This window comes from Rissa tridactyla, chromosome 19 (genome assembly GCF_028500815.1).
Source record: "Rissa tridactyla isolate bRisTri1 chromosome 19, bRisTri1.patW.cur.20221130, whole genome shotgun sequence".
Classification (NCBI taxonomy): domain Eukaryota; kingdom Metazoa; phylum Chordata; class Aves; order Charadriiformes; family Laridae; genus Rissa; species Rissa tridactyla.
The window spans coordinates 6,329,539-6,382,417 of record NC_071484.1 but is presented as its reverse complement, the minus strand read 5'-3'; the positions used below and the strand labels follow the sequence as shown (position 1 = coordinate 6,382,417).

At 59.7% G+C, this 52,879-nt stretch overlaps 3 protein-coding genes across 4 annotated transcripts; 1 reads left to right on the top strand and 2 right to left on the bottom strand.

Moving 5' to 3' along the window:
- Positions 1-4,214: 4,214 nt before the first annotated feature.
- Positions 4,215-19,894, top strand: RARA (retinoic acid receptor alpha). 2 transcript variants are annotated; one of them, XM_054224061.1, is made up of 8 exons: positions 4,215-4,407; positions 16,725-16,873; positions 16,969-17,110; positions 18,115-18,275; positions 18,380-18,556; positions 18,644-18,848; positions 19,118-19,276; positions 19,564-19,894. In XM_054224061.1, exons 1-8 carry the CDS (start codon positions 4,230-4,232, stop codon positions 19,740-19,742), a joined length of 1,350 nt encoding a protein of 449 aa, XP_054080036.1. In that variant the 5' UTR covers positions 4,215-4,229; the 3' UTR covers positions 19,743-19,894. The 2 variants fall into 2 exon arrangements, with proteins under 2 accessions (XP_054080036.1, XP_054080037.1); XM_054224062.1 differs by lacking the exon at positions 4,215-4,407 and adding an exon at positions 10,866-11,040.
- Positions 19,895-21,380: 1,486 nt separating this feature from the next.
- GJD3 (gap junction protein delta 3) lies at positions 21,381-22,532 on the bottom strand. The gene is made up of 2 exons (XM_054224083.1): positions 22,444-22,532; positions 21,381-22,107 (listed from the first exon to the last, which is right to left on the bottom strand). The coding sequence occupies exon 2, from the start codon at positions 22,098-22,100 to the stop codon at positions 21,381-21,383; it is 720 nt and encodes a 239-aa protein (XP_054080058.1). The 5' UTR covers positions 22,101-22,107; positions 22,444-22,532.
- A 2,096-nt stretch (positions 22,533-24,628) lies between these two features.
- TOP2A (DNA topoisomerase II alpha) lies at positions 24,629-45,092 on the bottom strand. Its single transcript, XM_054224045.1, has 35 exons — positions 45,007-45,092; positions 44,444-44,590; positions 44,178-44,268; positions 43,641-43,704; positions 42,981-43,126; positions 42,508-42,605; positions 41,973-42,185; positions 41,597-41,770; positions 41,289-41,390; positions 40,658-40,795; positions 40,339-40,477; positions 39,919-40,076; positions 39,389-39,514; positions 38,809-38,919; positions 38,610-38,715; positions 37,844-37,953; positions 36,988-37,080; positions 36,398-36,512; positions 35,953-36,074; positions 35,219-35,367; positions 34,832-35,063; positions 34,567-34,701; positions 34,241-34,441; positions 33,472-33,667; positions 32,067-32,158; positions 31,332-31,475; positions 31,146-31,229; positions 30,307-30,504; positions 29,266-29,371; positions 28,825-28,965; positions 28,229-28,379; positions 28,038-28,099; positions 27,612-27,737; positions 26,309-26,535; positions 24,629-26,020 (listed from the first exon to the last, which is right to left on the bottom strand). The coding sequence occupies exons 1-35, from the start codon at positions 45,037-45,039 to the stop codon at positions 25,871-25,873; spliced, it is 4,680 nt and encodes a 1,559-aa protein (XP_054080020.1). The 5' UTR covers positions 45,040-45,092; the 3' UTR covers positions 24,629-25,870.
- Between the last annotated feature and the right edge of the window lie 7,787 nt (positions 45,093-52,879).

Here is a 52,879-nt window from a genome sequence, read left to right as displayed (position 1 = left end):
GCGACAGGTGGAATTTCAGTTTGTGGCTCCCACCCAGCAGTGGGACATGGGGGTGCCAGGGCAAGGACCCACGCTGTGGGGCTGGCGGCTGCTCCCTGGGGTGATGAGGCCAGCATGGACACGGTCCCCACCGGCAAGGAGGCTGTCCCCGCAGGCAAGGACGCTGTTCCCACTGGCCAGTGCAGTGTCCGTGCTGGCCCCATGTCCGTGCTGGGGGAAGCTGCGGTGGCCGGGTGTGGATTGCCGCTGGCCCACAAGGTGCCAGGGCGTGGTGGCACCAGCCCTGCCCAGGGACCCGCGGAGGGGCCGAGCGAGCCCCTGCGTGTGCCGCTGGCCCTTGGGAGCGACATGCAAGTCCTGGGCTCCGCGCCGGCCCCCGGCACCCCCAGATCCCCTTGACGGGGGGCTGCGGGCAGCCCCGTCTCCGGCACGCTGCCTGTGCCGAGTGTGTGCCGCTGGCTCCGGCCCTGCCGCCGGGCTGGGGCATGATTCACGCCTGCCCGGGGACGTGAGAAACGTGACGGTGACTCACGGCCGAGATGCTGCGGGGATACAGGGAGGGGGGTCTCGCTTGGTGGCCCTGCCAGGGGGGCACCTCGCCCCTCCCTGCACGGCGCTGGCTGGCCCGGGTTGGGGGGGCAGGGGGTGGCCCGGCTCCCGACCTCGCGTGTGAGGCTGCCCCGGGTCGGGCGCTGACAGCAGCGAGGAAACCGCAGGCTGCGACCGCACAGCGGCACCGCGGGCGCTTCCTGCCCTGCCCGGGAGGCTGCCAGCGGAGCGGGGCCACCCTCCTCTCCCCCCGCGCTGGGTGACACGGCACCCCCTCCCTATGCCAGTGTGCCACGGGGCGGCCTGGCACCGGGCTTGTCCCTGTGACCTGTCCCGGTGAGGATGGGGGATGCGGACGGCAGGCAGCCCGGCCAGATTTGGGGAGCAGAGTGGGCTGGCAGCGAGCTGGGGCGGTGGCATCTGGGACGGTGGCGTCTGGGGGTTGGCGGCAGGGGGACCGGGGCGGCAGGGTCTGGGGTGACAGGGGAGCAAGGTGACAGGCTCAGGGGTGGCAGGGGCCCGTGGCAATCAGGCCAGGACTGAACTGAAACCTGTCAGCCCGGGAATCGAGAGCGGCGAGGGGAAGCTGTGGCCGGGAGCGCGGTGCCCGCAGGCATGACAGGAAGGGCTCGGTCGCTGCCCGCCGCCCCGCCAGGCACCCCAGAGCAGCCCTGGCCCCGCTTGCCCCCACTGTGTTGGGGGGGGAACGACATGATGACAGGGCGGTGCCCCCGCTCACCGGCGTGTCACATCCGGGCCCTGGCACTGCCATCGCCGTGTGCCCCGGCAGGAAGCGTGGCTGGGTTTGGTGGTGTGACGTGGGCAGCGGGGCTGGGGGTTGGGGTGCCCATGGGGTGGGACGGGGGGTGCCGCCTGGCCCCCTCGGCAGGCAGGGCTGGGGGTGGCTGCTGGGGAGGTGGGTGTCACGGTGCTGCCGTCCCGGTGCAATCCCCGTCGCTCCGTGGTTAGCGTTGGCCACGCCAGGCACCGTGGAGCAGGATGCGGCCCTGCCATGTGGGCAGTGGTGACAGCTGGGGGCTGCTTTTTTGGAAGGGCTCTCTTGGTGGGGGGGGGGGGGGGGGGGGGGGAGGGTGGCACTGCCCAGCCGATCTGGGTGTGTGGGGTGGGCTTCGTGCCCCGGTTTGGGGTCACGGGTGGCTTGGGCAGCCGCGGTGCCCCCAGCCCTGGGAATGGCTCCGGTCTGCACGTCCGTGCGTCCGTCCGCCCGCTCCCGGGGGCCGCCCCTGGCCTGAGCGGGAGGTTCCTTGTGGCTGGGATTTGGCCCGGGCCCTGTGGCCGTGTTTTCTGCGGGGCTGGAACGAAGCGCAGGATTCCAGGAAGCTCCGGGCCTCGTCCAGCTCCTGCCGGGGACTGGAGGAAAAGGCGTCGGGGGAGGGCGAGCGTGGGCCCCCACCGAGGGGCTGCACAGCCCCCGACCCACGCTGCCGGAATGGGGCGCTCTGGGAGCGGAGCTGGGCTAGGACCACCAGGACCCATGGTTGGGATCCTCAAGACCCCCACTTGGGATGCCCAGGACCCCCCCCGTCGGGGAGCAGCCGCGTGCCGGGGTCTGTGCCGCCACGGGGGCCGGTGGGGGCTTCTCTGGGCTGCAGCTCCTTCTCCCCACGGGAGCGGGGCCAGCCGGGCTCCCCAGACCCTCCTGGCCACTGTTGGTCCCCTGGGGCATTGGGAAGGGGCCAGGGGGCTATCGGCCGCCCACCGGGATCGGGGTGCACGGGGGCCAGGCCGGCGGTGTTGGCCTCGCTCAGTCCCCGGCTGGCGGCGTGGGGGGGGGGGGTAGGGTTGCGGGGGGGGTGGGGGGGGGGTTTGCAGGAGCGGGTTGAGTAATTGGGCCCCGGCGCGGCTGGCGCGGTGCCCGGCGAGCACTTGGCACCGGCAAACATAAACAGTTCTTCCCGCGCCTCCCTGCCCCCCCTGGCCAGCGTGGTTCGGGGGCCACAGCCTGGCTGGGGGGTGGGGGGGGGGGCTATGGAGCAGCCCCCTGAAGTGGGGAGCCAGGGTCCTGTGGGGACCCCTCCCCGGGGTTCAGCTGTGGCCCCCCGCCCTGCTCCCGGGTGGATGCTGACCCGGTGTCCGGCACCGTGCCCTGGTGATGCCCGTGGGAATCCGGCACGCGCTGTGGTGCCTGGTGGGGTACCCTGTGCCACAGTGTGTGTGTGGGGGGGACATGACCCCCACCCCAGCCACCCCTGGGTGCCCACTCCGGGGGGCAGCTGGCCCATGGGTCACCCCACGGATGCTCCGGTGGGTTCCTATGGCGGGGAGAGGGGGGGCAACGCCGGGGCTGTGGATACTGGTGTGAACTGGGAGGATGGGGGTCCTGCCACCGGTGGGTGCACCCAGCTGGGTGCTATGGGGTGGGGGGGGGGACACGACGAGCAGGGCCGTGCCCATCCCGGCCCCTCCCCAGCGCCTCGCCGGGCGGCCCAGCCTTGTTCCTCTGGATCCTTTTCCGCCTCCGCGGGGCCGGGAGCCAGAATTCTCGGCAAATAAACAGCCCCCGCCGGGCCCCCGCGCCAACGCTTAAATAAACAGCCAGCCCCGGGATTGTGAAAGCCCCGTGCCCCCCTTCCCACCGCTGTATTCCCCCCACCCCCACCCCCCCGCCTTCCCTTGGCCATGGGGTCCGTGCCCTGCCGGGCTGTGCCGTGTGCCGGGCCGTGCCGGCAGCTCCCACGCCAGCTAGGCTGGCGTGGGAGCTGCCGGCACGGCCCGGCACACGGCACAGCCCGGCATGAGGTGGGGGCTACGCTTCGATGGGTAGAGCCCAGCCCTGTGACGGGTGACCAGGTTGAGCCCCCCGGGGGGGGGGGGGGGGTTTGGTTGAGCCCCCTCCTGCTGCGGCTGTCGGTTGGCTGAGCCCCCTCACGCTCGGTGCATGAGTGGGGCCAGCAGAGCCCGGCAGAGGTGAGCGGCCGTGACGGCAGAGCCAGGCTGGAGCGGAGCCGGTGTCCTCAGGGGACCCCGGTGTGCCCGTGTGTGTCCCCCCCCCGCCCCCTCCAGCAGTCTCGCAGCCACCCCCCCCCCCCCCCAGGGCTGGGGCAAGGGGTGCAGCCCCCCCACCCCCTTCGTGCATCCCCGCTCCCAGGCCAGGCTTTGGGGAGCAGGTTTGGGGCTGTGGCGTGGCCCCTGGCTCCATGGGGTGCCCCGTGGGGCCACATTGTCCCCATGCTGTGTGTGTCCCCCATGTCCGTGTGTCGTCCCCCCCCACCCCAACTCCGTCCTCTGCTCCCTCGCCCGCTAAGCCGGGATTAGCGACCTGCGCCTGCCGGGCCTCGCCGGTCCCGGTGTCGTTAATCTGGGGGATTGTCGTTAATCTTGCGGGGGGCGCTGGGCCCGGCCGCCTGCGCCCTCCCGGGGCCGGGAAGGGATGCGGCCCCTTTTGGGAGGCGGGGGGGGGGGGGAAGGGGGTGTCTGGGGAAACTGAGGCACGGCTGGTGGGTGTCACATGGGGGGGTCCCAATCTCTTTACTAACACCATCCCCCCCCCCTTTTTTTCTGGTCTCCCCACAGCGTCGCAGGAGCCAGCGCCGCCAGCGAGGACAGCCGCCGGGCAGCGGGTCGCCCGCGGGCCCCATGCTCTGCTCGGCCCCCGCACCCCGTGCCTGAGAGGCCCCCCCCCCCCCCCCCCCCAATTCCCAGCACCGGAGACCCCCGCCATGGCCAGCAATAGCAGCTCCTGCCCCACACCTGGAGGGGGGCACCTCAATGGCTACCCCGTGCACCCTTACGCCTTCTTCTTCCCCCACATGCTGGGGGGGCTCTCGCCCCCCAGCACGCTGGCTGGCATCCAGCACCAGCTGCCCGTCAGCGGATACAGCACCCCTTCGCCTGCCAGTGAGTACCGCGGCCCCGTGGGGGGGGTAGTGGGACCCTCATTGTTGGGGGGGTGTGTGTGTGTGGACCCCTCTGTGGCGGGCTCTGTCCCCAGCGTGGGACGTGGGTGCAAACACCGGGCTCCGGCATCAGTCTGTAACCTGCCCTGGGGTGGTGGCATTGGTGAGGGGGGGGATCTCCCACTGCATCGCCCGTCTGTGGGGAGCTGTGTCTGGGGGGGCACCAGCTCCTTGCCCGGCGGGAGGCGAGCGCCGGACGCCTCTCCTGGTGCGTCCCCGTTAGTGCTGCCGCTGGGGAAACTGAGGCACGGAGCGGGCAGTGGCGCCCGGCGGGGTGTGCGCGAGTTAATTGCTGCTGTGTGGCCGCCTTCGTTAATGGCCGTGTTTATACCCTGGCTGTTAACGGCCCAGCTGGCCCTGGTTTAGGGGCCGTTGGCTGTCACCGTCCCCGGCACCCACCGCGGCCGGGCTGGGAGACGGGGGGCTCGGCGGTGGCGGGGAGGCCGGTGCGGCGCTGCGTCCCCTCGGCGGCTCTTTGTTCGCCGGCGGTGCGGGGGCCGCCCGTGGGGGAGGCGATGAAGGCAATCATCGCGTCTGCTCCTGATTCAATTTCCCCCTGACAGGGTCGTCCATCACGGCCCCGGTAATCACCGCCCCGCCGCGCTGGCAGCTGGAGCCGCCGGAGGTGGTGGGCTCCCGGCCGGGGGGTCCTCCCCGCACCGTCACCCCGGAGGCTCAGGGCGTGCCTCAGTTTCCCCAGACCCTCTCCGGGTGCCACGGGGGCGACTGCCGGACCCCTTCCCATCCCCGGCGCCGCTGCGGACGGGCACCCTTGCCCGTTCCCGTGCTGTGCCGGCATGGGTGCCCCGCGGCGCCCGCCGTCGGGGAGGCCCCCGTGGGTCGGGGTGTGGCGGGGCCCCCCCCCAGCCCGTCCCTGGCCCCGGGGGACGGTGCAGGCCCGGGCAGGGCCGGCCTGGGGCGCTGTCCCCCGCCGGAGCCGCCCCGGCGGCGGTGGGACCCAGTGGGACCAGTTCAGCGACTGGGTGGCGGCGGGTGGGGCCCCTCCCCCGCGCTGGCTCTGGGGCCATTCCCGCACGGCGTTGTGGGAACGGGCTGGGGGGGGGCGCCTGTGTCATCCCGTCCCCCCACCCCGACCTTCCCTGGCACCAGGGCCGGGGAGCACAGCACCCCAGGGCACCCTGGGGCTGATGGCGGATGGGTGAACTGTGCCTCAGTTTCCCCTTGACCTTTGCCACGGGGGATTCAGGGAGTGGGGGCACCATGTGTCCGTCCCCCCCCCGTAGCACCCGTACAGCCTGGCGGGTGCCCTGTTTGTGTAGGTCCTACAGTATTTGGTGTGTGCCTGGGTGGGGATGTCCCCGCTGCTGGCAGTGGGGCTGGCAGGGAAACGCTGGGGTCCGTGTCCCGGCTGGGGGGGACCCAGGGCCGGGGGGCTGCAGAGGGGCCTGGTGCAGCCACCCCCTCCTCACGCGTGTCCGGCCCCCCCGCCACCGCCCACCCTCGCCAGATGTGCTGCAGATGTGCAGCCCTGGGGCCGATGCGGCTGGGCCCTCCCGAGGGGGTGCAGATGCCCCCCCCCGCCTCGGGGTTCAGCCGGACGCCCCTGTGGGGGCCGTGGGTGTCGGGATGGGGGTCCGCTGGCGTCGGGGCTGCAGGGGAGCTGCTGGTGCCGAATCCGGCCCCCCGGGGTGCTGCAGGCTTTGCTCCCGGCGTGGAGAAATGGGATTGGCCGTACCCTGTGCGTGGTGCTGGGGGCTGCCCCGCGCACCCCCTCCCCGGGCGTGGGTGCCGGGGGGGCCCGCTGCACCCCGAGCCCAAGGCGGGTGTCCCTGGGTGCCCTGGGACCCACCGTCGCAGCCGGGGCCAGCCCCGCGTGCCCTTTCCTGCCGTGAGCCGAGAGCGCCAGGAGGTGCTGGGGAGCCCGGGCACGGCCCCCCCCGGCTTCCCCTGCGGGGGTGGGCACAGGACCCCCTTCCCCACGCTGCGCCCCGACGTGGGACACCCTGAGACGGGTGGGGGACGGTGGTGGGGGACACCCGGGGCTGGTGTGGGGCTCAGAGCTGCGTGTGGGCACGTGTGCGCTCGCACGGCGGGTGTGTGCACGCTGCGGGGGGGTGTGTGTGTGTGCGCGCGCCCCGTGCGAGGGGGCGTGCGCATCCGTGTGTGTGTGGGGCTGGCTGCGTGTGCGTGTCCGTGGTGCTCTGTGCCCGGGTGTGTGTGTGCGCACCCGTGTGTGTGCACGTGTGTGTGCACGCCTGTGTGCAGGGGGTATGTGTGTGCGCACGTGTGTGTGTGCGCGCACGTGTGTGCACGCCTGTGTGCAGAGTGTGTGTGTGCACGTGTGTGCACACCTGTGTGTAGGGTGCGTGTGTGCGCGCACACCCGTATGCAGGGTTTGTGTGTGTGTGCACGTGTGTGTGGAGGGGGGGGTGTGTGTGTGTGTGCGCGCGCACGCCCGTATAGAGAGGGTGTGTGTGTGCGTGCACGGAGCGAGTGTACGTAGGGCTGAGCGACTGTTGGGGGGGTTGTGTGCGTGCTCCGGGCCGTGCCTCCTGTACGTGTCCCCACCGTGCGGAGCCACGCGTGTCCCCGTGCCGGGTGTGCGCACGCGTGTCGGTGCGTGTGGGGGTGCCGGGACTCTGCCTGTGCCCCCGTCCCCCTCCCCAGGGCCTGCCGCCACGGGGCCTGGCTGTCCCCAGGGGTCCCCTTGCCCAGCGCAGGGTCATGGGGGGCCACGAGGGGTTCCCACCCGCCACCCCACGAGGGGCTCCCTGGGCTGTCCCCCCCGCCCTCCGGATCCTCCCTCCGCCCCGCTTCCCAGGCCGGGCTGGGGGAAATGGGACCCCGGCGCGGCCCCCTCCCCTGCAGCCGGGCCCCCCGGCCCCGCCGCCGCTGCGGGGATGGGGGGCCCCCGCAGCCGGGCCCGGCCTGTCACCCTACCCGCTGGCTCCGGTTTCCTCCGCGCCGCAGCCGCTCCCCCGCAGCGCCCCGTAATTAATTAATTTTTAAAAATTAATGAGCAAAACGTGCTCCCTGCAGGCTGGGGGCCGCGGGCGGGGATTGGGGCGGGGGGGGTGGGGGGTGGGTGGCGGGGCTGGGGGGGCCCCGCTCGGGGCTGGGGCCGGGGAGACCCCGCGGGGTGCGGTGCTGGGGACCCCCCCCCCCCGGTCTGTCCGTCGTCCCCCCCCTCCCGCCCCATCCCCGGCCGGGGAAGATTGATGATGCCGGGCTGGGCGCTGGGCCCCCGGCCTGGGAAAGCCCATTACGGCGGAGGTTTTCTATCACTGTCAGGGGGGCCGGGGGGAGCCGCCGGGAATTCGCCGCGCTCAAAAGCGGCTGAAGGGGATAAATGGGGTCTTTTGAAGTGGGCGGGTGGGAGCGGGGAGGTGGGGGGGGGAGCTGCGGGGCCCCGAGGTGCCGGTGTGGGGATGGGGGGAAGGGGCCGGTGGTACCCCGTAGCCTGGGCTGGGGGGGGGGGTTGTGTGGGGGTCGCGGGGGTCCCCGCCCACGACCCCGCTGGGGCTGGGACCCCCGCGCTCTGGGCACAGCAGGGTCCCCCCTGGTGTCCCCCGTGGGTTTTGGGGCCGGGTCTCCCATCACGCTCCTGGGGGCATCTTGTGCTCCCCGCAGCATCACGGGGGTGCTGGGAGAGGGGGGAAGCAGGGCCGGGGGTGCTGCTGGGGGGTGGGGGGTCCATTCTGATGTGGCGCATGGCGGGGCGTCCCCGTCCCGGCTGCGTGCGGGGCGCTCCCCTCGCCCAGTTCCTCTTGGCTTCTGCATTAAGGCTTTGGGTTGGTTTTGTTTTTTTTTTTTTTTTTTCGGGGTTTGGTTTGGGGTTTTTTTTTTTTGTTTTTGTTTTTTTTTTTTGTTATGTTTTGTTTTGTTTTTTTTTTTTAATCTCTGTTTCTTCCTGCTGCCGCCGGCGCAGGACGGGAAGCGGTGCCCGGCGGGACGGGCGAGCGTGACACGGCCCTGCCACGGCCCAGCCGCGCGCTGCCACCGGCCCACGTCCCCTTCGTCCCCTCCGTTGTCGTCGCAGCCACATTCTTTCCAGCGCTGGTAAATGAGTCAAAGCAGACATTTGTCATGTTCGCTGCAGGAAGTTGGAGGAGCGCTGGGCTTTTGTTCAGAAACCTGCTGGCTAAGCAAAGCCTTTGACTTTCTATTATTATTTAAACAGGCGCTGCTGATCTGCTCGGCGCAGACACACACGCACACGCATGCACACACACACACACGCACATACCTCCCGGCCTTTTTCTTATTCTTTTTTTGTTTTTCTCCCCCCCCTCTTTGTGGGGGGCGGGTTGGAAAGCAAAGCGGGGCGGCCCTGGCTGCTCACTTTGGGAGCGGGGGGGCGGCGTGTATGGGGATGGGGTGCGGGGGTTGCGTGGCGGCGGGGAGGGTGTCCTCAGCGTCGGGGTGCGTGGGGGTCTGTCATGTCTGCGTGCACACTGTCCTGCGGGTATTCACGCCGCCGTGCGTGCGTGCATACCGCCGTGCGTGCGTGTGTACTGCCACCCATGCGTGGGTGCGTGTGCTGCTGCGTGTGTGCGCACGGCTGTGTGTGTTCACGCGGCCGTGCATGCGTGCGTACTGCCACGCGCGTGTGCATGTGTTCACACTGCCCCGTGTGCGCGTGTACTGCCCTGTGTGAGTTCAAACTGCTGTGTGTGTTTACTGCCACACGTGTGTGCGTACTGCCACGCGTGTTCACGCTGCTGCGCATGTGCATGCGTGCACCGCTGTGTGTGCATATTGCCACGCATGTGTGTGCACTGCCATGCGTGCACACGCACATGCACACATGCGTGCACACACAGCTGCTCACGTGTGCTCCCTGCGTGTGGCTGTGCAGGGCTGGCATGTGCCACAGCGCCCGCATTGTCCCACCGGTGTCTGGCACACGCGTGTGCTCCTCCTGCCCCCAGCAGGACCCGGCCGGGCGTTCGGATGGGCGCCGCAGCATCCCGGGCTCTCCCTGTAAGGGCACCGCTGCGGTGGGCAGTGTGGGGCTGGGTCAGAGCGGACCCCCGTGGCGCAGCAGAGGCTGCGTGCTCCCCGTGCAGCCCGGTGGGGTGGCTGTGCCGGCGGTGCAGGGAGCGAGCGTGGGTGGGTGAGACCGTGTGGGGTGCAGGAGTCGAGGGTGGGGGGGTGAGACCGTGTGGCCAGCAGGCTACCGGCGTGTCTGGAAAGTGGCACCGCTGGAGCCCATCCTGTGGCCGCCGTCCTTGGTGCGTGTCGGTGCCGGTGAGGGTGCAGGCAACGGGGCTGTGCTGCGATGCTGGCCAGTGGCGGGCAGTGCCATCGCCGCTTGGGCAGCCCAGGGTTTGGGGTGTCACCTCTCACGGGGACCCGTGTGCAGGGGAGGGGGGGGGGTGTGTGTGCATGCGGCACTGCCCCACATGGGCTACATGCAAACACACACGTGTGCGTGGGGGTGTGCGCGCGCGCACACACACACACACGTGTGTGCACGCACTCAGCTGTGCCCGGTGGGGACATGGTGCCACACGCATGTCCGTGTGTGCAGAAGGCGTGCACACACACGTATGTGCACACAGGCTGCCCCCCCACGCACCACCCCCCCTCCCCGGTGCAGGGGGAGCACACCTGGGCCCCTCTGCAGGGGGGGACGCACACAAGGACGTACCCCGTCGCGCAGCGGGAGCACGTGGACACGCGTGAACACGCGTGAACACACATGCACACGCACCCGGCCCCCCCCCCCCCCCCGCCATCCCCCCGGGCGGTGGCACCCGCACCCCCGGGGGGGGGGGGGGCGGCCGGGGGTCAGGGCGAGGTGAGCCCTTCCCCGCCGGGTTCACCCGCAGTTCACCCGCATCCCATTAGGCAAATGAGCCGCGGCCCCGGGCAGCCCCCGGCCCCGCCGCGGCCCCCCCCGACGCCAGCGCCGGTCCCGCTGTGCCCCCCCCCCCGATCCCACCCCGGTCCCGCCGGGCCCCCCCCAGCCCCGCTCCCACCGGACGCTGGCCCTGCGCGTCCGTGTCCCCCCGGTGCCGTCCGTCCCGGGGAGGGGAGGAAGAGGAGGCGGCGGGGGAGGCTGGGGGCGGCCCCGCGGCGCGGAGCGGGTTAAGGCTGTGGGGAGGCGGCTGGTGTCGGGAGGGACCGGGGCTGCCGGAGCCGCAGAGCCGGCGGGGCTGCGCCTTCCTCCCCTCCCCCCCCCCCATCTTCCTCCTCCCTCTCCTCCTCCTCTTCCTCCTCCTCCCGCCGCCGCCTGCCCGGGCGCGGAGCGGAGCGGCGGGGCCCCGCTCCCCGGCTGAGCCGCGGCGGGGCCATGGCAGCGCGGCGCGGGGCGCCCCGGGGGCCCGGCTGCCGCGGGGGGGGCCGCTGACCTCCCGGGGCCGCCCCCGCCGCCGGACCGGGGGAGACGACGACGACGACGACGACGCCGCCGCCGCCGCCCCCCCCCCCCCCCGGCGGCCCCGGGCCATGTACGAGGGCGCGGCGGCGGTGGCGGGGCTGCCCCCCGGCCCCTTCCTCCGGATGGATTTCTACGGGCCGGGCAGGGGCTGCCTGCTGCCGGAGCGCGGCCCCCCCGCGCCCCGCGGGGTCCCCCGCCGCCCCCCGCCCTGGAGCAGCTCCGGCCGCTGTAGGTACCTGCGCCCCGGGGGCGGCCGGGCCCCTCACCGCCGCCTCGGGCCGGTGCTGGAGCCCGCCCCGGGGTGGGGTGGGGGGGACGGCCTCAAAACCCGGCTCTGAGCCGGGCGGGGGGGGGACGGGAGGGGGGGGGGGGGCTGCGGGGATGGTGGTGGGTGCTGCGTGCGGGGATGGGCGGCAGAGCGATGGGTGCTGGGTGCTGGTTCCGGGGGGGGCGCGGCGGGGGGGGGGGGAAGGCGAGCTCTGCGCAGATGCCGCCGTCTCGGCCATAACAACCCTTGTCCTATTTCGGCGAGAGCTCGGATGGGGCCGGGACCGGGGCTGAGACCGGCCCGGGCTGCGGAGGCGGGGGGGAACCGGGGCCCGGCGGGGACACCCACCCCTCTGCCCCGCACCCCTCTGCCGTGAGCGGGGGCCGCGGCAGCGCCGGCCCCGCCGGGAATGTGGCTCCCTGCTGATAAGGGCTCCGAGAAAATCCAATTAACTCCCGAGCCGCTGTGCCTGCTGCTGCTGCTGCACGGGCGGAGGGGGGGCGGCAGCGTGGGCCCCCCCCCCCCCCGCCCCCTGCGCCGGGAATCGGGGGGGTCTCCCTGCGCCGGCGGGTCCTGGGTGCCGCGGTGGGGCCCGGCCAGCCCCGCTCCCCCCGGCGGGATCCCGTCCTATGTCCCCGGGGGGGCGGGTCACAGCGTGGTGTCCCCCGTGGGTCCCCCGCCGTCCTTGGGGACGGGCAGGCCCTGTGACGGGGGGGGGGGTCGGGCAGCGCACCCCGAGCTGTCGGCCGCCCGGGGGCTGCCACCCTGCGGGGGATGCGGGGTCCCGCTGTGCTTTGTGCCCGCCGGGGGGGGGACCCACGCCGTCCCCAGAGGGCAGGCGGCCGGACTGGCACGGCACCGGGGCCGTGGGTGGCCATAACGGCCGGGGAAAGTCCTGCCCGGCTGCGCAGGACTTTCACCCCCATAAGGGCTGCAGGGCCGGGGGGGCCGCCTCGTCCCCGGGGCGGACAGTTCCCACTGCGATGCCCGGTGTGGTGCCCATGGCTGGGGGTATGTGGGGGTGTTCGGTTGCAGCCCCCCCAGTCTTGCTCTCCCCATTGTCTCGGGGCTGCTCGACCTTTCCGCTGGCGCGAGGGGTCTTTGTCTGCAGCTGGGGACTCCTGCTGCCTCTGCGGGGCACGGGGGGGGGGCGTCCTGCCTTCAGAGCCCCCCAGGCAGGACCTGGCAGGGGCCATGTGTCCCAGGCTGCGGTGCCCTCCCCTTAGCGCAAGGCCCCCCCACCCCACTGGGGCCGTGCTGCCCTGAGCAGTGTGGCTGTGGGCCATCATTCCCCCCCCCTCTACCCCCCCCATCCCCAGTGGTGCCGGGGATGCAGCTCTGGGTGGACGTGCGGCCGCGGTGCTGCTTTGGGCCCCTGCTCCGGGCCAGGGCACCTCCAAGCTCTGGTCATGGTGACCGTGACCCGGCGGACGCGTGGGCGGCGGGTGCTGGCGGGGATCCCTGGCAGGGTGCCCCTCTCTCTACGTCACGCCGAGGTGCCGTGTCTCCCCGGCCCCAGGTTTGCCAACCCGTGGCACGGCTCAGCAGGGCTGGTGTCGGAGGTGCCGTGCCTCAGTTTCCCCAGAGACGGCTGCGGCTGGGCTGTGCCCAGTGGGGCTGGCCCCGAGGTGCTGGCTGCTGGCCCGGCGCCGGCGCTGCCCTGCCTGGCGGGACGCCGTCTCGTTGGCGCGGGGGCAAGAACCACTCCTCGGGGGGGTGCCAGGAGCCTGCCTGCCGCTGCAGCGGGGCCTGGGGACGCTGCCATGCCGCAGCTGGGGAAACTGAGGCACGAGGCGGTCTCTGACGGTGGCAGAGGGGCTTGCAGGAGCCCACCGAGGCGGTGGGCACCCCGTGCCCGCGTGGGTCTACGTCTTGCCAGGGGTTTTGTGGGGTGCTGTGGGGGTCTCGGGGGGTACGTGGGGTTGGGTCGTGCACGAGCACTGCCTCGCCGGACATGGGGTGGCCCCGCCGTCGCCTCGCGTTATCTGTGCACTGTCACCCCGGGCTGGCTGGTGGCACGCAGCCAGCGCGGCGCTGCGGCACGGCGTGGTGGCACAGGGGATGGGTGAGTCGGGGTGGCGGGGACGGGACCCCCGGCGCTGGCGGGGAGCAGGACCCCTGGGTCGGCTGGGCCGGATGCCCGGTGGGGACCAGGTGGGGTGGCAGTGCCCAGCGGGCTCAGCACCGTCCCCGGTGCCACATGGGCAGGATGGGGCACCCCCACAGCCCAGCGCACCCCGTTTTTGGGGCTCCTGGCCCCAGGACCCTCCTTCTCCCACTCCCTCGGCTTTCCTCCTCATTCCCCTGCTCCCAAGGGACCCATCCCCGGCTCCGGCCCCGGAGCGATGACCGGTTGTTGGCGGGGGGTGGTGGCAAACAGGACTCCCGGGTCCCCCCCCGGGCCCTGGCACACGGTGTGGCCCCCGCGGGCGCTTTCCCACGCCAGGGCGGGGGCGACGGGTGTTGGGGCGCCCCGGGGTCCCTTGGTGCGGGCGGGAAGTGGCCGGCGGGGCCGCGGGCGGGGGCGACGTGTTCGCCCGGGGATGCTGGCGGGGCCGCAGCATCTGGTCTGCAGCTGGGCTCCGCTTCCTCCCCGGGGCGGGGGCAGGACGCCTGGGTCCCTCCTGCTCCAGCAGGAGATGGGGCTGGGGGAAGGGAGGGAGCCCGGACGCCTCGGTCCCCCATGTCCCCAGCCGTCCCCTCCCGCGGGAGCAGGGGAGGTTTGCACCCACCCTGCCCGCTCAGCACCTTCGGGTGCTGCTCTGGGCCCTCCCGCTGCCCCGCAGGGGTGCGAGGGGCACCCAGGCCTGACGCCACCACGGTGGGCTCCCGAGGAGCTGGCGAGGCAGGCGGCTGTGCCCGCGTCCCTGTCCCCTCCCCGCTGGCACCGCTGTCCCTCGGCGGGTGGCTGCGGTGGCAGGGGAATCCCGCGGCGCTGGTGAAGCCGTGCCTGCCTGGGGACACGGGAGGGGGGGGCGGGGGGGGGGGGAGCCGGGCTCCCTCCCCCCTCCGCACCCAGCACATCAAAATCTTGTCAAATCTGCATTTTGCGAGTGCGGCTCTCCACGAGGAAGTTCTTAAATTATATAAAAGAGGCGATAAATTATAGACGACGTTCGCTCAGTCACTTTAATGGCTCCGCTCCCTGGAGTGGCAGCGGTGATTTATTCAGTGCTGCCCGGGAAGCGCTGCCCGGCTCCCTCGCCTCCGCGCCCCGCGCGCTCCTCACCCACCCTCCACGCTCACAGCCCGCCCCGCGCGCTCGCCTCCGCGCCCCGCACGCTTGCTTCTACCCTGCACGCTCGCCTTCGTGCCCTGCACGCTTGCGTTCTGCCCTGCACGCTCAGCTCCACGCCTGGCACGCTCACAGCCCACCCTGCGCACGCACGTCGCACCCCACACGCTCGCTCCTACCCTGCACGCTCGCCTCCATGCCTTGCACACTCGCCTCCATGCCCTATGTGCTTATGTTCTGCCCTGCACACTCGCTTCCATGCCCTACATGCTTGCTTCTGCCCTGCACACTCGCCTCCATGTCTTGCACGCTCGCCTCCATGTCTTGCACGCTCACCTCCGTGCCCTACACGCTCGTCTCCATGCCTTGCACACTCGCCTCCATGCCCTACGTGCTTGCTTCTGCCCTGCACACTCGCCTCCATGTCTTGCACGCTCACCTCCGTGCCCTACATGCTGTGTTCTGCCCTGCACACTCGCCTCCATGTCTTGCACGCTCGCCTCCATGTCTTGCACGCTCACCTCCGTGCCCTACACGCTCGTCTCCATGCCTTGCACACTCGCCTCCATGCCCTACGTGCTTGCTTCTGCCCTGCACACTCGCCTCCATGTCTTGCACGCTCACCTCCGTGCCCTACATGCTGTGTTCTGCCCTGCACACTCGCCTCCATGCCCTGCACGCTCGTCTCCATGTCTTGCACACTCGCCTCCATGCCCTGCACGCTCGTCTCCATGCCTTGCACACTCGCCTCCGTGCCCTACATGCTTGCTTCTGCCCTGCACACTCGCCTCCATGTCTTGCACACTCGCCTCCGTGCCCTACACACTTACATTCTGCCCTGCACACTCGCTTCCATGCCTTGCACACTCGCCTCCGTGCCCTACGTGCTTGTGTTCTGCCCTGCACACTCGCCTCCATGCCTTGCACACTCGCCTCCATGCCCTGCACGCTCGTCTCCATGTCTTGCACGCTCACCTCCGTGCCCTACGTGCTTGCGTTCTGCCCTGCACACTCGCCTCCGTGCCCTGCGCCCGTCCCCATCGTGCTGGGGGACACCCCCGATGTCGTGGGTGGCTTTGTCCCCGTCGTCCCCCCTCCTTGGCCTTTGGCACAGCCAGGCTGGGGACCCCCACCCCTCATCCCTCACCCCCCCCACCCGCCTCCAAAGCCCCGCCGCCCCCAGTGGGACCCCTCCTCTGCTCAGCCCCGGGGGGGGGCCCCTGGCCGGGGCCTCTCCCTGCAGCACCCCGGCCCCGGGGGGGGGTGGCGGGTGGCGGCGGGGCCCTTTTCGGGGTGCAGGGGCCGGCGGAGCGGGGAGGGGGGGGGGCGGGCTCCCCCGCCGGGCCGGGCCTTTAATATCCTGTTTGACTGGTTCGCTTGGCTCCGCTGCAGAAAAACATTCGCAAACATCCCGGAGGAGCCGGGGAGCGTTAACCCCTGCCTGGCTGCACCCCGCGCCGGGGGTGGCACCCCGCCTGCACCGCGGCCCCCCCACCACCGCCACCGCTGCCGGGGCTGCAACGGGGCAGGGGACGGGGCTTGTCCTGGGGGGGGCTCGGGTGGTCCTGGGGGACAGGGTTGGTCCTGGGGGACGGGAGGGAGTGTTCCCATCCCATGGGATTTTGGGGTGCAGGAGGCGGGGGGGGGCAGGTATGTCCCACGAGGTTTTGGGGGGACAGGGGGCGCTGGCTGCACCCCCCCCCCCATGCTGGCGGGGCCCGTTGCGGCACGTGGAGGGGGGGCCGCCTGTCGCGGGGGACGAAGGCAGCACCGCGCTGGGGGACGTCCCTCGCCGGGGTCCCACAGGGTGCCGGCTGGGTGCCACTGTGCCCGTCCCCTCCCGGGGGGGCCGTGCCTTCAGCGCTGGGGCGGTGGGCACAGCGGGCGGCCCCCAGCCCATGCACACGCGTGTGCCCACACGTGTCAGTGAGCGTGGCACCATCGCGTCCCCCCCCCAGCACCGCGCTGGCCCCGCAGCTGCCCATCGTGCCGCCCGCACGGAGGGCTCCTGGGATCCCGGCTTTTTTCTTTTTTCTTTTCTTTTTCTTTTCTTTTTTTTTTTTCTTTTCTTCTTTTTTCTTTCCCTCTTTGGTTTTTGGTTTTGTTTTTTTTTTTTTTTTTTTTGTCTGCCTGAATTCCACGTCGTCTCCGTGGCCTGGAAACGTCAAGTTGCATCTTCCCAGCTCCCATCCTCTCCCCGCCAGCCCCGCGCGACCTGGCCCCGTGGCCGGGAAGGCCTGGGGTGGCCAGGGCTCGGGGAGGGGGGGCAACAGGGACACACTGGTGGGTCCGCCGGACTCCGGGGTCGGCCCTGGCACTGTCGAGGCGGGGTGTTTAGGGTGGGGGGGGGGGGGGGGGTCGCCATGGGGCCAGCCCTGCTTGCCCTGAGCGTGTCCGCCTTCCCTGCAGCCGTGGAGACGCAGAGCACCAGCTCGGAGGAGATCGTGCCCAGCCCCCCCTCGCCCCCGCCCCTGCCCCGCATCTACAAGCCCTGCTTCGTCTGCCAGGACAAGTCCTCGGGGTACCACTACGGGGTCAGCGCCTGCGAGGGCTGCAAGGTGAGAGCTGCCAGCGTCCCGCGCCGCGGCCGCCGTCCCCGCGGCTCCCCGGGCTCCCCGGGCCGGGCGCTGACGGGGGCGTGCGGGGTCCCCAGGGCTTCTTCCGCCGCAGCATCCAGAAGAACATGGTGTACACGTGCCACCGGGACAAGAACTGCATCATCAACAAGGTGACGCGCAACCGGTGCCAGTACTGCCGCCTCCAGAAGTGCTTCGAAGTCGGCATGTCCAAGGAGTGTGAGTGCGGACAGGGATGGGGACGGGGATGGGGACGGGGATGGGGACACCCTGCCTGGGTGCAGCCGGGGAGGTGTCTGGGTGCGGTGGGCCATCCCGGCAGCCCCCACCATGTGCCCAACGAGGCCCTTGGGGGGGTTGGGGGGGGGGGCCCCTCGGGTTTGTGTCACAGCCTGGCCGTTGCCCAGGCAACGCGTGATTGATGATGTCAGAGATAAATGACGCTGACGAGAGGCCTCCTGGCGTCTGCGTGCCAGTTGTCATGGTGCCCGGCTGTACCCCCCCCCCTGCCCCGCGCGGCGCGGCATCGCCGGGGGTGGGTGACGGGGGGTGACGGTTGCTGGGGCGCAGCTGCCTCCCCGAGTCCTGCCCCATCTGCCTGTCCCCGGGGCCCGTGACCCCCCCGGGAGGGGGCTGGCGGATGCTGGGGAGGGGGGGGAGCAGGCACCACCCGGGGGGGGGTTCAGCATTCCAGGGGCTGCAGCTCGCCCTGCACCTAAGGGGGGGAGTCCCACAGAGGCTGACCCCCCTGGGTGCGGGGCTGGGGATGCGCCTGGCTGCTCCCACCCCCCCCCCCAGTGCCACCGCACCCCCCCCCATAATAAGCGCGGTGGCTCAGCTGCCATTTTCTCTCCCGGCTGTTTTTCTCATCCGTGTCGGCTTTGCGGAGTGGAGCTGAGCTCTGTCCCCATGCCCAGGGGTGTGCGTCCCCCTGTCCCGTGTCCCTCCCCCCCCCCCCGCCGACTGTGGTGTCACCCCTAATTGCCTCCTAATGACTTGGGGGCTTATTTAAAGGCAAGCTGTGAGGGGCTGGCGGTTCCGTGGCCATTTGTCACCGTGGCTGATCCCATCGCCGGCAGCGGGGTCCTCATCCCTCCCTGGGGGGTGCAGCATGGCGGGGCTGAGACCCCCCCCCCCACTACACACACACACACCCCTCTCCGGGCCAGGGGCTGGGTGGTGGCAGCGGGGCCGGGTGCCGCTGACCCTGCCCGTCCCCGCAGCCGTCCGCAATGACCGGAACAAGAAGAAGAAGGACGTGCCCAAGGCGGAGTGCTCGGAGAGCTACATCATCACTCCCGAGGTGGAGGAGCTCATCGAGAAGGTGCGCAAAGCCCACCAGGAGACCTTCCCCGCCCTCTGCCAGCTCGGCAAATACACTACGGTGAGTGTCGGGGGGGGGGGGTGTCCCGGGGTGGTGGTGGGGGGCTGGGGAGCACGGGCCGCCCCCCCCTCACCCCCTCCCGCCCCCTCCGCCTCCCGCCGCAGAACAACAGCTCGGAGCAGCGGGTCTCCCTGGACATCGACCTGTGGGATAAGTTCAGCGAGTTGTCCACCAAGTGCATCATCAAGACGGTGGAGTTTGCCAAGCAGCTCCCCGGCTTCACCACGCTCACCATCGCCGACCAGATCACCCTCCTCAAAGCCGCCTGCCTCGACATCCTGGTGAGAGCGGGGACGGGGACGGGGACGGGGAGGGGGACACCAGGCTGAGCCCCTCATCCTTTCCCCCCACCCCCCCGCCGACCCCAGATCCTGCGGATCTGCACGCGCTACACGCCGGAGCAGGACACCATGACCTTCTCGGACGGGCTGACGCTGAACCGGACCCAGATGCACAACGCCGGCTTCGGGCCCCTCACCGACCTGGTCTTCGCCTTCGCCAACCAGCTGCTGCCGCTGGAGATGGACGACGCCGAGACGGGGCTGCTCAGCGCCATCTGCCTCATCTGCGGAGGTGGGTGCTTTGTTGGGGTCGGGGAGGGGGGGATTGTGCAGGGGTGGGCACCCTGCCCAGCACCCCGGCGGACCCACGGCTGTCCTCCCCAAATCGCTGGCCAAGAAGACCCCAAATGGTCCCCCCTGCCACGGCACAGCCACCCCGGTGACCCCCCCCTCGAGACCTGGTACAGGGAGCTGGGTCTTACCCGCACCCACAGGAGGGGGCGACAGGATGTGTGCTGCACCCCATAACCGCTGTCCGTGCCCCCCCCCCCCACTCCCCAGACCGCCAGGACCTGGAGCAGCCCGACAAAGTGGACAAGCTGCAGGAGCCGCTGCTGGAGGCGCTGAAGATCTACGTGAGGAAGAGGAGGCCCAACAAGCCCCACATGTTCCCCAAGATGCTCATGAAGATCACGGATCTCCGCAGCATCAGCGCCAAGGGTGAGCGCTGGGGGGGGAGGGAGGGCAGCCGCCTTCCTGCGATGCCGTGTCCCGGGGGTGGGGGGGGCGGAATCCTGGGGGAGCATCCCCGGGGCTCGGCATCGGTCCAGGGCACAGCATCCTCCGGAGGGGATACCCACAGCACTGCATCCCCCGGGGATGCCGGGGACGCGGCCACGTCCCTTGTCCTCGGCACCCAGGGGGGAGCAGACCCGGGGGTACTGGTTTTGGGGGGGGGCTGGCAGAGCCCTGCCCCGCTGATCCCCCCCCTCCCACCCTTCCCGCAGGCGCCGAGCGGGTGATCACGCTGAAGATGGAGATCCCGGGATCGATGCCGCCCCTCATCCAGGAGATGCTGGAGAACTCGGAGGGCATGGACACGCTGGGGGGGCAGCCGGGGGGCAGCTGCAGCCCCAGCCTTTCGCCCAGCTCCAACCGCAGCAGCCCGGCCACGCACTCGCCGTGACCCGCGCCCGGCGCGCACCAGGACAGAGCCCGGCACGCCGCGGGGGGGGGCACCAGGACAGAGCCCGGCACGCCGGGGGGGGGGACGGCACACCCCGCACCTCGGCCCTGGCTGCAGCCCCCCTCCTGGGGCGGACTCCTCGGCAGCCAACCCCCCCCCCCGCCGCCGCAGCCCCGGGACCCCTCTGTGGGGAGCCCCGCAGCCCCCGGCCCCCCCCCCCCGGCCCTGGGCGAAGCGCGTTGGTTGAGTCACATTTCAGGGGCGCGGGGGCCCTCGGCCGCGTCCCCCGGGGACGCCCCCGGCCCCACCAGCACCAGCACACACGGGATCGCGACCACCGAGCCACCCCCCCCCCCCCCCCCTCCCCGCTCCCCGAGTCCCGGCCATCCGGCGGGGGGGGGGGGAACCCGGCCAGACCCCGCACGCCGAGGAAGCAGAGTCATTTAAAAGAGAAAAGAAAGCAAAGTATATATATATAAATATCTATAAATATCTATAAATACGTTTTAAAACCTTTGTAAAAGTTTGGAGGGGTTTTTAGGCCTGTGCAGGTGGAGGGGGCATGGTGGGCGCTGCTGGGGGGGGGGAGGGTGGGGGGGGGGGGGGTTGGGGCGGGGGGGGGCACACGATTTATTATTATTAAATTTTTTTTTTGTTGTTGTTGTTGAGATTTTAGTGGTTTTAGAGTTGGGGGGGGGCGCCGGGCGGGCCCTGCCCCGGCCCCCCCCCAGGTGGGGTGGGGGCTGCGGGGGCGCGTGGCGGTGCCAGCCCCGGCTTCGCGCCCGCGGGGGGGGTGGGGGGGGCCAGTCCTGCCGGCACGGGGGACAGGGGGGACGGGGAGGGGGGGACGGCGGGGGGGCTGGCTCCAGAATAAAGTTTATTTATTCTAGTGCCCGGCTCGTTCTTGCTGTGGGGGCACCGGCGGGGGGGGGATGGGGACATGGTCCAATCTGTGGCACCCCAAGTCCTGGGGGGGTTCTTCATTGGGGGGGGGGGGGTGCAGCAGGGACCCCCTCACTGCTCCCCCGCTATTCACCCTCCCTGATTCTGGCTGTTCCCAAAGGCTGGGTTGGGGCAGAGTCCTTCGGGGTCCGTCCCCCCCCCCGCATTCCCCCCCCCAGCATCCCCAAAGCTCTGCCCTTCCCAGCCTGGTCGCTGCGGCTGCGCCGCCCCCCCGACCCTGCAATGCCAGGGGCCAGCCCTGGCCTGCAGAGCCCTGATGCACTCGTGACACCCCCAGCACAGGGTGTGGGGGCAGCCCTGGCCCCCTCCCTACATTGTGCCAGGCTTGGGGGGGGGGGGGGGAGGTCAGGGGTGTCCCTGCCGCTGCTCAGGGATGGTGGGACCTGTTTGTTTTCCTTTTGTCCATATTTTTTTTTTTCCAGCAGCTGCTGGGTGAGGCCCGTCCACCGCCCACAACAGGAACCGGGGGCACTGGGGCACAGCCCGGCCCTGCTTCCCCGGCGGGGCTGCAACCGCCCGCTGGGCACCGGTCGGGCTGAGAACAGCCACAGCTCGTGCCAACGATGGCAGCTACACGGTCAGGTCCCCCTGTGGCAGGGAGGCGCTGGGGAGATGCGGCTCCTCCATGGCTCCCGCCAGGCTGAGAACAGCCACAGCTCATGCCAGCGATGGCAGCTACACGGTCAGGTCCCCCCGTGGCGGGGAGGCGCTGGGGTGACACGGTGCCTCCGTGGCTCCCGCTGGCTGCCCGGGGGCCGGTCCCCGCTCCTGCGGCCGGTGGCAGCACCCGCCGCGGGGCGGGGGTCCCTTGCGCAGGAGGTGGGCGAGCTCGGCCAGGCTGAGCAGCGCCGAGACCAGCCCCACCACGAAGTAGAAATGGATGAAGACGGTTTTCTCGGTGGGGCGGGAGACGAAGCAGTCGACGCGGTGCGGGCAGGGCCGGCGGCGGCAGACGAAGAGGGGCTGCACCCTGAAGCCGTAGAGCAGCGCCTGCCCCAGCAGGAAGCCCAGCTCGGCCGCGATGCGTGCCACCACGCTGCCCACGTAGAAGGGCTGGAGGCGGCGGGCGCGCTGGCCCCCGCGCCCCGGCTTGGCCGCTTGGTGCACGGCGAAGATGACGAAGAGCGCGGCCGGGGCCGAGAGCACGACGACGTGGAAGACGAGGAAGCGGTAGTGGGAGATGGGGAAGGCGGCGTCGTAGCACACCGGTTTGCAGCCCGGCTGCTGGGTGTTGCAGACGAACTCCTCCTGCTCGTCCTCGAAGACGTCGCTGCCCACCGTGGCCAGGACCAGGATGCGGAAGAGGAGCATCACCACCAGCCAGAACCTCCCCACCATGGGCGAGTGCTCCTGCACCGCGTCCAGCAAAGAGCTCAGGAAGCCCCACTCGCCCATGGCCGCGCTGCGGGAGCCGGGTCAATGCTGGGGGTTGGGGGGGGGAACGCCGTGCCCACGGGGATGGACCCCAACGGGCAGCGCAGTACCCTCCCCCCCCCCATCACACCCTCCTCCATGCCAAGCCCAAGTGCGTGGCACCATCCCCGCTCGCAGCGGGGTGCCCGGGCAGCGCCAGCCCAGCTCACCCCATCGCCCGTGTCCCCCCCCCAAGTCTGCCAGGCTCCCCCAGAGATGGGTCCAAGGACACCAGTTGGGGCAGGACCAGCAGGGTCCCCATCCCTTGTCCCGCCCCCCCACTCCCCGAGACCCCCCGTATCCCCATCCCGGCGGGGTCGGGTACCTGCGCAGGCTGCGGTCCGCGCTGTGCCAGTGCGGCTGGCGGCGGCCGTCCAGGGTTGGCCGGGACTGGCCGGTCCCTCGTCCGGTCCCTCGTCCGGTCCCTTGTCCGGCCGGGCTGGGCTGACGGTCCCGCAGCCACGCCTGGAGTCCTTTTAAAGAGACCGAGCAGCCGCGGGGGCGCCCGGAGGGGCGGGAAGGGCTCAGCTCTGCCTTTTTTGGGGGGGGGGGGGGCTCAAGGACAAACGCTGCCCCTGCCCCGGGGCCAGCAGTCGCCCAGAGCACTGGTTGGAGCAGGGGGAAGCAGCCCCCCATGCAGAAAAGCCCCCCGTTCCTTGCCCCCCCCCCCCAAAACCCCCAGGGCTGGGGGGTACCAAGCCGCAGCGCTCAGCCCCCCCCAAAAGGGTCCCCCCCCAAGGGCTGGCATCGCCTCCATGGTCCCATCAGAGCTGGGGCGGCGGGGGGGGCATCGGCCACCTTTGGCCGTGTCACCACAGCCCCTGCCCCGTGTCCCTCCTGGGTCAGGGCTCTCCCCGCGGGGCTGGGGGCTGCACCCGGGGGGATGCTCAGGGCTGGCACCAGCCCTCGCTGCCCCGTGGCGCTGTGTCCGGGCTGCTGGGGACATGGAAGGCCCCATGGACCGTCCCAGGCTGCCCCCAGCTCCGACCTGTGCGGGATGCCGTGCTGCCGGGCAGCCGCTTTTCAAAGTGCTGCGATGCTCCGCAAGAAATCCCGGTGGGCACGGCCAGGGCTCGTGGCACGGCCAGGGCTCCCGCTAGCCCCCAACCCCGCCAAGGCTCATGGCCTTTGCTTGTGGTCAAATTCCCTTCCTGCTGACGGGAGCCCTGGCCGACGCGGGTCACCCTCAGACCCTCCTCGCCTGTGCAATGCCCCATGGTGGGTTGGTGCCTGGTGGCCCAAAGCTCAGCGTCCCCAAGGCCCTTCTCAGTGAGATTTTTTGCGATGGAGAAAATCCCCGTATGGACACTGTGGTGCACTCTGTGACGATGGGGGTGTGTGTGTGTGTATCTCTGTGTGTGTTCACACACAGACAGCTCCATATACACATTTGGGGTGATGCCGGGGTTACGGGGGCAGCTCCGCAGCCGGCCCGGAGCAGCCCGTGCGGCGCGGCCGTGGCCTTGCCGTTTGCTGCCCGAGTCGTGACAACTGATTCTGCGGGCGCTCGCAGCAAGGAGAGCCGTAAATAGCTCGGCCCCTCGGCGGGGACGCGCCGGAGACGCTCTCCAGAGCCCGGCAGTGGAAAATCTGACAGCGCTTTCCACACTTGACTGGGTTCCAGCAAAACACCTCGGTGGCACCGATAGTGCCTGTACCCGACCGCCGCGCCATGGCCGGCGGGGGCCGGGGCGGGGGTTTGGCAGCTGGTCCTGCAGCCACGTAGGTCCCCATGTGCCTGGGGGAAGGTGGGTGTCATGGCAGGGTCCTGCTTGTCCCCAGCTGCCAGCCCAGGAGCCACCGCCGGCTGCAAAAGCAGAACCTGGGGCAGACGGGTCCGTGCGGGAGCCCCAAGGGGCGTTCGCAGGAATTTGGGAACCTCCAGCCCCAGGTAGCGGGTTTTTTGCAAAGCCGGCAGTGAAGGAACCGGCAAGGAAAACAGCATCTGAGCCAGGCCTCCAAGGTTTGGGAGCACAGCGGCCACCCAACTCCCAGCCAAGGGGCTTCCAGGTGACGCCAGGTTGCCCCGGGCCAATGGCTGAAGCACCAACAGCTCCCCACAGCAGGCGCCGAAGTGGAAGCAGAAGAGCCCCGGCATTTGAGTAGAACGTTTCTGCAGAGGTTGAGGTTCCCACAGCTCCTTCTGTAGGGGTTCAAGCTCTTCCTCTTCCGTGACCACCTACCAGAGCTTGTGGCGAGCCCTCTGCTCCGCCAGCGCTTTGCGCTGGCGGAGCAGAGGGCTCGCCACAAGCTCTGCAGCCATCATTTCCATAACAATGCCAAAAATCGGCTAAATCGGCACTGGAAATGACCTCAGAAATAAGGATCGTGGTTAAGACAATGGAGATGACCCATTTAAGAGCCGTCTTGGCAGCAGAGGGTGGGAGGCCGATGGCCTCTCGGCTCCTGAGAAAGTCGGAGCCGCAGCACAAACAAAGACGAACGGCTCCGGAGAAACGGGGGTAAGGGAAAACGAGGGGGAACAGGCAGATGAGGACAACTCCTTTTTATTGAAGAAAACTGGAGTAAACCCCACTTTTATTATATAAATATTAAAAAAGAAAAAAACGGAAAGGCAGGACAAGAAGAAAAACACAGAAAATATTTACAGACAGTCAAGAAATACCCCTGGGCGCTCTACGAAAAACACGGCGAGATAAAATACTCCGGGGCGAAGTACTTTTGAAGGGAAGGGGAAGATGACGCTTCTGCTGAGGAAGGTCTGACCGCTCCGCGGCACGGCAGCGACAAACCGGCCTCACCTCGCAGGGGACCGCGGCTCTTCCTGCAGCCGAGCACGTGGGAGCTCGGGGGAAGTTTTGTCCCCGGGGAACAAAAAGGGGTGGGAGAATCTCAGCACGGGGGGGGAACCTGCCGTTTTCCAACGCCCGCGTTGGACTAACCAACGGGCTTTCCTGCAGGCTTCCCACCCATCAAAGGGCCCGGGATGGCGAATCTCTGTCCTTCTCTCCCGTCTCGCTGCGCTGGCACCGCAGAGACGCCCGCTCAGCCCTTTTACCCGCACATGGCGGTGGCAGACACCAGCGGCTCTTACCTGAAGATGACCTTTGGGCTGAACTAGCTGAACACGGGGTTTTCTTGGCAGCCGGACAGGAGATAAAAACTGCCAACACCGAGCACAGCGTGGAGACAAGTCTGCGCAAACCTCCCCATTCCTCAACCTGAAGTTAAAAACCCAAAGGCTAAAAACTCAACGTGGCGGAGGTTGAGCAACAGGGGCTTGCGCAGACGGAAAGGACTGCGAGAGAGACAGAAAAACACCAGCGCGGAGTTCTACCCCTCGCGTGCTGTGCGTCTCTCCGCCTGGGGAGCTAAAAGCTTACCTCTTTGATTATTTTTTAAGATAGCTAATCTATGCGAGAGGGTATTTTAAAGGATTTGATAGGTTCTAAAGTCTACTTGAACATTAAAATGACCACAAAGCATGAAAAGATGCCAGCTAATGGGTAAGAGGGAAGTGGTGCATCAGCACTAGCTGGGCTCACGGCTCCTGCGTTCACGAGAAAGGGGGGGGGGGTGGTGTTTCCTGTTTAAACAAATCTAACTTATTTAAAACGAAGAAAAATGGAGCTGAATTCACTTGTACCAAACCTTTTTGGACTAGCTTAAATTCAGTGAAAAGATTTCCCAGTCTGAGGTGCTGCTCTCAGGCGACAGCTTGTCGAGAGCTCTGCTGAAGGCCAGTTTGTAGATCAATTTGGATCAGCAGTTTAAAATCTTCATTAAAAAATTCAGAAAATATCGTCCTCATCAGACTCCTCCAAGTACTGGACAGGTTTTTTGAGACGTCCGGGCCTGGTCCGGGGCACGGCTGCTGGGGGGCTGTCGGCACGAGCGGCTGAATCAACAGTAAAGCTCTCATCGTCTTCCAGCTTGGATTTCTGGAGGGAAAAGCATAGTCAGGAAGTGAATCATGAGTCGGAGCAGAAACAGGGAACGCTCAAGCAGCACAAAACGCAGCACCGTGTCACGGGGAAGGTGGGGCTGTTGGGACTGATGAGACCAAACCAACAATCTGGGATAAATCCGTGTGCCCGACCCCCCCTTCTCACCCACCCTCCCCACTCCCAGCAGTAAGGACGGGTGGCGCAGGGGTTCTGCCTGTGCCAGAACCCCCGGCACTGACTCCCTGGTACCCCCTTGGCTCTGACGGGTGGCAGGGTACGAACCTTTGCTGCAACCGATTTGGAAGGCTTCAAGCCAAAATCTGAATCCGAATCTGAATCCAAAGAGCTTGGCTGCCGTTTGACGACTTTCCGCCCCTTGGCCTGGCCAGGCTTCTTGTCACCTGCTCCTCCGGCCTCAGCATCCAGGGGTCCCTCCTTCCCCGCCGTCTTGCTGGGTTTGGGGGCAGCCTTTTTCTTGGCTAGAACATCCATGATGGACGGCTGGTGATCTGGAAGAGAACTCTGCTTTTAAACCCCTGTTTTTGCTGCTTCTCTTCCCGTTTGCAGTCGGGGAATTACTTCCAACACAAATACGGCTCCACACTCTTCCGCGGGGTCAGCATACGGGTCGTCGCATTTCGAAGGGCGGTTTTGCTAGAAAGATTGCTCTTTACCAAAATGATGAGAAACGAGGTTGTTTCTCTGCTTAGTTCCACTACATTTAGAGGATCAAATTAAAATGCACCCAAAGCAATTCACAGACCATTTCAGATTGAAAAGTCCTGAACTCTCAAGGCCGCGGAACCAATCTTGAACCTTCAAAACTTTTGCACAGGGAAGGAATGAATTTACTGTCTACACTAAATGCTTGTAGGGTTCTTTCTTACCTATATTTTGACATTTTTTTTTAACAGCATCTTGAAGCACGTCTCCCAGTGAAGCTGAAATGAGCAGGCCATTCCTGAACGGTAACAGGCTGTCTCAATTTAGAAGCGGAAGAAACGGCTATTTTGCCGTGAAGTAACATACCACTTTAGTGCTGGGATCAAAACCAGCTAGAGATGGAGTATGCAAAACAGCTTTCAAAGTTTGACAGAGACTCCGGGCAGTTAAGTTTAAAAAAAACCTGAGTAAAATGCCGTAGATTTATGGGGTCGAGCTAGCACTAAATAGAGCAAGCTACCCCAAAGAAGCTTTTCTCCTTCCTGGGAAGCAGGCGACCAAGGAGCTTTCTTCCCCAAAAGACACGCAGTAGAACATTGACTGCAAGACACAAATTCCACTCGGATTATTCCTGCCAAGTATTACATAGCGCTGTAGGAAGCATTCACTTTTCCTGTTCCCAAACGAAAATTCACTCCCTTCGAGCATGTCTGACATGAACTAGAACATGATATGTTTGGAAACAAATTTCTTGAAAAACGAGAACAACCAGGCAACCTTTGCCACAAACCTCAGATCTTTTCCGAAATAAAAACTCAAGTTATTCGGGCCCCTGAACGCCTAGCAAAATGATCTGGACTTGTTTCCCACAGGAATAATAACAACTGACATCTAAAAATGACCTTACTAAACTTCGCCTTACCCTTAGCGGCAGTGGCCTTCTTAGCCGCAGCAGGTTTTTTGGATACGGCCTTACTGCGAGGCACAGGGACAGAAGGAGCTGCAGGACCTTCACTCGCATTTTCATCAGCAACCTCTTGGACTTGGACTGAATGAAGAAAGCAGAAAGCAAGTTCGAAATAGTCAAATGATCTCCTCCGGCAGTAAACACTGCAGCGGAAGAATTTTGATCCACTTTTTATAAAGAGCAACTATTAAAACTGGATTAATCACACCTTCAAGTTAAACAGACAAACTGCAACCACCTTGTGGCCTCCCATCAAAGTTTCTTTGCAAGATCTTGTGACTCACGTCTGCCCCTGGCAGCGCCCAGCCCCGATCAGAATGCCCAGAGCGCTCTCCTGGGATTCTAGGAAAATCAACAGGGTTTGGAAGGTCTTGTACTCACCAGGAACAGTGTTTTGCTCTGTCTTTTGCTTGGGAGCTTTAGCTGCTTTTTCGGTGGTTCCCCTAGAATAGAAAACCCCAAGTATGTTTTCAACTTACGATGCACTGAAGAAAAAGAGCTATTAATTTCTCGATAGCATTAACACCAGAAGCACAACTAATTTCCAGTGCCCGTGTGGGAAAAATACTCACTTTGGAGCAGCTCTGGGCTTGGGAGCAGGTTTTTCTTTTGAGTTTGTATCGGAGTCAGAGTTGCCTTCGCTGTCGGCCTGAAATTCAGGCTCCTCATCTGAGCTGGAGAGCTTTTCATCTGAGTCCGAACTGATTATAGTCTTGACTTTGGCTGATGAAACAACACAGATGTATTATTTTACACATTTGGCAATATGCAGCTCAGTTTCTTTTTCAATATTTTAGCTGCAGTTATTAAAAAATAAAGATCTGAATAAAACCAAGCAGATACTGAGATTGCCAGTGAGAAGACTCCAAATCACAAGCGCATCCTGGGCTCGCTTACCAGCACCACGTTTGGTTTGCCAAGACAGTTAGGTAATTAAAGCCAATAACCTTATATCCTCTAGTTGTGCATTTCTGCTTTTCCTTGAAAAGCATTGTGAAAAATCTGGCTCAAATGGTAGAAATATTTAGTTGTTGTATACAGTAAAATAAATGAGCCTCTTAAAAATGATTTCTGATGGAGATCTCGGGCTCTGGGAGCTCTCTGAAGAGACTGTTCAATTTTCTCCTCCACAGACGGCCCCCTCTTCTGCCTTTGGGTCATCACTCACCTGCTGCCTGGCGAACCACTCTCTCTCTTTGAGGAGGAGCTTCAAAATCAGACTCCGAGTCAGACCCGGAATCAGACCAAGGGTTTCGTTTCTTCATTTTCTTTAATGGCTTAAACGGTAGAGTGGCCTGTCTCTTAGTACCTGAAAAACATTGGGAGGCAGGATGAAGCAGCAAACTTCCATGTGTACTTCAGGCTCAGCAGTTCACGCTCAACTTGGAAATACATCGCTAAATTCAGAGGATTCTGGCTTAAACACCACAGAGAAATGGCGATCTCTCCCGCTTGACTGTCATCCAGGATCACTTTCTCTCTCATCTAGTTTTTCCAAAAATACTGATCCTAGATGTTACTCATCACCTTCAGGAAGAGGTCAGATAACCAAATTTACAACCCTTCCGCTCACTTTTCCATGGATGGAATAACACATGAAAGCATTTACCTTGCTCAGCATTAAGCTTCTTGACTAATCTCTGCTTAAGGCCCGAAGGCTCTTTGTCTCCTGATGCGTTTTCTTCTTGATTCTCATCGAATTCATTTTTTTCAGTCTGAAGATACAAGCAGATACCAAGTAGATCGTGAGTCAGGTCATTCCATTAGAAGAGGCACACGGAGTAATGGAGAAAGGAGCTGCTCATTTTAGACGTAGGGAAGTTAGTGATACAAGAAATCTGAGCCTGGGAAACAAACTGCCTGTCAAATTGATTACAGCCAAGTAAATCAGCCAGGATCTGTCCCCCAGATCAGGTGACTTAAAATGCAAAATCCAACATTAACAAAAACAGGAACTTTGTCTCCACTCCCAAGAGCGCTTTGGTACCGCCTTTGTGTGCTGATGGGACGGCTCTGGGGTGTGTTGAGGATGCAGAAACGAACAGGGTGGGTTAAAAAACACAGTGCAGGTTATTTGGAAAAGCTGTCAGATGGAACCATCTGTAGGAAAGGAGCAATATGTCTGGCTTACGGGTCAAAACAGGTGGGGGGATATTTTAATTTTCTACGTTGCAAATGGCTGGATGGCATAATTTCAACTAGCCCTATAAAAAGAGTTAAATCTTTATCTCCTTGATATCGAGAACAATAATGGCATTAAGTGGATGAAAGCATTATTGGAAATGCAAAGGCTGTTCTAGAGAAGTGAATTTATCAGCTGTACACCTCCTGCCTGCTAGAGGATTTATAAAATCCCCAAGACACCTAGAACAGCCTGACTCGCATCTGCTTTTCAATTTCTAAACCACCAACCCATCTCCGACATTGCGATATGTGCCCTTGCCGAAAGATTTCCCTCTAAGCCATCTCCCGATATGTCAGTGAATCTGTTCTCTTTTAGAGTGAGAAACATCCATTTCCAGTGTTCCCCGTGTCCTAAGATTCTGTCCCTCTTCTTGAACAGCTGCTTCATCAGGACAAGTTCAGTGTTTTGGGACTGTATTGAAGAGGGCGCAAAGACAGATTAAGCATTTGGAATGTTCCTTTTTACCTTTATTTTCTTTTTAGTTCTCTTCTCTGCCTCTGCCTTCATCTCTGCAGTTATCCGAGGAATGACCCTTATGCCATGAGGTGATGGCATTACTTCCGTCCGTTGCGCCGCCTTCACCTTCGTTTTCCCTCCTTTCCCCTTTAAAGGTTTCCCAGTAAACCCTGCCATCTCATCCTGAGCTTGCTTGGCTTCCACTGCCTGCAGAGGTGAGCATAAAATAATACAACCATGAGAACACAAAAGAAACAGAAGTACTACTGAAAAACCCCCACCATCACATCCCTTGCAGTAAAGTGCTCTATACTTGCTGAGAGATTTCCTATTATCAGTTTAAATTAAGCTTCCCACTCTGGTACAGATTTGTACATTTTTCAGGCAACGATTTCAGCTCGAGCTATAGCTGTTACTCGGGGAGCAAGAAGAGACACAGGCAGTGACCAGGTGTGACAGTGCACAGACACGTGCCCGCAACTTGGGCTCTGCTCAGTGAAGTCCAGCTCCTCCTTCACCTTTTCAGTGTCCAAAAAGCCCTTTGATCTACATCTCCTAGGACTGGATCCTAACATGGGTTTTCTCTCAAGCCCTCCTAAAACTCCTCCTCACTACTCAGACTGGTAATCGACCACCTTCCAATGGCCACCTCGGTGTTTTGAGTCCCTGGCCCAAAGCAGTGCTACTCCTGCCCAAGCCAGGAAGGTGAAGCAAACTTTCATTCTCCTCAGTGAGTGCAAGACATGGGAGTTATCATTTTTAGTTTCCTTGTCATGACAAAAAGTCAATAACGTGCTGGTGGATAAGACTACAAGAGAATCCGTCATCGGCACTGAACATTGACATACATCAAGTTCTTCAACAAAGACAGCAAGGTCTTCCTTCCACAGATCAGAGGGACTCTTGCGCTTAAGGTTTTCCAGCTCATTTTCCTAAAGGCAATCAGAGTTGATAATCATTAGTCACGTATTTTAATCCGCCATAAAAAAAAACATTATATAACAATGCTTTTATAAGAAAAGGAAGGAACATACTTTGTTGTCTCTCTGCTTACAGAGTTCATCTTTCTTCTCTTTAGTCAGATACCAAAGGGGCATGTTCAGCAGATAGTTGAAGTCCGGGCCTTTAGCTGCAGCTGATTCTTTCTCACTCTCCTCTTCCTCCTCCTCCTCTTCTTCCTGAATGTGGATTTGAAATAAACATTGTCAACAAATATATTGACATACAAGGGTAGGGCTATTGATCAAATTTGGACTGCATCACAGGTACCCCATGTACTTATGGTGTCCTTCTAGAACAATTCAGAAATGGATCAAGTTATGCTTCTTAAAGCCTCAGCTGTTATCGCACAGAAGAATCCATACGCAAAAACAATTCTCCAGATCTCTTTTGCTCTATTCTATCTGGCCTCTATGTCTTGATAGTACAGATTCTCCCCTCAGGCTACTTAAAACTGTCATCTTCCTCACAGCCCTTCCACAACTGTGTCCCACAGGAGGAAGGAAACCCTTAAGGAAGAGCTGAAATTGCTGTGGCAAGAGGACTTGACCCAGCGGACTCAAACCAGAATGACCAGGTCTCGTCTCGGTGCCTTCTGAACAAGCAACTGGATTTTTGTTTGTCCTACGTTTCCTATCACAGACACACCAGATACGCAAACCCTTGAATCCTACAAATTGAAAAGCAACTTGGGCTTCTTCCTATGGATCATGTAGTTTCAGAGACAGGGCCCATTTAGACCTATTTAGAGAGGATGACTGAAGCATTACCTTGTTTTGCGATTCCTTCCAGGCCTTCACTGGATCGGATTCATACCCTCTCTGGATAAGAACTTGAATCAGCTCTTTCTTGGGTTTGTTTTCTGTAAACAGACATTTCAGGATTGTCAGCTAGTGACCACTACCAATTGCTGTTAGGAAAGACAGATGAGCTTTAAATATTGGATCCTATAGTTCTAGCAGCTCAGCATCCCATTGGGCTCTAAAAAAGCCTTTCCTCATCAGAGGCAGGACGTGTGGAAGAGCCTGAAACAACACCTAACAAGTTCCTAGGTGATTTGTCAGGTCAGCATTGCTCCTATACCTGCCAGCAACACCTGCCAGAGCACTGTAAATATTTTTCTTCCTCATTTCCATGTATGCATTTCCCCTGCCCTAAGTAGTTTTTGAACTTGGAAAAAAAGGTGTGATGGTATCAAAAAGGTTTCACAATAATAGGCAGGCAGGTGGAGAAAAAAAAACCCCAATAGCGCTCAAAGGCTTTGGTGTAGCTTGCACCTCATTAGACATCACCAGGGAAATTTATGCTGTAAGTGCCCCAACCAATGGAAATGCTTCAACTGGAATTTGTTCCTTTTTAAGATACCAGAAGCAATCAGCCATGAGACACAAATACAAATGAAACCAGCTCTGTCAGCCTTGGAACTGCTTATTACAAAACCCCAAGAAAATGCATTTCAAGGGAATTATTTCTCTTCCTGAGTCAAGTCAGACAGACCCAGGCTGTTGGGATTATTGGGCTGCCTTCAGACACAAACCACAAAGCATCTTATGACACTTTGTCCAGCTGCATCCTCCATGAATGCAAGTGAAATACAGACTGCCTTTTAGACTGAGGTGGAAAAGTTGATTGAAAAATTTGAATGCTGGGAACAAAGACCTGTTTCTTTTTCTAGCTCATGATGCTCAGATGCTGCTAACGTGAGTATCTTCTAAAGTTGAAACCCCAATCCACTGAGAACATGATTTGGAATATTTTTGCAGAGGTTCACAGAGATAACACGGAAGAGATACGGGTTCTTAAGAAGTATGCATTCAAACAGAAAACACTAGCGCCTTCCAACCCCGCCAAGCACTTAACTCTTATTCCTACTGAGTCAGAAATAGGAATTATTGCTAAACTATTAAAGAATATTCCTGCTCTCAAAATAGTGTCAAACACACAGGTAGGAAAGCTGTATGAGTATCTTGTTTTAATTAACATATGCATAACACTGCGTAGACCAAGGATACTCTGTGAAACATTTTCCTCTCGTATGTTGCTGGAACAGAAAGATAAGCTCTGGTGTAGTTTGTTAAGAGCCAGTCTGGGGCCGAGGGGGTGCTGACAGAACTCAAGGCAGCACCTAGTTCTTCCCCCAGTTTCATAAAGCAAGTAACCAAGAACAACACATACCGATCACAATTTTGCCATCTATTTTCTCCAGGATGAAACGAGCCTGGTTGCTCAGTTTTGCAGACTCGGCACTTAACATTCCAATAAGCCATTCTTTTCTCAAACTGTAGTACCGGAGCCTGAGTTCAAAGAACTCTTTAAGAATATCCTGGGGAGAGTCGTACTTCTTCAGAAAGCCAACATGGTCAAAAAGAACCTAGATGAAAGAACATGGGCGTTATGATGATAAAACTGATTTCCAAAACCACTGAAAATTACCACCTATAACACAGGTGTGATAGCACAGTTGAATTATTAGCCAACAAATTGTAAAAGCTTAGCATTGTTTCCGAAATTACTTCAGTTTGCAAGCACAGCAGCAGAGACAATTTTAGAATTTCAGAGTTCTTGAAAACACACAGTAGGGTTAAGGTTACTTGAATCTTAAAGCTATCTGTAGGATAAACATTTTGCATCCAGCTTCGCACGTTGTCAGAATCCAGGCATACAATGACAGTGCTGTTGTCACAACAAAGGTCTCTGTGAACTGTGCGATTTCAGATCACTTTGACTCCTTCAGGCAAAACCATACCACTCTGGGCCCATTCCCAAGCCAGTCTCTTGACCTTTTGAAGGTATATTTAGAAAGCTGATTTAAAATGAGTAACAGCCGAAAAATCAAAGCGAATAGGTTACTGCGAAAGAGTACTTGTTACAAGCAGCAACTGCAGCTGTCCATGCAGTCTCCGAGTTAAACCAAGAACTTTATTTGACAAAATCTGTTACATACCATGGAGTTGCATGTTAAATTTGTTTGGAGTTTGAAGACCTTATGCAGCCCCGCTGCGTTAGCTTCGGCTAGTTTTTCTTCAGTCATCTTCACGATAAACTTCACTGTCGTATCTGTGTGATATTCTTTATAGTCTGTGATTAGTGGGGGGGTCTTCTCAGTCCCATTTAACATTGGCTCCAGAACTTGCTCTTTGTACGTCTGAGAAAAGAATCAAATTCAGACCCATGTTTTCCGTGGAGATGAAAAGCTCCAAAGCCCGCTAATCACGTTTTGCTTTACAGGGCAAGCTTATACATTCCCAGGGCAAATTCACTGTTTATTACCTGTGTCCATGTTCTGACAGGCAGCTCGGTGATCTCAATGGTTGTAGAATCAAGGATAGACACTTCACCACTTATCACATACTGATTAGGCCCCAGCTCATCTATTGTGCCTTTGAAATTCTTGTAACTAGGAAGCTAAGCAGAAAAGAACACTGAATTCAGCTTTGTGTTGATGCTTCTGTTTTTAAGCACTTGCACGAAATGCTCCAATATGTGCTGAATAAACTAATGAGTGAGACACTGTTTTTTTAAATACGTTATTTACCATTGGCAATGGCTCTTCTCCATCCATCAGACGACGGATATTATTCACAACTTCCCTGATATCAAAGTTGGGGATCTTACAGGACCAGCCAGTCCCAATCCCTTCTGCCCCATTGATCAGCACCATTGGAATGATGGGCATATACCATTCCGGCTCCACACGTTGATTGTCATCGTAAAGGAACCGCAGGATATTGTCATCCATTGGTGGGAACAGCAACCGGGCTAGCGGGCTAGAATGGAAAAGAGAATTTACGCCCAAATTCTCGTTACAGAACAGTGACCGCCATGCAAAAAGAACCCCCCCGAAAACAAAAAACCCACCTAAGTATCGAGTCTGGTAAGATGCTAAGAATATTTAAGATGGTAAGAAATCTTTAATGCTGACCTGAGCATTGTAAAGATGTATCGAGGGCTGGCAGAGTCTTTCCCACCATGCAGCCTTGTGCCAAACTGACCAATAGGCTGCAGCAAGTTGAGGTTGTTACTGCCCACAAAGTTCTGAGCTAAGTTAATAATAGTCATCATCAGCGATGCCTGCAACAAAGGAAGGTTCAAAGCTAAAAATGCAGAATTCTTCACTGAATGGACAAAGTTAAAGGCAAAATTCACACCAAGAACAGAATTGGTGTAGAAGATAAACTCAACTAATGAAATACTGGAGGAAACTCTCACTGAAAGTGCATCCCAAGACCCCTCTAGTCTGGCTGACCAGATACATTCCAGTGACCCACCATAAATTGCTGTCTACCTGTTCTTGAAGCCTCCAATGAAAGATTCTATCAGTCTCCCAAAGGAATCTTGTTTTAGTGCTTAACTTCTCCTTACCAAGCAGAAAGGCTAGTAACATCTGCCTAAACCTATCACAAGTAAAGCGGGTTTTTCTTGTTCTACTTTTTGAATGAAATATGCTCCCATAAAGTCTAGGTAGGACAGAAGACTGACCAATCTCAGATGAAATTAATATTGAAGTATTAATAGCAGATATACAGCCACTTTGCTTTGGTGTTTATACTCAGACATCTAATTCTGCTTTAGAGGCATCTTAACTGTCAAGTCAACAGAAGGGCTTTTTTGCCTTTCATTTAAAAAGCATTTTGGACAACCAGGCCAGGATCTTACCTCACCATGATGGTATGAGGACATCTCAGCTACAGAACCAGCCAGCTGAGCAACCTTCACCTCCCGCTTATCGTTTCGTTTGAAACACGTGAACAGAACTTTTCTTTGACCTGGCTTCAAACCTGTATAAAAAAAAAAGCAAACCACCTTGTGATTAGAACGTACAATGTGTTTCACTTCGCTTCTGCTCTGTAGAGACTAAGAACTACTTATTCACCTAACGAATCTGCACCAGGAGAGTAAGGTACTTGCAATAATATACTACAAAATGGACAAGACATTTAATCCACGAATTAAAAAACTTGGACAGCAGAAAACCTATTTCAGAATACTGACCCTGAAAACTCATCAAGGTTCCCCGATTCTGGTGATACGACATGCAAACACCCATTTATTAAGTTGTGCGGAATGCACTATTTGGAATCACTACCGTGAAATAACTTACCATCAACCAGTGACGGGATTGACCTTTCATTATCTGAGTTTGAGAACAGCACTAACTCCTTGTTGATGAAGTCGTTGTATGTCAGGTAATTAGTATTTTTCCCATATAGGTATTCCTAAAAAAAACAGTTGCAAGACTGCCTTAATTTTAACAAGGTGTAATCTGTTTCTTAGCTCATACTTGGCTAGTTTCACTAAAACGGAAGCTCCTTGTGAGACTAGTTAAACATGGCTCAAGTGCTGACATTCTAAGCGTGGCAAAGTGAAACATCCCTTCCCGTGACGCAGGCCCATTTTTGGAGAAATAAAGTCTCCGGACACTCCTGCTCAAGTTATCATTTCCCTATTGATGAAGTAATTTGAAAGATAAGAATTAAAAATGAAATTAACTGTTGGCCAATTGACAATGAGGCTACACTGATAACAGAAGGAGTGCTCTGCAAAATCCTGAAACATTTTAACTGTCCCGTAATCCGGCGACTGGCACGCTGACTCGCAGCTGTGTGCAGCTCTGGCGTGCCAGAATGAAGCTGAGAACAGCCCCAGGGAGAGACGGGAAACCAGTTTCCTTCATGTATGTAAGCCTTTTACCTCTGGCAGACCGTGCAGCTTCCGTTGTCTTCTATCCTCCATGAAATTAGTCAGCCACTCCTTTCGCTCTTCTACCTTCTTCTTGCTAAAGGCCTGTATATTACAAAATGAAAAATAACTCAATTCTAGGACATTCTGTGATGTGCCCTATTGGACCACTTGAGAAAAAGAAAGCATACAGGAAGAGTTCACCCGGGAGAATAACATGCTAAACAGGATGACTAAGTAGCCCAAGAAGTGCAAGAAAAGGTTCTTGTAGCTAAATATATTAAGAGCATAATTTACACCAGTCTGCAGGAGACATGGTAGTTAGGTTTAAATGTATGGGTTTTTAACATCATAATGGAAAACTAAAGCAGATTTTGGGGAAAATTAGTATTTTGTGGAAAAACTTGGTTTTTTGGCATTGCCTAATAGCTCAGAATACTTAAGAGTCAATGACTACTGAAGGTGAAGAAGTTCGCAGAAGCGACTAAGGTATTAATCCACTGGTGAACCATTTTGCAAGAAGAAAATCTGGGGGAGAAAGGGGAGGTCTGACTTTGAGAAAACTGCAGCAGAACACGCAGAAAAATGTTGAAGAAATATTTACTATTATGTCTGAAAATGTCAATTGGTTTGTAGTGATTAGTTTGTTCCGAGCTATATTTGAAAACCATCATTAAAAGGGTACTCTTGGCCTGAGGTCCACGGACAGATTTGCTTCTACTGGTTAGACTAAAGCCGTAGCCTTGGTAACAAAGAGACTGTCTCAAGCCCAAAGGCTTTTAAGAGCATTTTAAGAGAAAATACACAGCACTCTAAGCAGTGGAATACCAAAGGTAGTAAGTCAGCAATTAAATCAAGTGCTAGTTACCAGGGTGATCGCAGCATCATCTTCAGGACCAGAATATTTGAAGCCAATTCGGTGTTTAGCCATATCTGCAAAGTATTCTTTAGCCTCCTTCGATGTGCTGGTACCCAAACCTGCAGAGACAGTACTAGTTAATCCTAATAACTTCTTGCTTAAATTAAGTTGCAGTTCAAAGAAATATTTGGCTGTGCCTAGTTTCTGTAATGATCACATAAATGTACAGCGTGAAGACGACATACAGGAAACTTAGGTTACCCGACATCTCGTTTTAAAGTATCACAAAAATCATAAGAATTACAGATAGGTGAGCAGTTGCATATTGTACGTAACTCCTGTAGATATCTGAAATGATTAACTGCAAATTGGAAATGATTCCTCATCACCCAGCCACTGTTCTGCAGTTGGTACCTTCCTTATTGGTATTAGGCGATTCTGGAGTAAGCACTTCGCTCACAGTGCTAAGAGTACGCAAGGACTCTACTACGGAAAATAGCACATAAAACTGAGCATAATTGCATAAGAGGGCTGAAAGAACAGTTACCTAGTTCCACTTCGGGAGATTTTATTGATACTTTATCCACTTAGAGGTTATTGTTTCCTTACTTTTATATTTTATGCCCCATGTATTTGTAATCAGAATATCTTAGGAGGGAAGAGACGTTGAGGATACCCGGTCCAAACCCCTTCTGCAAAAGCAGGGCTAACCAAACGAATCGTGAATGCTCGTATTTGGAACGTTTAATTTCACCATATTACGTTTTCTACAAACCTTTATAGTACTTGATTTTCCATGAATTGTAGTTCTGCGTACTGTTTTTCCATTCTTCAAATTCAGGAATGCTGTAGAATGCAATTTCTTCTTTGTTTTTAGAGGCCTACAATGAACAAATATTGTAACTGTGAAATGAGAAGCAGATTTGGACCAATGGATCCTTATTCATTCACCTTACCGTCTACCCAACCCCTACCTTTATGATGGGAGTAATAAATTCCTCCAAAAAGTTGTGTCTTAGAAGAGATGGCCAGTTGTGATGGATGAAGTTAATCAGCAGACCTTTGATATGCGATCCATCTTGATCCTGATTTAAAAAGAAAAAAGAAAGAAAAAAGGCGTATTTCATCAGGGACGTGAAAGAATTGACAATTGTTAGCTTAATAGCAAATGATTCTATAATTCCAGCTAACCGACCCTATTAACTTTCACTTCTAAAAAGGTGACCACGCATTGTTTAACTACTGAAAATTAAGAGAAACAGAAAAGGCACATTCTTGGTAAAAAACGGTATCAAGGACTGGTCAAGGACCTTGAATCAGCAGACTGCAACGACAGTATTTAGCTATTTGGTGATGCTGCTGCTCCCCCCCCATCTGTTTTGTTTTGCGGCTGAAAAGATATTATGACCCACTAATATAGAATGATAAAAAGAAACAAATACAGCCAATGAGGTACAACAACGGCAGTGGGAGAAAGGTAGTATTTTCTTTTTTCCTCTTTATTCAAGTGTTCGTTTTTTTCCTCTCCCAATTTTCAGTTTTAGTGGGCCTAACCTGATCTGTCATAATCATAATCTTTCCATAGCGAAGACTCTTTAAAGATTCTTGATCTTCATAGTTCTTCTTATATTGTAAGCCGACAATCTTGATGATGTTGTTGATTTCAGCATTTTCCATAATCTGGAAAAGATCACACGGAATAAAAACTTGTCTTTCAGACTAAAAATGTATCTTAAAGTCTACAATTATCCATAAGTATACCGTTGACTGAGCTTTGTCTTGTTTTGCTGTTTAGAAACTTATAATTTCTAAATGGAAGTCTAATGCTTTAATTTTTCTAGATCATTCCAAATGTTTTATAGTCCACAATACAAACACTGTCCCTTCAGAGGCAAAACACTGAACAGGATTTAATCAATATTCTCACTTAACCAGCAAGGAGGGCTGAAGATGAGACTAGACTCAGGCATTAAGACACTACTCTTTACAGTGTTCCAGGCGTTCAGCTGTACTCCGTTAAAACACACTGCATTACACAAAGCACACTGTTCTAACATGTAGACTGTAACGATTTTCCGACTAACCTGCTTATGAGAAGCTTCTCGGACGTTGAGTATTTTCCCACGAAGGGGAAATACTCCATATTTGTCTCTACCAACCACTCCTAGACCAGAAACAGCCAGTGTTTTGGCTGAGTCTCCCTCGGTCAGGATAAGTGTACAATCTAAAGAATTCTTGCTGCCTAGAACAAACAAAAAAATTCAAGTCAATTTTCTAATTAAGGAGTGAAATCAAAGCCTGAATACTCACAAATTGAATGAGAATAAATATCTTCTAACACACACAGGCTTTGTTGCGCTGCACATAGTAAATGGGACTGTAAAATCGGGATGAACTATAATTGCAGGTTTTCTCATTATCTTTAGGAGACAATTCTATCATTTTTCTAACAAACAAGTTTTATCTTTTTGAATGAACTGGTTACAAAGGTGTAAAGCACTTACCAGCATCATTGGCATCATCCAGCTTAGGAACACCCTTAATCTTAGTGTGTTTCACAGCCGAACATTTCTTATTCAGCTGGCTCTGAGCTTTAAATTTTACCCAGTTTAGGATACTTTCAACAATGCCACAGCCAACTGCCTGCAATACAAAAATAATCCCAAACAATTGTGGGAAAAGCCTCAACAATGACAGAATTCTAAGTTACACACTTTTTCTTTAGTTCATGGCTATATATACTTCAAAAGTATATATTTGCCACATTAAACGTAAGATGCAGTTTTACAGACGTCTTGATTATCCACGTATATCAATACTTACACCCTTAATAAATTTTTCGCTCAGTTTACAGGTTGAGCCAAAGTTCTTTGCCTGCAGAGTCATGTTCTCCTTAGTCTGAGAGTCAAAGGTTGGGTTTTCAATTAAGCAATTCACGAAAATCCACATGTGATTCTTCACCTGTATTTAAATACACCAAACACCACACATTATACAGGCTCACCTCACCAAGAGCAGTGCAGTCTGACATTCGCCTGACAGAATCACACAGTGAGGAAAAACTAAATCATCACTCTGTTTCTGAATTTTCCTGGATGTCTCGTAAGAATTTAGGACAACTAATGAACATTCATGAAAAATGTGATATGATTTGGGTTGTCAAGGAATCACAGCGCTCAGCCTAAATAGGTATTATCTAACAAATACTGAGTTTTAGTGCATCTACAATGACTTACAGTGTTCTGATTACAAAATACATCAGCCAAACAAAGAGAAGATTGTTAGCTGGCCGAAAATGGACAATAGGAGACCTCTACAATTAGCAATTTTATATATATTGTCCGTACAATGGAAATATGTATCATTAATTAACCTGGTATTGCATTAAGCTGTAGTTACAATTTGCAATAATGCTAGAGTTATGTTTCCCACTGGGGAAATTCTGACATTGTACCTGAAAAGGCTTCACTCCAACTCCATTTTTGTTCTTCTTTTTCACAACATCAATGAGTTTAGTCACGAGCTGGTCAGCTACATAATCAACGTGCCTGCCACCCTAAGGGAAAACGGGACCAAAGACCTGGGGGTGATTCCATTGAAAAAAAACACACCAAGGATGCAGATCTATTTAAAACTTTAAGCATTGTCTGTGCAACATTAAGCAACTAAGTATTTTTCACTAACATACGCACATTTGAAAATAGCTGAGAACATTAATGATGATGAATATGGAATTAGCTTTGCTAAATAAGGAAGAGTTACCTTTGTAGTGGCAATGCTGTTGACAAAGCTAACTTGCTGGAAGCCTTTTTCACTTAAAGTCAAACACACTTCCCACCGAGAATTTACTTCCTCGTGGATAACCTTAAGTGCATTTCCAGTTTCATCCACTTTGTCCTTCAGATAGAGGTCCACGTAACTGCGGAATCCTTTCACCTGCATACAGATGAAAGCAGACAACTCAGAACAGCTCCTATAAATACTTCATTCATCTCCTCCTGAAAAGTGGGTAGAGAAATCACTCATGCAAATTTTCTTTTTACTATGTGTAATGATGTAAATTGCTTCAACAAAAATCGCACTGTTTAAATGGCATGAGAAATACAGATATTACGGTTCCTTTTAAATGCTTACTTACAGGCAGCCTCTGTCCATTTAGGAAAACTTTGACGTCCTTTGTGGATCCAGCAATATCATACGCTCTTCGAGACATTAGTGCTACAATGTCTTTATCAAGAATTGTCATTTTGAATTTTGACAGATCAGGTTGGAAAGTGACACATGTGTAATCTTCTCCATCAAAATATTTCAGTTTCATTTCACCAGCCTTTCCCATGTTGTCTGTCCAGGTCTGAGAAAAGCAGGTCTTGTGAGTGGCAAGTCCAGCACACACAAGCAACTAGCTTAGTTTTTAAAAGCAGTAAGCTGATTTATGAGTTTTAAATACTTTCAAATAATAAAAAAAACCCCACTGGTTAAAAACTAGATTCTGATTATGTCTGCTTATTTCATTATTCACTTGAATTACATCCAGTCATACAGTAACTGTGGGTTAAATTTATTCCAATCACGGTGCACTGAATGCAAGTTATGCCTAAATTTTTGGAACGAAACATTAGTGTCTTATCTGAAAATCTCAAGTATAACCTTACTGAAATGAGAAACGTTCATACCTGCTTGAATAACTTCTTGTATTCACGGCATGCAGTTTCAACAGTAAATTTTGTGCTAAATATGTTGCACAGTTTGGCTCCATAACCATTTCGCCCACCTGGAATTAGAAGGAAAACAGACTTGTGTTATTACCTTTGTTCAAAACCATCTAAAAGGATTCCAGACTAACAGGAGTTCAGCCACTTCAGCACAAAGTACAACTGTCAATAAGCAACAATATCCTACAAACTCTGTATGCGACTACAAACCCATATTTAATTGGGATTAGTGTTTAAAGAGAATTTTTCCTGTTCTCCATGTTTGTACCATTTTTACTCTAAAATAGAGCATGGAGACTTCTCTCTGATGGACTCAGAATGCCTTTTTCACATTGCATCAAGGACGCCCTTCCCTGTTCCTTTAGTTCAGTTCTCACATTTAAACTGATCCGTCTGCTCAGAAATATTAACGCATGTTTGAGAGTCTTCCCTACCTGTGACTTTCTTTTCATTGTCATCGTAGTTGCTGGATGTCAGTAGCTGTCCAAAGATAAGAGCAGGCACATAGACTTTCTCCACTTTGTGTTCAACAACTGGAATACCTTTCCCATTGTTCCATACACTGATTGTGTTATTCTCTCTAGGGGGAAAAAAAAATTGTGTTTTTAAGGCTGCAAATGACTGTGCTATGAAACAAGTATTATACAAAAGCTCTGGGGAAAGGCCACCATTTCATCAAGAGCAAATCTCTCTTCCGCAAGTGCAGAAACAGCCAGCAGAGGGAGGACAAGTCAACAAAAAAATTCTCAGATCGGTAGATACCGTCTAATGAAACGGACCGCCACGCATAAAAATCCTCTATCTATGCTCAATGACAGAATAAAAAGGTTGAGAAGAAGAAAAGAGGAAAATGGCCACAATGGCAAGCAACAACAAAGCAGCAGTCCTTTCACCAGCCAGCACTCAGTAACAGACGAAGGGACCAAACAAAGAAAAAGGCTTTCACAACCGGTGAATTACATTTGGTCTAACTTCGATCGGCCTCAGGGCACAGCCCTCCAGTACCACGCCAGCTTAGCAGAACAGCATCAGAGTGAGAAAATCTACCGCACTTGAGTTGGGAAGGCAATGAACAAAAATTAAATAAAACTTACACATCAATAGTCACTTTAATGCACGACATGCTTTTATCTCTCTGCTTGTTGTCTGCAGCATTGACTAGAATGGAAAGATTATTGTTATTATATTACATTCTCAATCAAGACCAAACTATTAACTATAAAGTGCCTTCAGTAGAATGAATGCAAAAATTCAATACAATGTTAATAATTATCATCTGGGTGTGCAAATATTTTCCAAGTTACAAAGAGGAGTACTACAAGTTAACACTAAAAGGAGAATTTTTGTGCTGAATTAAGTTGGTTTTCTAATAGAGTGCCATCCCATGAATGGCTTGCTATTAAGTAGCGCTAATGGAAGGATATTAGTATCCAATATTTCCAAGCACAATCAACAATGTACTCTGCGAACACCATCCATCAAATTATAGACAACTTGCAATAGACATCACTTGGTCAACAACGTGACCAGATAAAAGTACACTCGATAAGTTCTTGCATTTAATTCTAGTTTCTTAGACATTCAGCACCCATTAATAACTCGTCAGTCACTGACTCAACAGGTCACCTTACCTAGAATCTCATCAAAGATTTTGTATAAGCCAGGCACAAAGGTCACATCTCTGCAGTTAAGGCCCACGCCCTCATCAAAAACCCACATTTGCTGAAAAGAAGGCAAAAAACATGTTAAGTCCCCAGGTCCCCCCTCCTCTTCGGTGCCATCAGTTTGTAAAGCAGATGTTTTGTGCTTTATAAACAGATGTTAATGACTTCTTGCCTGCACCGAGGAGCTCAGGCTCAGCCCCGCGGCCCTCCCCTGCCCCGGGCCCCCCCCGCACCTGAGTGACCAGCTCCACGGAGCCGATGTAGGTGTCGGGCCGGAGCAGGATGTGCTCCAGCTGCGTCTTCTTCTGGTAGATGTGCTCCACCGAGAGCCCCTTCTTGCTGCCATCGCCCTTGGGCAGCCGGAGGTTCTCGTTCGCGGGCTGCTCGGGGGAGAGACGGTGGCAGTGAGAGGGAGTGGGATGCGAAGTTGGGGGGGCCGGGAGGGGATCGCATCGGCGTGTGGGGGGGGGTTGGATTGGGCCTGGGCGGCGGGAGACCCCTACACGGCACCGGGGAGGGGATCCCGGGGGGGGCCGTGGAGGGGGGATACCCCAGAGGAACAGGGGATGTGAGGAAAGCGGGGGGGCTGAGGGAGGCGGCCGCAGGAGGGGACCGGGGAACCCCGGCGGGAAGTGAGAGAGGCCCGGTGGGGCCTGAGGGAGGCCCGGCGGGAGGTGAGGAAGCCCCGGCGAGGGCCGAGGGAGGCCCGGGACGGCAAGAGGACGGGGCGGCGGGGGATCCCGAAGCCCCGTGGGGACAGGGGCCGTGGGGCGGGTCGGGGGAGGATGACACGCACGCGGAGGGGCGACGGGGACTCCTGGAGCTCCATGGCGGCGGCGGGCGCTGCTGAGCGGAGGCAATGGCGGCCCCAACTGCCCGGCGCCTTTCAAACCTCCGCTCAGCCCGCCGAAACCCTCCGCCAATCACCGCCCGCGAGCCCCTAGCGCGCCGCCAATCGCAGCGGGAGGGCGGGGACAAGGGGCGCGCCCCTCCCTTCCCTCTGGCCAGTCACAAGGCGCTCCGCGCGTTCAAACCAGCCACTCAGAAGGGGTATCTGCGGGACGGACAGCGATATCGACCAATAGAAGAGCGAGGGGGAGGGCGCTGTGCGGCGGGGGCCCTACGCCGGCCCGGTTGCCGTTGGCGGTGTGATGTGCTGGGATGTACTGGGACCTACTGGGATACAGTGGGATACACTGGGCAGGCCCCGGGGACACACTGGGACCTACTGGGCTACACTGGACAGCGTATGGGGACACTGAGGGACCAAGAAGACAGGTCCTGGGGACTCGCCGGCCCGGTTGCCGTTGGTGGTGTGATGTACTGGGATGTACTGGGATACACTGGGACCCACTGGGCAGATCCTGGGGACACGCTGGGGCCTACTGGGCTGGTCCTGGGGACACTGGGAACCATTGGGCAGGCCCAGGGGACACACAGGGACCCACTGGGCAGGTCCTGGTGACACTGGGACCTCCTGGGCAGGTTCTGTTGACACTGGGACCCACTGGGCAGATCCTGGGGACACACTGGGACCCACTGGGCAGGTCCTGGTGACACTGGGACGCACTGGGCAGATTCTGGGGACACACTGGGACCCACTGGGCAGGTCCTGGTGACACTGGGACACACTGGGCAGATTCTGGGGACACACAGGGACCTACTGGGCTGGTTCTGGGGACACTGGGTCACAGCATCGCCCCTTCAGGCCCCAGCCCCGGTGCGTCCCCCCCTGTGCCCACCCCGAGCCCCGGCCCAGCCCTGCCCGTGCCCCCGACACGCTCGCTCCTCTGCAGCCCGATCCTGCCCATCCCACCTCCGTCCGCTGACCACGCTCCTGGAGGGCGAACCCCGCTGCCCACGCTCCGGGAGAGGCGGCTCTGCTGACCCAGCACCCAGCAATACCACCATCACTGGAAATGGAACCCGGTGACTTCACCGCCCCTATGGTGTCCCCCTCCTTCTCCCACCCCTCCACTTGTGCTGATCCCATCGGGGATGAAGCCCACACATGGCTCCAGACCCTTTCCCCGCTCCCTGGGCTGGCTGCAGTGTGTCCCCCGCCATCCCTCGCTGCAGCAGGCGATGTCCTGGGTAGGGCCACCCCCATAATAGAGCGTCATCCACGACACCAACTGTTTTGTGTCTTTATTTTTGGGGCAGTGACACCATTCGCTTCACTGGAGCTGCGGGGAGGTGGCCGGGCGCAGCCTGGTGTCACCCTGCCACTGTGCGGCACCGGGATCTGCGGGGACGGCACAGCCGGGGATGAGCATGGCACAGCCTGGCTGCGGGGTCGGCATCCTCTCGGTGCTCCTGCATGGCTCCGGCACTGCTGTTCTCCCCCCGGTGCTGCCCACGGGGCTGTTTCCCCGTCCCCTGGGGCGTGCAGCTGGGTGTCACCGGTGCCGCGGTGCCGTGGTCACCACATGTGGCGGTAGGGAAAGGCCACCTCCACGCAGAGCACCACCAGTGCCTGGGAGCAGTTGTGCCGCTGCCCGGCCAGCAGCCGGCCCTGGCCCAGGGGGGCGGCCAGACCCTCCCCGGCGCCGGCGCTGCGCCAGCCCTGGCAATCCCTCCGGCGGGCTTGGCCACCCCGCGGCGTGGATCCGTGCCAGGCCAGCCGGTGGGGCCTGTGGAGGGGGACGGGGGTGAGAGGGGCTGGGGGACACCCCCCGGGGCACCTCTGGCTCTTCGCACCAGCTCCTGCATCCGTGCAAGCGCCAGGGGTTGGGGGACACCCGCTGCAGCCCCCCCAGCCCGGCTCCTGGTGCGGGTGCACTGGTTGGGGGGGCCCTGCCGGTGCCCACCCCGCGGCCGGACTCACCAAAGGGGATCCATTAGGACATTGCGCCCGTTGAAGGAGTAGATGGGCCCCCGCGGGGCGGCACCGGTCTGGCCCTCGAAGAGGGAGCTCCAGGACTTGGCCAGCAGCTGTCCCTGTGGGCACAAGTGACAGCGCTGAGCCGGGGGACAGGGGACGGGGCGATGCCCATGTCCCGACCACGAGCGGACAATAACTTGCTCTGGGTTCCTCCCGGCTCCCCAAAACACAAGTGCCGAGCACAGCTGGGGTGCAGCAGCCCCAGCGTGGGGCCGGGCAAGGCTCCCCCCATCGAGATTCACTGGGGGCTGCGGGGCTTTGCCACCAGCGACCCCCACAGGGACGGGGGGACCTGCCTTCAGGTTGACGATGGGGAGGGTCCTGTCTGTCCTCTTGACGATGGAGACCAGGTCCTGGGCGGGGGCTGACAGGAATGCCCGGAAAGTGCCATAGAGCTGAGCCTCCTGGGACTGCCGGTAGCACTGCAGGTCGGCGCCCCGGATCCCGCTCATGTCGCCGGCGAGGGGCACGTTCAGGGCGGCCAGGCGGAGCTGGGGAGGGGAGGCATGGCCGGGGGGAGGCTCGGGCATGGCCAGGCACCGAGGTCTTCCCCCTTCCTGGGAGGGTGCGAGACTCTGGTGGTGCCAGCTGGGCACGGAGGGGTCCCCATGGCTCCTCTCCCCCCTCTCCTGTGGCTGGGACACCCATCTCCCACCCCCAGGGCCAGGCATTGCTTACTGATGGTATCCGTGGGGCGATGGTGGTGGGCAGGACCTGGGGCAGCCCTTGTCCCTCCTCCTTCTGGACCTGGAATAACACGGCTCAGGTCAGCCCGGGGACACCCATCACTATGCCACAGGTGCCACGGGTGCAGCACCCTCCCCATCCCAACACGGCGCCAGGCTCCGTATGTGCCCATCTCCACGGCACGTCCCTCCCAGTGTGGCCGGACCAGCAGCGGGGCTCAGGGCAATGCTCACCAGCGAGTCCGTGGGGGCCAACAAGGGTGGCCCCGTGTCAGGACCTCTCGTCTGCACCCGCTTCGCCTCCTGGATGGAGAGGAGAGGACAGTCCCGCGGGGGCCTGTCACCCCCCCAGCAGGCAAAGGAGGGCTCTCTCCCCTTGCTGGGACGTGACGGGACCCGGCGGCTGCCCGCAGCCCTCACCTGGTACTGTGGGGTGGAGGCGGAGGGGTCGTCACCGGCGAAGAGCGACTCCGAATCCTCCAGCTGCTCAACGCGAGGAGCAGAAGGATGGGTTAGAGGGGAACCAGCTCCTTCCCTGGGCTCTGCTCCCCCAGCACCAAATCCAGCCCAGTGCCAGCTGCCAGGGCTGGAGCCCTGACCCCCCTCCCTGCGAGGCACCCCCAGCGGCGTCCCCGGTGCACGGTACCAGGAGGCGGCTCCAGCCGGTGGGGGTCCGCAGGAAGGCGCTGCTCCCTTCCCTCACATAGACCAGGCTCCCCTCGGGCACGGCGCTGCCCGACTTCAGCATCAGCTCCTTGGACCTGAAGACCCACGTCTGGCGCTGGGGGGGATGGAGGGGGTCACGGGCCGGCTGCGGCGCGGGGCAGGCGGACAGTCTGGTGGGCTCTCCCGCGGCCGCAGCCGGGACGCACCTGGAGATCGGCGCGGGAGTCCGGCAGCTCCGTCCGAGGGATGTCGGCATCTGGAGAGCCAGGAGAGGAGGGGGGGGTCACAAGGTGCCCCGGCGCTGGGGCTAGGTGCTCCCGCGGGAGCCGGCCCCGCAGTGAAGCAGTGGCAGCGGGAGGCGGGTGGGGGACCCAGCTGCGGTGCCAGGGACCGTGCAGGGTGGCACCAGGGAAGGGAGGCGAGACCTTGCAAAAGGTGTTTCCGAGGAGGCTGGAGCCACCAAAACACCCAAGAAATGCCCTTACCTGCTGCCCAGCCTGCGTCGGCGGCTCCCTGCGGAGGCAAGCGGGGCCCGTTACTGCCACCGGGTACAGGGATGCCCTTCCCGGCGCAGCGGGAGGGGACAGGGTCTCTCTCGGGGACAGCGAGGCTGCGGCTTACCGGCTGCTTGCAGGGCGGCTGGGCACGGAGGGGGTAAACCCTCTGGAAGCAGAGACAGGCGGTTTGCGGGGAGCCCCTCGTGCCATGCACGCTCACACGTGGGCGTGCTCTGACACAGGCGTGTGCGCAGCCCGCGCTCAGCCTTACATTGAGGTAGAGGAGACCTGGTGCTCCAGGGGGGCCAGGGGGGCCGGGGGGACCGGGGGGACCTCGAAGACCCTGCAGTAGAGCAGTGTGGAGATCAGACAGGGCTATTTTGGGGCTGCCTTTGGGGGGGGCAGCTATGACACCCCATTGCTGTCCCCTATCCCTGCCGCTCCATTCCCCTCCCGGGGATGAACCTCCCCGGGCTGGGGCAGAGCGCAGATGGGAGCCAGGGACTGTCTCTCACATGGGGGATGATCGCTCCGTAAATCTCTGGTTCCTCTTTGCTGCCCTGCGGAGGAAGACAGAAGACTGAAGCTGATCTCCATCTTCCCCCTCTCCGTCCTCCATTCCTCCATCCCTTCATCGTCCATCCCTCCATCCCTCTATCCCTCTGTCCTTCATCCCTCCATCCCTCCGTCCTTCATCCCTCTATCCCTCCATCCCTCCATCCCGACATCCCTCCATCCTCTGTCCCTCCATCCCTCCATCCCTCCATCCTCCATCCCTCCATCCCTTGATCCTTCATCCCTCCATCCCTCCATCCTCCATCCCTCCATCCTCCATCCCTCCATCCCTCCATCCCTCCATCCCTCTATCCCTTGATCCTTCATCCCTTCATCCCTCCATCCCTCCATCCCTCCACCCTCCATCCCTCCATCCCTCCATCTTTCATCCCTCCATCCTGCGAGCCCTGCAGGGCTGCTGGTGGGGTGAGCGATGGTGCGGGGCATGCAGAGCCACCTGGGCTCTGGTGGGAGAGTCCTCATGGCCAGGCTGGCATCCCCGGGCACCACTTGCTGTGACGGGACCCCACGAGCTCTGAGGACTCACCGTTTGGTACCCGCTGATGGGCACCCAGGAGCCAGACTGGCTGCCGGTGCCAGGGAAGGGGAGGTGGCCTGGTTTGCACCCATGGTCCCCGTAGCAGCACCCCTGGATGAGCCGCAGAGAGGGGCACGATTAGAGCCCGTGCCGGGTGGTGGGGACAGGGGGGTGTGCGTGCTGCGCGTGTGCACGGCTGCGCACGTGTGTGTGCACCTGTGCATTTGTGTGTGCCGCAGGGGCTGGTGTGACTTGCCACCCCCACCCCGTGCCCCAGCCCATCTGGGGACTCTGGCAGTGCCACCAGGGCAAGGCGAAGCCTGGTGTTGCCCTGGCACAGAGGCAGCACATGGGGGTCCGGTGTTCACACTCAGGGTGCGGGCATGGGACACCCCCCCCCAGGATCCCCCTCGCTGGTGCCCGCAGCTACAAACCCGCTCTCCGGGGTCGCCTTTTTCTCCCTGGAAGGAAAGCAGAGGGGCCCCGTCAGCACCCCACCTCCGGGGTCCCCATGGAGCTGTTCGGTCTTGGTGCCAGCACCGGGGGGTGGCACCAACGCTGTCCCCGTGCCCTCGCTGCCAACACCCGCCACCCGCGGTGCCCGCTCCTCCCGCTCACCTTGGGGCCCGGCGGCCCGGCCGACCCGCGGTGTCCTGCGTGGCGTGGGTCGCACTGGAAGGAGACAATGTGCCGGGGTGAGCGCGGGGGCCACCCCCCACCACAAGCCCCCACAGCCCCAGGACCCCCGACTCACCCTGTAGTCCCCCGGTGGCCCCGGTGGCCCCATGGGACCAGGCATTCCCGGGGACCCCGTCTCTCCAGTCCGGCCGGGGCTCCCCGGCATGCCCGGCAGTCCGTGTTCGCCCTTCTCACCCTGCCGGCACACGGGGCGCGGGGTGGTGAGTGTGGGGACTCAGCACCCTGTGTCCCCCCGTGTCCCACAGCAGCAGGGCTGGGGCAGCCCCGAAGCCCCCCCCGATGGGTTCGGTGTTGGGGGCTGCTCCCCGGTGGGGCAGAGCCAGGGGCCGGAGAGCCCGGCTGCTCCATCCCCACCCCGCTGGCTCTGCTCTGGCCCCAGCTGGGCTGGGACCCCCTTACCTTTAGTCCAGGGAATCCCGGCTCCCCTCGGAGCCCTGGTTTGCCAGGGAGAGATGCGGGTCCTGCGGGACCAGGGGGTCCTTCGTGCCCGGGCACCCCGGGGGGACCTTGTGGCCCTGGGAGCCCTGGTGCCCCCGGGGGTCCGTCTGGCCCAGCTGAGCCTGGAGATCCCAGAGGTCCTTCAGCCCCAGGGAAACCAGGTGGTCCCACAGCCCCTGGTGGGCCGGGGGGTCCCGGCTGCCCTTCTCGCCCAGGGGCCCCCGGGGGGCCTTCGTGGCCTGGGTAGCCTGGGGGTCCGGGCAGCCCAGGGGGTCCTGGGGGTCCCCGGTTCCCTGCAGGGCTGGACGCTCCCAGCTGCTTGTCAGGTTGGAGGGAGAGAGGAAAGAGAGAGCAGTCGGTGAACAGCCGCATCCCATCCCCTGGTCCCCCTCCCCTGGGTTTCCCACTCCCACGACCACCTGCCCAAGCTCTCCCCACCCTGCCGGTCCAGCCGAGGACAGACACCGCAGCCAGCACCGGCATCGCCCACCCACCCCAGCATCGCCTGCCTGTGCCGCCCACCATGACACCCACCTGGTTCTCCGATCCCTCAGGGAGGGTGGCACGCGCGGGTGGGCTCCTGGATCCCCAGGCGCCTGGTGGTCCTGGGGGCCCCGGTGGTCCAGGAGGACCTGGGGGGCCCCGGGGACCCTGGTGACCCGGCTGCCCTGGGCTGCCGGACTTCCCTCTCTCCCCAGAGAACCCGGGCTGGCCTCTCTCTCCCGGGGACCCTCGGTCGCCTTTCTCTCCCTGTCAGGGAAAGACAGAGCCCAGCTCCCAGCTCATGGCACTGGTTCCCACCGTGGGAGCTTGCTGCCCCCCTGCCAAGGGGACACCTGAGTCCCCCTCCCAACCCAGACCCCATAGCAAGAGTTCAAAGCCTGAGCAGAAAAGGTTTTGCATGGCCAAAAGAGCCGCGGGATTTCTCCCAGTGGGTCCCTGTGGGTCCCCATCCCTCTCCCTGGGGGGGGACCACCGCACCTTTGGGCCAGGAGGGCCGGGAGGGCCGGGGCGTGCGGGGCAGACACATCCGGAGCCGTTGTACGTCTGGAGAGGGAGAGAGCGGTGAGCTGCGGGACGGGAGCCCCGGCTGCAGGGTCCGGCATGGGCACCCTGCGCCCACCTCTCACCTGGAGAGCAGGGTCCGTCTGCGGGGCTGGGGGCTCCCACCGGGTCACCCCCTTCGCCGTCGTCTGTGAGGAGTAGAGGAGGGGCTGAGTGCGAGACCACCCCAAGCACTGTCCCCATCCTGCCCTGCCAGCCCGTGTCCACCAGAGCCCCTCGCCCGGGTGCCCACCCCGGGCTGCCCCTCGCAGCCCCCCTGGGGGCCAGGACCCCTCCACACCTGGATCTGCAGGAACTCCTCTTCCTCGGCGCTCCCCTCGAAGATCTCTGGGGTGACCGTGGGTCGGTGCTCCTAGGATGGACGGGGAGAGCTCAGCGTGGGGCTGGGGGGGATCCCGGGGGGCATGGGGACCCTCCTGCAGCCCGGGGTGGGGGCTGAGCCCCAGCGCTGCTGTGGCGGGGGGACACTGGGAGCTGCCGTGGCTCCTTTTCGAGGGGGCAGAGGCAGCTGAGCCGTGGCTCGGGGCTGGAGCAGGGCACAGATAAAGGGAAGGATGCAGTGTGGGGCCCGGCAGCATCCGGGGAGTTCTGGGGGGGACGCTGCCCGGGGAAAGGCACCTTTCCTCGTGTGCGTGGCAGAG

Excerpts from the sequence above, each read along its gene's own strand:
- RARA (XM_054224061.1), top strand. The coding sequence starts at position 4,230 with ATGGCCAGCAATAGCAGCTCCTGCCCCACACCTGGAGGGGGGCACCTC. Across the intron at positions 17,111-18,114 it reads AGTCGGCATGTCCAAGGAGT|CCGTCCGCAATGACCGGAAC; the intron begins GTGAGTGCGGAC and ends CCGTCCCCGCAG. Across the intron at positions 18,276-18,379 it reads AGCTCGGCAAATACACTACG|AACAACAGCTCGGAGCAGCG; the intron begins GTGAGTGTCGGG and ends CTCCCGCCGCAG.
- GJD3 (XM_054224083.1), bottom strand. The coding sequence starts at position 22,100 with ATGGGCGAGTGGGGCTTCCTGAGCTCTTTGCTGGACGCGGTGCAGGAG.
- TOP2A (XM_054224045.1), bottom strand. The coding sequence starts at position 45,039 with ATGGAGCTCCAGGAGTCCCCGTCGCCCCTCCGC. Across the intron at positions 39,515-39,918 it reads GAGAAGCTTCTCATAAGCAG|ATTATGGAAAATGCTGAAAT; the intron begins GTTAGTCGGAAA and ends GATCTTTTCCAG. Across the intron at positions 26,021-26,308 it reads CCAAATCGGTTGCAGCAAAG|AAATCCAAGCTGGAAGACGA; the intron begins GTTCGTACCCTG and ends TTTTCCCTCCAG.